The following is a 72,089-nucleotide window of genomic DNA, read 5'->3' as shown; positions in this document are numbered from 1 at the left end:
TTCGCATCTTCATTGTTAAGTACTGCTGTATAATGTATCCCATGCTGTTTTGTAGTAAGTGAGCTGGATTCACAACTACACTTCTCGGTACTGCTGTATAATGTCCTCCATGTTGTTTTCTAATAAGTGTTTTATCTCACCCCATATCTGTATTCATAGCTAAACTGCTCAGTACTGCTCTGTAAGGTCCTCCATGCTGCTGCTACTTCTAAACCTGTGTTACATAGAGACAGGAGAGCAGGAATTCCTCATGTCTGTGAATGTTGTGCATAGGTGACCGCATAGCAGCTCGTCTCTACCCACTAGCTCAGAGACGATAGAAAATCAAAAATAGAGAGCTTGCAGAGGGAAAACTGGTTAACGTGCTTAATACAAGCAATATAATTGGCAGAAATATGTATATTCTTCTTGTACTCAGACAGGATAACTTATTCTGAAAGTCACCTATAACATCAGGGATACACTTTAAGATCTGTCCATAATTTGTGTAATCTGTCAGGAACAGATACATTGTATTTGTCATCTTGTTACTTATCTGGATTGAAGAAATATTTTGCTACTCTAGATTTCAGAAATACAAATTAGGTGCAGTAAACGTTTTGTCGGTCTGCCGGCTCATCGATGACAATTGATGATATTCCGATGAAGTCATCGTCATAATCCCGAGGTCAGAAAACTTTACAAATAGGGACAAACTCCTATGTAAAAAAAAAAAGTCCAACTCCAAAGATAAGGGCACCATGATGGCATGTGAATACGATCATACAGGGGTAATTATTAGAGACCAGATCTGGATTATCCCGCACTGATCTCCTCCCCATAAGCAGGACGATACTATGATCAGCCATGGTGGCACAGACGGGAGCGGGGGCCAAGTGCGAGCCTCCCAGAACCCACCGCACGTGTAGATAAGCAAAGGTTTAGGGCAGAGATCTGAGACCTGCTGTGTGCAAAGTATTGGCGGCTCCCAAAAATCCCCCCATTTGGTCTTTCTGAACAGGTCACCAGCACATCATCATCATCATCATCATCATCACTATGTTACATCAGTATTTTCATTTGAAGGATATCTGAGGAAGAAGAAGAGGTCCGGCTGCTCGTTCAGAAAACTTCAACCTCAGAATATCTCTACAAAACGTCATCTTCCATCGTCTTTTTATGGAAAATATAAAATAACATTTTCCAACAATTTAGAACAAAATGCCATACAGTGCCTAAAATATTGTCACATGGTGATTTCATCTACAGTAATGTAATACTGTATCCAAACAGTGCCATACAGTGTCCAAAAATACTGCCATATAGTGCTCTATATAATAGCTCCATACTATGCACAAGCAGTGCAATACAGTGCCCAACGTGTTCTCATATAGTAATGTATTCAATAACACCACTAAACTGTCCACAAACTGAGCCATACAGTGTCCAAAAATACTGCCATATAGTGCTCTATATAATAGCACAGTACTGTGCACAAGCAGTGCTATACAGTGTCCAAGCAGTGACCAAAATCTTGCCATGGTGTGATATATTCATTAATATCACTAAACTGCAGAAACAAGGCCACAGTCTCCAAAAATACTGCCAAAGAATGCTGAACTCTATAATGCAATTCCGCTGGTGCCATACAATGTCAAGCATTTCTGCAATAGAGTAATGTGCTCTATATTCCTACCATACTATGCTCAAATAGTGCCATGATGTGCCCAAATAATACTGTCATGGAGTGATATACTCTATAATAGCACCAATCAATGGCATACAATATTCAAATAATACAGCTATACAGTAACATACTCCATAATACTTACATACTGTGGACAAACAGCGCCATACAGTGTTGAAGTAATATTGTTGCAGCAGAGTGATGTACTGTATAACAACACCATATTATGCACAAATCATACCGTGCGGTGTCCAAATAATACTGTGATAAAGTAATATACTATATAATACCACCATACTGTGCATAAATAATGACATAAAGTACCCAAATAATACTATGACAGAGTGATTTAACCTATTATACCACCATACTGTGTGCAAGCACTCTAATACAATGTCCAAATAATTCTGTCATAAAGTGATAAACTCTCTAATATCGCCATACTGTGCATAAACCGAGCCATAAAGTGGCTCCCTGCTTAAGCCATTACATGTCCAGGCCCGTCTGAAGTTTGATAGAGAGCATTTGGATGATCCAGAAGAGTATTGGGTGAATGTCATTTAGTCAGATGAAACCAAAGTAGAACTGTTTGGTAGAAACACAACTCGTCGTGTTTGGAGAAAAAAAAAATGCTGAGTTGCATCCAAAGAACACCATACCCACTGTGAAGCATGGGGGTGGCAACATCATGCTTTGGGGCCGTTTCTCTGCCAAGGGACCAGGACGACTGATCCGTGTACATGAAAGAATGAATGGGGTCATGTATCGTGAGATTTTGAGTGCAAACCTCCTTCCATCAGCAAGGGTATTGAAGATGAAACGTGGCTGGGTCTTTCAGCATGACAATGATCCCAAGCACACCGCCAGGGTAATGAAGGAGTGGCTTCGTAAGAAGCATTTCAAGGGCCTGGAGTGGCCCAGCCAGTCTCCAGATCTAAACCCTATAGAAAACCTTTGCAGGGAGTTGAAAGTCCGTGTTGCCCAGCGACAGCCCCAAAACATCACTGCTCTAGAGGAGATCAGCAAAGAGGAATGGGCCAACATGCCAGCAACAGTTTGTGCTAACCTTGTGAAGACTTACCGAAAACGTTTCACCTCTGTCATTGCCAACAAAGGATATATAACAAAGTATTGAGATTAACTTTTGTAATGGACCAAATACTTATTTTCCACCAAAATTTGAAAACATTTCTTTCCAAATCAGAGAATGTGATTTTCAGGATTTGTTTTCTCATTTTGTCTCTCATAGTTGAGGTCTAACTATGATGTCAATTACAGGCCGACCTCATCTTTTTAAGTGGGAGAACTTGCATAATTGGTGGCGGACTAAATACTTTTTTTCCCCACTGTATACAGTGTCCATAGACTCTGACATTAAGTGATATACCCTATAATACTGCTATATTGTGCACAATCAGTGCCATGTGGCATTTGCGGCAGTTTCTCCATCTCTACCTTTCCTGCCTCCTCCTCCTCGTCCTCCTCCTCCGATAATGGAGGGTATAGCAGAATGCTACTACAAGTCCCAGCAGTGGCTTGCAGCAAGTGTCCTACATCTGGAATCTCAGGCCTCTGTATTAATAGGTTTCAGTGGAAACATTAATTTACGTAACGACTCATAACGTTTACGAGAAGATTCTCCCGATCCCAAAATTACAGATTTCATCTGATAAAGGGACAAGAAAAATATCCATTACCGGAGTGAGAATCCCCCCTCCCCGACGCTGCATAGCTCCCATCACGAGCACATTAGAGCAAGATGGATGATATCACCAAGGTGTCAGCTTTAAATTAACCCTTAGCACTCTGCAGAGACTCCCTCCAAATTAGTCCCTTCACCTCCTTAGAGGTGCAGAGCTCGGCCTCCTTGGAAGTCAAGATTTACAAGATATGATTAATTCCCACCTCGCTGATGAAGAGAAAACGGGCTTTAATTTAAAGGAGGGGTGCAGTGTGGTGACCCTGAAAATCAGTCTTTGGAAAATTGAAATTTGACAGCTTATATGTTTGTCCCTAATGATTCAGGCTGAATTCGGAATATATAAAAGTGAGAGGGACCCCCTCTTCCTCGTTCATACATGCACCCCCCTATAGGGTACATGCAGAATTTCCCCTGCAAGAATGGACCTCCGGGCCACTCTTCATAGTGACTCTCCACCCCACCTTGGGGGTCTCGAGCACCAGCAGCACCCCTCTCCTACCCCCATATTTATATTGTAAAGGAATATTCCAGGACCAGGAATGATCCAATCCCCCCAAGTTCTATTTGGATTCATTCTGCCCAAATTGACCGAAAACTTTGATTTGCATCAAATAAATTCAATCCAAATTGAAAGTATCCTGAGGTTTATTGTGTCTCTAAACCCAAAAGTTTAAAAAAAAAAAAAAAAAAAAAGGGGAGAGAAGGGGTTAAAAAGTCCTCCAGGAGATATTGGATCCAGTTGGATAAACACGTAGGTGGGCTGCGCTGCTGGAGTAAATCAATTCTTGAGAAATGATGATGATGATGATGAAAAGGCTTTTTATTAACAACGCGTTTCAACGCCGTATCGGTGTCTTTTTCAAGTAAAAAAAAACAAATGTGTACAGCATGAGAATGGATGGGTTTTTAGAGGCCCGAAATGGATGCCAGTTACATAGGGAACACCCAGAGGAACACTTAAACCAATGGGTTGAAACGCCTTGTTAATAAAAAGCCTTTTCATCATCATCATCATCATCTCTGAAGAATTGATTCACTTCAGCAGCGCAGCCTACGTGTTTATCCAACTGGATCCACTGGTCTGAACTGAGCGCTCTCCCATGCTGCTTGCAGAGGTAGCATTGCCTCTGCAGCACCAGAGGAGCGCAGGGACATTAAAGCAAACTAGATCCAGTGATCTGGCCGGCTTCAGTGCAGCGTTCACAATCTCTAAAGCAAAAACTTACAAGTGCTGCGCTCCTTGCCTAGGAGACTGATCACCTCTGATAAACAATTGAATTAAAAATCCCTCTTGAGTGGTGGATTGCAAAGTTTTTAGGAGAACCTTGCAATTTTTCCCCTTTAAGTTGATGACTCAACCAGTCAGTTGTAGATCAATAAGCTAAATGTAATCAGGTGCATACATTTCAACATCTTCTACCTGTGCTCAAATATTGAAAAAGTATAGCATGAGTAATTCACTGATATACGTCCATTAGCCGGTCTGAGCGTGGAGCAGAAGAGCCGCAGTGAATACGACTACCCAGTAGTCATCTTCAAAAGGGTATGAAGACTTTTGCAGCGGCCTTTAGCAAGATTTTGACTGTCAGACTCGTTAGGACTCTTCAGGGAGCTGCCCTATGTAATATTAATCCTCCACTGAGGGATTAACAGAAAACTGCACAGAATTATATTATTTGTTTAACATAAAACCTCAGGAGTGGCTGCAGTTCTCTCCAGTATGTTACTTATCAAATGTCACACAGGAGTCCAAGAAGCTGAGATATAAGGAGCTGTTTGCAGAATTTCTATTTTATTTTCATTGTTATCATGGATAGATTGTAATGTTTTGTTTGGCCTGCGGGGGAGCTGTAAGTAAAGTCCATGGTTCTCCTGGTAATGTATATTTATGGTGATGTCATATATACTTTTCTCTCAGGATTCAGTGTCTCATTGTGATTTTCTTCTGATTTCTTTAAGGCTACGTTGCGATGGGAGCTGTCCAGCCTTCATTCTGGGGACAACAACCATTGATGCAACCTCAAATGGTTCTTGGTGGTCAGTCTCCAGTTGCTCAGGTCATGCAGGGAAGCCAAACGATAGCGTGGGCTCAACCGGGCCTCTACTCTCCTACTCAGCAACAGCCATGGCCAACCCTTCCCGGCCAGTTTCCACCTACTGCCTTCATGCCAACACAAACTGTATTGCCTTTCCAAGCAGCCATGTTTCAAGGTACTTCTACCCCGGTAGCCGCCGTTCCACCAACCAGTGACTCATTGCGATCAAGTCCTCTACAACCCGGCCAGAAAGTAACTATAGAGATGTTTAAGGATTTTCAGATGGTAAACCCCCCTCCGGTGCCATTGCGGCAGACAGATCCAACGTCCCTCTCTTGTACCTCAGAGGCCTTCTCAAGCTACTTCGACAAAGTTGGGTTGGCTCAGGATACAGACGATTGTGACGACTTTGATATCTCACAACTAAACTTGACGCCTATGACTTCCACTTCACCGTCTACTAATTCACGTAAGTACCAGACCCCAGGAGCCTGGAGGCCAAGCTGAAGTGTGGCTTATGTGCCACCTACTGACCATAGATTGTGTTGTCCTATCCACCATCTTCTTAAAGGGGTATTCCAGTTTCACCAAGTAAGGGGTATACATTGTATATTCAGACTGATACAATTTCCAATTATACTTTGTATATCAGCTTCTTAGAATTTTAAGATCTCAATACCCTCTCACCCAGCCAAATCAGATCTCATACTTTGTACTGACGAGGAGCAATACCCCGAAACATCGTGTCTGCAAATTGAGATTCTGATTTGGCTTTTATCCTAAGTCATATTTCAAGGCACACAGTATCCATAAATACTAACATTGGTGCTGTCAAATTAAACAGTAACTAAACTTTATTTATTTTTATAATTTTGTCTAGTGTAGAAAGTTCTGAAACTTTGCAAATCACTTTATTAGCGTATTTGTCTCCATTCCTATAAAAAAAAAATTTGCATGTCAGTGGCTTCCAAACCCCTGTTTTTCCCATTTTTTTCCCCATTGATTTCAGAACGTGCTCATTTAGAGTACAGATGATGGCAGTGATGGGTCAGCTCAGCATCGGTGTTTCACTAGCTCTGGGGGGCTGCTGCTGCAGGAGATTGTTCTGATCAGCAGAACACTCAGAGGAGGAGACTGGCTGATCCATCACTGCCATCATCTGTACTCCACATGACTATGTTCTGATATCAATGCAGCTGATGGCAGCAAATAGACTGGGGAAAAGTAGAAGTCACTTACATGTATTTTTTTTTTTACAGAAATGAAGACAAATCCACTAATAAAGTGATTTGCAAAGTTTCAGAACTTTTCCAAACTGGACAAAATAATTTAGAAAAATGAAAGTTTAGTTACTCTTTAAGGATATTTCAGTCTCGCCCTTTGTGCTGCCTCAATCCTTCTGACTCTGCATGGGTGAGATTTTTATAAAATGCACCTATTCTTTACCTTGGACACTGCAAGTTTTCTGACACTGCTTCTGAAAAATTGGGAAAGTCGCGGCAAAATTTGGGACAATAGTTTTGGCAATTTAATGATGGTTTATTCCCGCCACTGATATATATGACAGTGCCAGTTCACCCGAACAGATTACAGTCCTTTTTGCCGGAGCAGACTTCATACACAGAAGAGGATGATCCTACCAGTCTCGGTATCCCCTTCAGCCTGAGTTTCCAGCACCAAACAAAAGTGTTCAACTCTGGGCACAGTTCACACTGAACAGGCTGTAACTTCCACGTTTGTTTGCAGCTCCAACACATAGACTGCTCAGCTTTCCTAGCTGCCCGATGCAGTCTCCATTCAGAGCGAGAATCTGGATTGTCTCTTTCCCAGCTTCAGCTCACATTTTGGCTGGTCACTCACCAGCAGCACACTCGCCTCTGCTCATACCAGCAGACACACACCTAGTGAACAGAGGCCCTGGTTCTTAGTCAAAGCTAGTCAGGTGCATCTAATCAAGACCTACAGTGCTAGGATTTAACCCAGTCTTACCTGGCTTTGCTACAGGACTTTATATTTGTGTAAACAATGCCTATTTTCAGATTGGGATTCCACACATTTTTCGGGATTGTTTGTAAAAAATTACCACAGACGGACAAACTTGGGACAGTTGTCAGTATGGTTATTAGAGATGTGTAGTATTAGAACAAAGAAGAAAGCAATGTAGATTAACTTACAATTACAGCAAGCAGAGATATTGAAAAACTTACTGAGTTTATACAGATAGTAAGAATATTGTAAAATTGTATCACTTTTCTTTATATAACGTATTATCTACTCCCAGTGAATGACCTGCAGAGAGCTGGGACCAACGTTACACAGGCTACCATCAGTAACACACTACGCCGCCAGGGACTCAGTTCCTGCAGTGCCAGACGTGTCCCCCTGCTTAAGACATTACATGTCCGGACCCGTCTGAAGTTTGCTAGAGAGCATTTGGATGATCCAGAAGAGTATTGCGAGAATGTCATATGGTTAGATGAAACCAAAGTAGAACTGTTTGGTAGAAACAGAACTCGTCGTGTTTGGAGGAGAAAGAATGCTGAGTTGCATCCACAGAACACCATACCTACTGTGAAGCATGGGGGTGGCAACATCATGCTTTGGGGCTGTTTCTCTGCCAAGGGACCAGGACGACTGATCCGTGTACATGAAAGAATGAATGGGGCCATGTATCGTGAGATTTTGAGTGCAAACCTCCTTCCATCAGCAAGGGCATTGAAGATGAAATGTGGCTGGGTCTTTCAGCATGACAATGATCCCAAGCACACCACTAGAGTAATGAAGTAGTGGCTTTGTAAGAAGCATTTCAAGGTCCTGGAGTGGCCCAGCCAGTCTCCAGATCTAAACCCTATAGAAAACCTTTGGAGGGAGTTGAAAGTCCGTGTTGCCCAGCGACAGCCCCAAAACATCACTGCTCTAGAGGAGATCTGCATGGAGGAATGGGCCAACATGCCAGCAACAGTGTGCGCTAACCCTGTGAAGACTTACAGGAAACGTTTGACCTCTGTCATTACCAACAAAGGATATATAACAAAGTATTGAGATTAACTTTTGTAATTGACCAAATACTTATTTTCCACCAAAATGTGAAAAAAATTTCTTTCCAAATCAGACAAAGTGATTTTCAGGGTTTGTTTTCTCATTTTGTCTCTCATAGTTGAGGTCGACCTATGATGTCAAATACAGGCCTCTCTCATCTTTTTAAGTGGGAGAACTTGCACAATTGGTGGCTGACTAAATGCTTTTTCCCCCACTGTATATTACAGCTCTGTGTTTCCAGCACATGACCCAAACTAATTTTATCCCTCAGAAGTAAACTATGTAGGAGACGGCACAATGGCAGACAGCAGAGTACTTGACTCGAACCCACAGGACCCGAACATCCACGGGTTCGCCCATCACTATTCATAAGGGATGAAAACAGAAACTATATTGGAAATATGAGCTCAGACGTTCAGAAAATTAGAATAATATTGGCAACGTCGACTCCCCCACCCCCCAAGAAAAAGTCAGAAGTCCTGTTGACAACCACTGAGTAAACTGTATTTGACGTCGTATTGGTTGTCAGACTGGTTTCTGAGGTATAGATATAAGACGGCTCCTCAAGGGCTTGCATCGTATGGATTGTTTTTCTATTGGTTGAAATATTCTATTATAAAAACGCTTAAAGGGATATTCCATTTTTAAGTAATTAAAGTGAACAACAAAAAGTTCTGCAACTCTAATTAGATTTGCTTAATTTTTCATTATTCACTTTAGTTACGTAAAAATGGAAAATCCATTTAAGCGTTTTTATTGAATGTATCAGTTCCTCATATCATCACCATCTTTAATGGCTGTCAGTAAATCGAAATATATTCATTTCATATCAAAATAAGAATGATTGCATTAACTGAATGTAAGCAGAGATCTTGAAAACGCTGTGGAGTGGAAACAAAAAGTACAGTTAGGACCAGAAATATTTGGTCAGTGACACAAGTTTTGGCATTTTAGCTGTTTACCAAAACATATTGAAGATGTAGTTATATAATCAATCTGGGCTTAAAGTGCCTACTCAGTTTAAATTTGAGGGTCTTCACATACTAATTGGAGTAACAGTTTAGGAATTACCTTTAATATGTAGCTGCTTCTTTTCAAAGGGACCCAAAGTAATTGGACAGATATCTCAAAAGCACTTTAATGGGCTATTCCCTCATTAATCCATCATCAATTCAGCAGGTAAAAGGTCTGGAGCTGATTCCAGGTGTGGTATTTGCATTTGGAAGCGTTATTGTGAACCCACAACATGCGGTAAATGGAGTTCTCAGTGGAACAGAAACAGACGATCATTAGACTGAAAAAAATCAAGAAATCCATCAGAGAGATGGCAGAAATGTTATCAACAATTTTGTACATACTGAAAAAAAAAAGAGCACACTGGTGAGCTCGGGAACTCAAAAAGGCCTGGACGTCCACAGGAGACACCAATGATGGATGATTGCCGAATCCTTTCCTTGGTGAAGAAAAACTCCTTCACAACATCCACCCAAGTGAAGACTGTCCAGGAAGTCGTTGTCTCAGTATCTAAGTCTAACATAAATAGAAGACTTCATGAGAGCAAATACAGAAGGGTCACCACAAGGTGCAACCTTTAATCAGTCTGAAAATAGAAAGACCAGATTAGACTTTTCCAAAAAACATCTATAGAAGCCGCCCAGTTCTGGAAAAGCAAAATGAAGATCAACCTGTACCAGAATGATGGGAAGAAGAAAGTATAGAGAAGGCTTGGAACAGCTCCTGATCCAAAACACACCACACCCTCTGTGAGACATGGTGGAGGCAGTATGATGGTGCAGGCATGCATGGCTTCCAGTGGCACTGAGTCACTAGTGGTTATTGATGATGTAACTGAAGACAGAAGCAGCCGGATGAATCCAATGTGTACAGGGCAATACTTTCTACTCAGATTCAACCATATGCAGCAAGGTTGGTTGGACGATGCTTCACAGGACAGATGGACATTGACCCAAAACATCCTGAAAGCAAAGAAGTGGAATATTCTAAAATGGCCGAGTCATCACCACATCTCAGTCCATCGAGCCGCATTTCACAGGATGAAGACAAAAGGTAAGGCGGAAAGACCCACAATTAAGCGAGAACGTAAGTCACTGCAGTAAGATGGCAAAGCGTCATAAAGGAGGAGACCAGCGATGGTGACCTCTATGGCCTCCAGGATTCAGGCCATCATTGCTGCAAAGGATTCTCCACAAAGTATTAAAAATGAGCAATTTATTTAAGATAAAGTTAATTTGTCCAATTACTTTTGAGCCCCTGAAATGAGGAGGCTTTGTAGAAAATTCCCTACAATTTCTAAATATTTCCAAGGAGATTTTTGTTCAACCCTTTTAAGGGACGTCTGTCAGCACAGAATGACTGTCCAAACCACGTACAGGCTCTCGGTGCTTCACAGCGGGAACAGTCATTTGTATGCACCTTCCCACCTGCTTGGTTCCCATCTATTTTGGTTCCCATCTTTAAATAAACCTGAAAGTCTCCACTTCAATTGCATCTCAGTTGTTTCATCCCAAATCAAAAACAGTGGCCTTCAGAGCTGAAATCACAAAGATTCGGTCACTGACCAAATATTTCTGGATCTAACTGTATATTAAAAAGTTACAAAACTTTTCAAACTTAATTTAAAAAAAATGATAAAATGAGCAATTTTTTAGTGTAACTTTTTGTGATACTTTTTGCCAGATCTTGTTGCGGGTTCCATCACGTTTTCTTGTTATTTTTTTACTGTCAGCATTTTATTCCCACTTGAACGAAATGTCAGTAAATGACAAATCTCTTCATTTACCATCTTACGAATCCATCCGCGGCAGCGCCGTTCCTTTCCGTGCCTGTGGCTCGACTGGAAGTGTCCTTTTTCATTAGTCAGGACATTAATGACGACGGTATTTGCCTTGATATCAAAATTCATCAATGACTCCCAGCTAGGATCTCGCTGCATTTCCCTAAGAAGATGGCGCCAAATAAAAAAAAAAAAATAAAAAACGATTCTCCGGCGCCTTTACCCTGATGAATGCATTTGTTTCTGTATGAAAAATGCATCTCAACAGGTTTAGACGGCGAACAGGCTGCAGAGGAAAATTATTAGTTTCGAACCACTGACTCCAAAAAGAATTTGATGGAGTCTGTTTAACGTCTGGCAGGCAAATCTGTAATATAAAATGAAATATGGCTTTCATAACAGACCATGTTCTTTATCTATCCTCTAACAAATGATTTTTTTTATCTCCACCTAAGCATGTCCTCCAGAGCTGCGCTCCTTCTCAATGTCATTTTAATACTCTCCATAATTTTTAGAGGAATGGGCGCTTTCTTAAAAAAAAAATATATATATATATCATGTATTCTACAATGTATCCTAATTGTTTCCAATGTCATGTCTACTCCAGCCCCTACTCCAGCCCCAAGGCAGAGCTCCCCATCAAAGTCCTCGGCGTCTCACACAAGTGATCCCATCGCAGACGACATCTTTGAAGAAGGCTTTGAAAGTCCCAGTAAAACTGTAGAAGATGCTGTAAGTGGTTCTTACATATTCACATTACAATCCCTTTCTCCCCCCAGACAATAAAAACCGGTAGACGAAAAGTCTTTCCCGGGTAGATAAAGGCAGATTGGTCTTTTTTTTGTAAGTTCTTTTTTAGATGCCTGAAATGCGTTAGTAATTATTTTATGTTTCGGAGGGACTTGTCATATTAAGCTACACAATGTTAAATGGGGGAAAAGGCAACTAAGGTCACCAAAAAAAAATGTATCAATTTCCTAAACATCCGAGGGGTGAAAGGCATCGGATGTGATCATTTTTTTATTGTAAGCTATGGAGATCTTTACAATGGCAGACATACCATTGGTGCAACCGTGGGCCCATAAGGTACAGAGGCCACTTCTACCTCCAAAGCAGGTTGAATTGTGCGTTATGATAAGATATTGGCTCATATATTGTTCTTGCACGGGGGCTTCTTCTGTCTGTGTCCACCACTGGATCCTGACCATGACCATGCCAAAGTTAGGAAAAAGTTACAAAAAGTTGTGAAATTTGAAACAACTTTTTACACTATGGCTACAAGACCATATCTAATGTCTACTGGGATGGCTACATTGTTTCCCACTTCAACTTGATGACCCTCTGACTTTAGGTTGGGACTTCATGGTCATGGTGGTCACTATTGAGGTTGTCTCCACTAAATGAACTCTCGCTACTTTTTACTGAACTTTTTCTAACTTCTTCACAAGATGGAAAAAGTTAAAAAAAAAATGTCCTAAAATTGGGTGGCCCATTATGACCTTCCGTCCTGGTACAGTGATCACAAATAATGACCCAACTGGATGTGACAAGCACAGTGAAGGTGATGCCAACCACAAAGGGCCCATGATGCTTCTTCTAACACTTTCTATGCTTTCTGTACTAACCTGATCTTTGCCTCCTTTCTCCAACCTGTCCTTGTCTTCTTGTCTTGTAGCCTGATGCTTCTCAGGCGGTAGCCTCTGCTGATGTAGACGAGCCCAGTGGTGACTCTATAAGCCCACAGGTCGGGAGCTAGAGAGCACAGACTGGGGTAGGTATCTGTCCTTCCGACTAATCCTTCTGTGGCGTCATCCATCTCACCACTTTCTTGCTTGGTCTTCTTTACCGTTGTGTCTGTGCCCATTAATACAAGTCACATCAAAATGTAATGATTTTTATTTTTTGATTGATGGTGTCTGGTGGGATAAGAATAATGCCCCTGGTGGTACAGAGGTTAATAAAAAAAATCCATGTCCTCCTATAAGCTTAACAATAATCTTTATTATTGTAGCTTTATATCCCTGGTTATAAGGTTAATAATGGGATCAGTAGTGCATTTGGAGTATTATCCCAGCTGTCTGGTGCACTTATAATATTACCAAGCTCTTTATTATAGTAATCCTGGAGTCCCTTCCATATAATGATGATAATAATAATAATAATAGTCTGGAGCTGAGCGAAACTAATAGATTGTGTTACGAATTTCCGAAAAAATCAGAATTTTTGGATATTTGATTTGTGCAAATCCAGTAAAATAGCGGCTTAGGGGGGTTACAATAATGAAACATAATATACTCATCTCTCCCAGGCCCCCACCTGACTCCTTACACCACCTCCGCCACCTCCGCAGCGCCCTGGTCCTCCACACAGGTCTTCGGTTCCTCCGGTGCTGAGACCACTGCTTGGCCTCATGAAGTTGGAGGGAGAGGGAGTATATGATATTTACATCAATAATGTATGTCGCCCCCAATAAGACCATGTCAGGTCGTTCATCGGAAAAATCGAGCACTGGAGAGAAGGAGCTGAGCAGGTGGCGGTGACGTCAGGCGACGGCCTAGGAGAGGTCGGCATCATGAGCTTTAGTATTTTAACTTTCCAAATGTGCATCAAATCCTGAAAATATCAGATTCGCCCAAATTTGAAATTTTTGGGAAATTCATAACGAATTTTATTCCTTATAGATAGATTCACTCATCTTTAATCATTATAAACCTGGTGTCTAGTAGTCAAATATATGTCCCTGGTGTCTAGTGGGTTAATAAATGTTTGTCTATTGTCTAATGGGTTAATATATAGACCCCTGATGTCTAGAGGATCACTAATAATATTATGGTCAAAGAGTGGGTTATCATAAGTCCCTGGTGTCTGGTGGGTTCATAAATGTATCTTTGTTGTCTAATGGGTTAATAAATAGACACCTGTGGATTAATATACCCCTGCTGTTTATAGGATCACTAATTATATAATGGTTATAGAGGGGATTACCATATGATCCTGGTGTCTAGGGGGTAAATAAATTGATCACTGTCATCTAATGGGTTAATAAATAGACCTATTATGTCTAAATGATCACTAACAATATCATGGTCATAGAGTGGGTTTTCATTATGCCCCTGGTGTCCTGTAGGTTAATAAATATATTTCTGTTGTCTAATGGATCCTACAAATCTCTCCCATATCTAGTGGGTTGATAATTTTAACCATAGTGTCCTTTATCTACATATATATGACCTGTGGTTTATTAAATAGACCTCTGATGTCTAGAGGATCTCTAATTATATCATGGTTGTGGAGGGGATTATCATATGACCCTGGTGTCTAGGGGTAAATAAATGTATCCCTGTTGTCTAATGGGTTAATAAATAGACACCTGAGAGTTAATAAACCTCTGATGTCTATAGGATCACTAATAATATCATGTTTATAGAGTGGGTTATCATAAGCCCCTGTTTTCTAGGGGGTTAATAAATGTATATCTGTTGTCTAATGGGTTAATTAGTCACCTGTGGGTTAATAGACCCCTGATGTCTATAGGATTAATAATAACATCATGGATATAGAGGGGGTTATGAAATGTCCTTGGTGTCTAGGGGGTTAACATATTTATCTCTGTTGTCTAATGGGTTAATAATTAGACACTTGTGGGTTAATAGACCCCTGATGTCTATAGGATTAATGATAACATCATGGTTATAGATGGGATTATCATATGACCCTGGTGTGTAGGGGGTTAATAGACCTCTGATGTCTATAGGATCACTCATTACCATATATCATGGTTATAGATGGGATTATCATATGACCCTGGTGTCTAGGGGGTTAATAGACCTCTGATGTCTATAGGATCACTCATTACCATATATCATGGTTATAGATGGGATTATCATATGACCCTGGTGTGTAGGGGGTTAATAGACCTCTGATGTCTATAGGATCACTCATTACCATATATCATGGTTGTAGATGGGATTATCATACGACCCTGGTGTGTAGGGGGTTAGTAAACACTTAGTGATCCAGGTGAAGGTGACACTTAGGCTCCAGATACTGATATTTTTTCCCACCTTTAGGTCAGATCAGAAGATCCTATCTACGCTCAGATCAGCAGACCTAAGAAACAGCGATAACGAGCTTGTTGCGCTCCAAGACTTGACTGAAGCTACGGCTGGATACAGTGACTCAATGGCGGCATTCTTTCCATTGAACCATAACAATGGGTTTTACCTGCGTCCTGAAAGAAGAAGGGAAAAAAAAAAACCCTGGTGAGAACGGAGCACAGGGGGAAAAAAAACGGAAGCCGCACCGGCTCTAACATCATTAACCTGAAAGCTTTGCAAGGAAAGTTGATTCTAGACTTGATCATTAAATTAATTTTTTTTTTTAAGGACGTGTTTAATACTTTACTACTCTTTCCACGATTTTTTTTTTCTTTTTACTTTTTTTTTTTTTTTAAATACAAAGTAACAAATGTAATGTAGCAAAAAGTTACGAAGTTTACACCTTTTTTTTTTTCCTTCCTCAATGTTTTATTAGAGACTTTTTGAAAATGTTATCATTGGAAGAAAGTTTTCTTAATTTCACAAGAAGTTGCTAGAAAAGTCACTTTTTTTTTTTTTTTCCTTGGAGGGGCGAGGGTTGGAGGGGGGAGGAGGTCACACTTTCTGAACACTGGGTACTTACTATAAGAAAATTAATATTGTTTTTTTTTTTTATGTTTTTTTTTTTGTACTATGGCCTCTTGGACTTGCGAGAGGACATTGGAGGCCTGCACCGTTCTAGACACTGTATGGAGTAACGGACACTATAATGACCAGATTGTTATTATTAACAATGGAACTTTCTAATTAAGAAGTTGGGAGGTATTTTTCCTCCGCACTTAACCTTGCTGCTGTTCGGCTATGCAGACAAGATTCTTCTACTCGTGCCATTTTTGAAAAAAAAAACAAAAAAAACTTAATCATTTGCCCAAAAAAACTCTAGAATAATGCCAAATCTGAATTTGGGATAAAAATCAGACTTTGTTCTGGAACTTTGGAGGCATGAAATTTGTTATAAAAAAAAAAAGAAAGAAAAAAAAAAGTTCTGTGATTAAACAAATCATCTCTGTCTCTTTTGTACATTAATGAAAAAAAAAATTGATTTTTATTTTATAATCGTGACATGAAATTCTTGAAAATGGGGAAAGGCTTTAAATAATTCACTGAAAAATGACAGGTTTTGTAAAGTTAAGAATTTTTGTTTGTTTATATATTTTTTTTTTATTTGAATCTAACACATTGGCTGTTACATTGTAGCAGGAAAAAATAATACAAAGTGACATAAACAGGGTTCATATCACATATTTCTTTTTCCACCTGCTGAGTAATTATCCTGTCAAAATCTAATAAACTGAATGGGGATTCTTCTATGACCATTTCTGTTTTATTAGGAGGAACAGAATTACTTGTGAGACTTATGAAAGTGTTCTCCAAAGAGTCGAATATCATTCCTGTTCTGATAAAAAAAAAAAAAATCTTCCGCTATCCTTCATTATTGAACTATAGTCTGTCCGGGTTGTGTACTTAGAAACTAAAGAGGAACAAAAAAAAATCTATGAAAAACTTGAGTATCAAGACTTTTTTTTACAGGCTTTGGAAACAATTTATTCTTTTTTTTTTTTATATATATTTCAATGTTTTTTATTCATTTGTAATTTCTTTTTTAGATTTTTTTTTTAATTAATACTGCAATTAATAATTATTAATACAATTTTCCAGTAAGGTAGTGTGAACTTGTTATTAGTGCTTTATTACCAAGACAGACCCTTTTTGGATGTTAAAAGATACACTCTGAGCAAAAAATATGCCAAAAAATTTGGTATAAATGTGAAAATGAAAAAAAAACAACAATTTTTTGCAATTTGTACGTGTTTTAAATCACCTTTACATATAAGGGGTTTGTGCTCCGATGTATTTCCTGATTCTACAGGTTTTTATTTATTTTAAGACTAAATCGATCTTATTATCCTAATGTGCACATGTTAAGTATTTGGTGCAGAACTTTCTGCACCATTTCTGTATATCTTGGCAGAAAAAAGCTGAGTTTTTTTCCACGTTTTTAATGTGTTTTTTATGTGTTTTTGTTGCAGATTTTTCCCCACTCATTTGGGTGAAGTCTGCAGCAAAAACAATAAAATAATTGACATGCTGCAGATGTAAAGCTATGTTCACATGTTGTTTTTGCTGCATTTTTTATGCAAATTTTAAGCTGCTTTTCACAGTACCAGCAAAAGCTATGAGATTTCAGAAATCTCACTGCACACACATTTTTTTTTTCCTGACTGATTTGGAAAACTGCTGCGTTTTTGAAAACTGCAAAATGTCACTTCATTCAGCGTTTTTGCAGCGTTTTTTCACCCATAGAAATCAATGAATAAGTGCAAAACGCAGCAGAGACGCAGCAAAAACCGCAGGTATCTGGTGGTTTTGCTGCGTTTTTTGGTGCCAAAATCTTAAGGAAGTTGCATCATCTTTTTTTGGGTGGGCACTAAACTTTATTAGCATGCACAAGAGCCAATAAAAATGCAGAAAAAGATGCAGCAAAAACTCTTTTTGAAGCTGCTTCTTTACTGCCAAGAGAGTAGATTTTGCCTGCTGAAAAGAGCTCAGCAAAAACGCAACGTGTGAACATAGTCTTAGCCAGCACCAAATCTGCAAGTCACAAATAAGCAACGTGTGCATGAGACGTCAGGGTTCTCATTCAGTTTGTTGGCATCAGGACACCTTTCAGGTTTTGTGACAACTTTGGGCAGAAAAACAAACTAGACAAATAATGTTTTCAGGCTAGAAAATGTGACAACTTGTCAAAAGCAAATCTCAATCATTTCTGAAACTCATTCATCCACTAAATCTTAATGGCAGGAAAACAACCAACCGGGAGGCTGAATTGTTTTTGTATCTCTGTTGATATCTTGTCCCTTAAGGCCACGTTCACACGTTCAGTATTTGGTCAGTATTTTACATCAGTATTTATAAGCCAAAATGAGGAAAGGAACAATCAGAGGAAAAGTATAATAGAAACAAGTCACCGATTCTGCATTTTTCACCCACTCCTGGTTTTGGCTTACAAATACTGATGTAAAATACTGAACGTATGAACGTGGCCTTAGAGGTGAAAGTTGGTCGGTCCCATAGTCGTGTGACAACTAAGTTCCACTCCTGGTTGGAAAAATTAAAAACTGGCAAAAATTATTACTCTGATTCACCAAAGCAATATCAGCAGAATTCTGGCACAAAATTGCTTTGAAAAGTTACAATTTGCAATTCGCATTTTCACATTAGTTTCCCCCAGATGGGCAAAGTTGGGGTGAAGGCATGATGCCGTAGCTTATCTGATCCATGAGTCGCATGCCACTCGTTAGAAGCTGCTCCTCTTAATTAATCAACTCCAATACAGTCCTCTTAAACATCGGGGAGAAAATAGCTTATGTCGATGAATCGGGGCCAATGTGCCTAATCTAAAGTAACAAAAAACTAAATAAAACAAAGGGTTTTTACACCTAAACTTTATTTTTAAGCCAAATGTTCATTGCTATCCTAATAGTATCCTAACCGGGAGATATTAAAGGTACATTTTGTGACTGATTTTTACCCTTAAAAAGATATGCCACAAGAAAAATATTTTACCAATCGTGATGATTAATTTATGCTCTATAAGGAAAAAAATGCAGGTAAACTTCAATTCTAGATGTGATAGATGACCTCTATGAGGAGTCCTCCTTATTTTTTGATCCCTTTTGAAAAATATATTTCTTATGGTTATGTTTACTTTTATCTTATTGAACCTTTCAGTTGTGTCTTCTCATCACCTTCTTGTCTTTGCTGTGAGATGATACAGATCAATCAAAGTCAAAGGGAGACAATGTTCAATATTTACTGACAAGCACTGACCATAAAGAAAGATCACGACTGAATATCCAGCAGCGTTCAGACGTCCGTGCAAAAGACACGATCCAACAGAATTCTGCCAAACAATAAAAACTGCGGGGCTGATTCATCAAAGCTTTTACGCCATAAAAGTCACTACATTTTTTGCAGAATGCGGAGTTATGCAGTTTTTTAGCATCTTTGGTGTTTTCGCCAGTTTGAATCCGCTCCAGTAAAATGGGAAGAGCTGGGGAGAAGCCTGAGCGGGATGGGTGCTGCCACATCCACCAGTCCAAATCACCAAAAGTCTTGGCATTTTGTAGGGCAGAAATGCTATTCCAGTCCTTGACTGGATTAACATGCCACTCAATAGATGCACCGAATTCTTCAAGTGGCGTGCGCCTCTATTATCTACTATAATACTGCTCCTATGTACAAGAATATAACTACTATAATACTGCTCCTATGTACAAGAATATAACTACTATAATACTGCTCCTATGTACAAGAATATAACTACTATAATACTGCCCCTATGTACAAGAATATAACTACTATAATACTGCTCCTATGTACCAGAATATAACTACTATAATACTGCCACTATGTACAATAATACAACTACTATAATACTGCTCCTATGTACAAGAATATAACTACTATAATACTGCTCCCATGTACAAGAATATAACTACTATAATACTGCCCCCTATGTACAAGAATATAACTACTATAATACTGCCTCTATGTACAAGAATATAACTACTATAATACTGCTCCTATGTACAAGAATATAACTACTATAATACTGCTCCTATGTACAAGAATATAACTACTATAATACTGCTCCTATGTACAAGAATATAACTACTATAATACTGCTCCTATGTACAAGAATATAACTATTATAATACTGTCCCCTATGTACAAGAATATATCTACTATAATACTGCCCCCTATGTACAAGAATATAACTACTATAATACTGCCCCCTATGTACAAGAATATAACTACTATAATACTGCTCCTCTGTACAAGAATACAACTACTATAATACTGCCCCTATGTACAATAATACAACTACTATAATACTGCCCCTATGTACAAGAATATAACTACTATAATACTGCCCCTATGTACAAGAATATAACTACTATAATACTGCCCCCTATGTACAAGAATATAACTACTATCATACAACTACTATCATACTGCTCCTATGTACAAGAATATATCTACTATAATACTACCCAGTATATACAAGAATATAACTACTATAATACTGCCCCTATGTACAATAATACAACTACTATAATACTGCTCCTATGTACAAGAATATAACTACTATAATACTGCTCCTATGTACAAGAATATAACTACTATAATACTGCCCCCTATGTACAAGAATATAACTACTATCATACAACTACTATCATACTGCTCCTATGTACAAGAATATATCTACTATAATACTACCCATTATATACAAGAATATAACTACTATAATACTGCCCCTATGTACAATAATACAACTACTATAATACTGCTCCTATGTACAAGAATATAACTACTATAATACTGCTCCTATGTACAAGAATATATCTACTATAATACTGCCCCTATGTACAATAATACAACTACTATAATACTGCTCCTATGTACAAGGATATAACTACTATAATACTGCCCCCTATGTACAAGAATATAACTACTATCATACAACTACTATAATACTGCTCCTATGTACAAGAATATAACTACTATAATACTGCTCCTATGTACAAGAAAATAACTACTATAATACTGCTCCTATGTACAAGAATATAACTACTATAATACTGCCTCTATGTACAAGAATATAACTACTATAATACTGCTCCTATGTACAAGAATATAACTACTATAATACTGCTCCTATGTACAAGAATATAACTACTATAATACTGCCCCCTATGTACAAGGATATAACTACTATAATACTGTCCCCTATGTACAAGAATATAACTACTATAATACTGCTCCTATGTACAATAATACAACTACTATAATACTGCTCCTATGTACAAGAATATAACTACTATAATACTGCTCCTATGTACAAGAATATAACTACTATAATACTGCTCCTATGTACTAGAATATAACTATTATAATACTGTCCCCTATGTACAAGAATATAACTACTATAATGCTGCTCCTATGTACTATAATACAACTACTATAATACTGCTCCTATGTACAAGAATATAACTACTATAATACTGCTCCTATGTACAAGAATATAACTACTATAATACTGCTCCTATGTACAAGAATATAACTATTATAATACTGTCCCCTATGTACAAGAATATATCTACTATAATACTGCTCCTATGTACAAGAATATAACTATTATAATACTGTCCCCTATGTACAAGAATATATCTACTATAATACTGCCCCCTATGTACAAGAATATAATTACTATAATACTGCCCCCTATGTACAAGAATATAACTACTATAATGCTCCTCTGTACAAGAATACAACTACTATAATACTGCTCCTATGTACAAGAATATAACTACTATAATACTGCCCCTATGTACAATAATACAACTACTATAATACTGCTCCTATGTACAAGAATATAACTACTATAATACTGCTCCCATGTACAAGAATATAACTACTATAATACTGCCTCTATGTACAAGAATATAACTACTATAATACTGCTCCTATGTACAAGAATATAACTACTATAATACTGCTCCTATGTACAAGAATATAACTACTATAATACTGCTCCTATGTACAAGAATATAACTACTATAATACTGCTCCTATGTACAAGAATATAACTACTATAATACTGCTCCTATGTACAGGAATATAACTACTATAATACTGCTCCTATGTACAAGAATATAACTACTATAATACTGCTCCTATGTACAAGAATATAACTACTATAATACTGCTCCTATGTACAAGAATATAACTATTATAATACTGTCCCCTATGTACAAGAATATATCTACTATAATACTGCCCCCTATGTACAAGAATATAACTACTATAATACTGCCCCCTATGTACAAGAATACAACTACTATAATACTGCTCCTCTGTACAAGAATACAACTACTATAATACTGCCCCTATGTACAATAATACAACTACTATAATACTGCCCCTATGTACAAGAATATAACTACTATAATACTGCCCCTATGTACAAGAATATAACTACTATAATACTGCCCCCTATGTACAAGAATATAACTACTATCATACAACTACTATCATACTGCTCCTATGTACAAGAATATATCTACTATAATACTACCCAGTATATACAAGAATATAACTACTATAATACTGCCCCTATGTACAATAATACAACTACTATAATACTGCTCCTATGTACAAGAATATAACTACTATAATACTGCTCCTATGTACAAGAATATAACTACTATAGTACTGCCCCCTATGTACAAGAATATAACTACTATCATACAACTACTATCATACTGCTCCTATGTACAAGAATATATCTACTATAATACTGCCCCTATGTACAATAATACAACTACTATAATACTGCTCCTATGTACAAGGATATAACTACTATAATACTGCTCCTATGTACAAGAATATAACTACTATAATACTGCTCCTATGTACAAGAATATAACTACTATAATACTGCCTCTATGTACAAGAATATAACTACTATAATACTGCTCCTATGTACAAGAATATAACTACTATAATACTGCTCCTATGTACAAGAATATAACTACTATAATACTGCTCCTATGTACAAGAATATAACTACTATAATACTGCCTCTATGTACAAGAATATAACTACTATAATACTGCTCCTATGTACAAGAATATAACTACTATAACACTGCTCCTATGTACAAGAATATAACTACTATAATACTGCCCCCTATGTACAAGGATATAACTACTATAATACTGTCCCCTATGTACAAGAATATAACTACTATAATACTGCTCCTATGTACAATAATACAACTACTATAATACTGCTCCTATGTACAAGAATATGACTACTATAATACTGCTCCTATGTACAAGAATATAACTACTATAATACTGCTCCTATGTACTAGAATATAACTATTATAATACTGTCCCCTATGTACAAGAATATTACTATAATACTGCTCCTATGTACTATAATACAACTACTATAATACTGCTCCTATGTACAAGAATATAACTACTATAATACTGCTCCTATGTACAAGAATATAACTACTATAATACTGCTCCTATGTACAAGAATATAACTACTATAATACTGCTCCTATGTACAAGAATATAACTATTATAATACTGTCCCCTATGTACAAGAATATATCTACTATAATACTGCTCCTATGTACAAGAATATAACTATTATAATGCTGCCCCCTATGTACAAGAATATAACTACTATAATACTGCTCCTATGTACAAGAATATAACTACTATAATACTGCCACTTTGTACAATAATACAACTACTATAATACTGCTCCTATGTACAAGAATATAACTACTATAATACTGCTCCTATGTACAAGAATATAACTACTATAATACTGCTCCTATGTACAAGAATATAACTATTATAATACTGTCCCCTATGTACAAGAATATATCTACTATAATACTGCTCCTATGTACAAGAATATAACTATTATAATGCTGCCCCCTATGTACAAGAATATAACTACTATAATACTGCTCCTATGTACAAGAATATAACTACTATAATACTGCCACTTTGTACAATAATACAACTACTATAATACTGCTCCTATGTACAAGAATATAACTACTATAATACTGCTCCTATGTACAAGAATATAACTATTATAATACTGTCCCCTATGTACAAGAATATATCTACTATAATACTGCTCCTATGTACAAGAATATAACTACTATAATACTGCCCCTATGTACAAGAATATATCTGCTATAGTACTGCTCCTATGTACAAGAATACAACTACTATCATACTGCCCCTATGTACAATAATACAACTACTATAATACTGCCCCTATGTACAAGAATATAGCTACTATAATACTGCCCCTATGTACAAGAATATAACTACTATCATACAACTACTATCATACTGCTCCTATGTACAAGAATATATCTACTATAATACTGCCCCTATGTACAAGAATATAACTACTATAATACTGCCCCTATGTACAATAATATAACTACTATAATACTGCTCCTATGTGCAAGAATATATCTACTATAATACTGCTCCTATGTACAAGAATATATCTACTATAATACTGCCCCTATGTACAAGAATATAACTACTATAATACTGCTCCTATGTACAAGAATATAACTACTATAATACTGCCCCTATGTACAATAATACAACTACTATAATACTGCCCCTATGTACAAGAATATAACAACTATAATACTGCCCCCTATGTACAAGAATATAACTACTATCATACAACTACTATCATACTGCCGCTATGTACAAGAATATATCTACTATAATACTGCCCCTATGTACAAGAATATAACTACTATAATACTGCCCCTATGTACAAGAATACAACTACTATCATACTGCTCCTATGTACAAGAATATATCTACTATAATACTGCTCCCTATGTACAAGAATATAACTACTATAATGCTACTCCTATGTACAAGAATATAACTACTATAATACTGTCCCCTATGTACAAGAATATAACTACTATAATACTGCTCCTATGTACAAGAATATAACTACTATAATACTGCCCCTATGTACAATAATACAACTACTATAATACTGCCCCTATGTACAAGATTATAACTACTATAATACTGCCCCTATGTACAAGAATATAACTACTATAATACTGGCCCCTATGTACAAGAATATAACTACTATCATACAACTACTATCATACTGCTCCTATGTACAAGAATATATCTACTATAATACTGCCCCTATGTACAAGAATATAACTACTATAATACTGTCCCTATGTACAAGAATAAAACTACTATCATACTGCTCCTATGTACAAGAATATATCTACTATAATACTGCTCCCTATGTACAAGAATATAACTACTATAATGCTACTCCTATGTACAAGAATATAACTACTATAATACTGTCCCCTATGTACAAGAATATAACTACTATAATACTGCTCCTATGTACAAGAATATAACTACTATAATACTGCCCCTATGTACAATAATACAACTACTATAATACTGCCCCTATGTACAAGATTATAACTACTATAATACTGCCCCTATGTACAAGAATATAACTACTATAATACTGGCCCCTATGTACAAGAATATAACTACTATCATACAACTACTATCATACTGCTCCTATGTACAAGAATATATCTACTATAATACTGCCCCTATGTACAAGAATATAACTACTATAATACTGTCCCTATGTACAAGAATACAACTACTATCATACTGCTCCTATGTACAAGAATATAACTACTATAATACTGCCCCCTATGTACAAGAATATAACTACTATTCTACAACTACTATCATACTGCTCCTATGTACAAGAATATAACTACTATAATACTGCCCCTATGTACAAGAATACAACTACTATAATACTGCCCCCTATGTACAATAATACAACTACTATAATCCTGCCTCAATGTACAAGAATATAACTACTATAATACTGCCCCTATGTACAAGAATGTCAGGGATCACCACACAGGGATGACACCAGGGAGATCACGCGATATCTCAACGTGTTGTCACTCTGTCGGTATTTCGTACGGATTCGCGAGCACACGATCCAGACTACTCACTCCTTGGGCATCAGCAAGAAAGTGTATGGCGTCACACCTCTGGGGTCCAAAGCTTGGAATCTGTGTTTACGCCCTCCGTACGGTCACTGTCAGCTTCACGATAGCCCAATTATTATTATTCTCTGCCACCACCGGCCGAGTTTGAAATATAATTCAGGCCTGGCCGAATGCCTGTGTTCTGGTAGCGTATATGGCTTCAGGGGAGGGAACGAATACAGACAGAACAAAATAAACAGAAGTATTAAATTTTATATTTAATCCAAAAGGGAGGCACTGTTTAAGAAAAATATATACAAGGATGTTGCAAAGGAGACCTTAAAAATACATAAGCAGTTACATAAAATAAACAGGATAAAAGAAGACAACTTACACTATACAGTTTGCAGGGATGAATCAGCATAGGTGGAGGAGGGGCTCCCCAGTTGATTTGAGCGTTATCGAACGTGACCCATTGCTTATAATCCTTATAACCCCCTGGCAATGAGTGCTCCTCTAATGTCCACGGGTTCTCTTATACCTAAGGGGAGATTTGCCCACACGCTCCTTGTGCTAACATCATGTGGGCTGGTGTCCAGCCTGTATATTTTTATTAAAAACGCTAACTTCTGCGATATCTCATCGCTCGTTGATCGCAGGAGCTTGAAAACGATGCCATTTTTTCCCTTATGATTTTACATTCATTTAGAGACCACACATCGCATAGCTGCAGTCTGCTATTCTTGTGTTTTTGCACTACAGCTACCTTATTTGGCTTGCAACAATGAAAAACTATGTATGCACTCCTCGGCTGTTTCTGTCACTGGAAATATGGGTCCCATTATTGTCAGACGCATAGAACTTACAATATTTCATATTTAGTTTCGTAGTCGGATTGCAGATTTCTTTGTTAAGTTCGGGAAAGCAACTTTCCCAGTTACAAGCAAATTAGTGCAATCCTGCCTGTAATTACCCCCCTGTGTGTGCCAGGGACAAGAGCTTGCTTCCTAACGAAGTTATAACACTCCTTGGCTGGCATTTGTTTGTTTGAGCTATTTCTCTGGTGTGTGTTAATTGGGGCTTTTGTGCTGAGCAAAAGGGGAATAAGAGAGGGGGGTGAACATCTATGTCAGGCAAATATGGAAGAACATTTTCGTGACATTAATATTTCCCTGACAAAGAATATAACTACTATATTACTACTCCTATGTACAAGAATACAACTACTATAATACTGCTCCTATGTACAAGAATATAACTACTATAATACTGCTCCTATATACAAGAATATAACTACTATAATACTGCGCCCTATGTACAAGACTATAACTTCTATAATACTGCCACTATGTACAAGAATATAACTACTATAATACTGCTCCTATGTACAAGAATATAACTACTATAATACTGCTCCTATGTACAAGAATATAACTACTATAATACTGCGCCCTATGTACAAGAATATAACTTCTATAATACTGCCCCCTGTGTACAAGAATATAACTACTATAATACTGCCCCCTGTGTACAAGAATATAACTACTATAATACTGCCCCTATGTACAAGAATATAACTACTATAATACTGTTCTTATGTACAAGAATATAACTACTATAATACTGCCCCCTATGTACAAGAATATACCTACTATAATACTGCCCCTATGTACAAGAATATAACTACTATAATACTGCCACTATGTACAAGAATATAACTACTATAATACTGCTCCTATATACAAAAATATAACTACTACAATACTGCCACTATGTACAAGAATATAACTACTATAATACTGCCCCCTATGTACAAGAATATAACTACTATAATACTGCTCCTACAGTGGGTACGGAAAGTATTCAGACCCCTTTAAATTTTTCACTCTTTGTTTCATTGCAGCCATTTGGTAAATTCTAAAAAGTTCATTTTTTTCTCATTAAAGTACACTCTGCACCCCATCTTGACTGAAAAACAAACAGAAATGTAGAACTTTTTGCCAATTTATTAAAAAAGAAAAACTGAAATATCACATGGTCATAAGTATTCAGACCCTTTGGTCAGACACTCATATTTAAGTCACATGCTGTCCATTTCCTTGTGATCCTCCTTGAGATGGTTCTACTCCTTCATTGGAGTCCAGCTGTGTTTAATTAAACTGATAGGACTTGATTTGGAAAGGCACACACCTGTCTATATAAGACCTCACAGCTCACAGTGCATGTCAGACCAAATGAGAATCATTAGCTCAAAGGAACTGCCCAAGGAGCTCAGAGACAGAATTGTGGCAAGGCACAGATCTGGCCAAGGTAAAAAAAAAATTCTGCATTACTCAAGGTTCCTAAGAGCACAGTGGCCTCCATAATTCTTAACTGGAAGAAGTTTGGGACCACCAGAAGTCTTCCTAGACCTGGCCGTCCAGCCAAACTGAGCAATCGTGGGAGAAGAGCCTTGGTGAGGGAGGCAAAGAAGAACCCCAAGATCACTGTGGCTGAGCTCAAGAGATGCAGTAGGGAGATGGGAGAAAGTTCCACCAAGTCAATTATCACTGCAGCCCTCCACCAGTCATGCCTTTATGGCAGAGTGGCCCGACGGAAGCCTCTCCTCAGTGCAAGACATATGAAAGCCCACATAGAGTTTGCTCAAAAACACATGAAGGACTCCCAGACTATGAGAAATAGGATTCTCTGGTCTGATGAGATGAAGATAAAACTTTTTGGTGATAATTCTAAGCGGTATGTATGGAAAAAACAAGGCACTGCTCATCACCTGCCCAATACAATCCCAACAGTGAAACATGGTGGTGGCAGCATCATGCTATAGGGGTGTTTTTCAGCTGCAGGGACAGGATGACTGGTTGCAATTGAAGAAAACATGAATGCGGCCAAGTACAGAGATATCCTGGATGAAAACCTCTTCCAGAGTGCTCTGGACCTCAGACTTGGCCGAACGTTCACCTTCCAACAAGACAATGACCCTAAGCACACAGCTAAAATAACAAAGGAGTGGCTTCAGAACAACTCTGTGACTATTCCTGACTGGCCCAGCCAGAGCCCTGACCTAAACCCAATTGATCATCTCTGGAGAGACCTGAAAATGGCTGTCCACCAACGTTCACCATCCAACCTTATACAACACTGAGCAAAGGGTCTGAATACTTATGACCATGTGATATTTCAGTTTTTCTTTTTTAATAAATTTGCAAAAATTTCTACATTTCTGGTGTTTTTTCAGTCAAGATGGGGTGCAGAGTGTACTTTAATGAGAAAAAAAATGACCTTTTTAGAATTTACCAAATGGCTGCAATGAAACAAAGAGTAAAAAATGTAAAGGGGTACAACTACTATAATACTGCTCCCTATGTACAAGAATGTATCTACTATAATACTGCCCCCTATGCACAAGAATACAACTACTATAATACTGCCCCTAGGTACAATAATACAACTACTATAATACTGCCCCTATGTACAAGAATACAACTACTATAATACTGTCTCCTATATACAAGAATATAACTACTATAATACTGCCCCTATGTACAAGAATATACTATAATACTGCCCCTATGTACAAGAATATAACTACCATAATACTGTCCCCATCTACAATAGTATAATTACTATAATACTGCCCCCTATATACAAGAATATAACTACTATAATACTGCTCCTATGTACAAGAATATAACTACTATAATACTGCCCCTATGTACAAGAATATATCTACTATAATACTGCCCCTATGCACAAGAATATAACTACTATAATACTGCCCCCTATGTGCAAGAATATAACTACTATAATACTGCCCCCTATGTATAAGAATATAACTACTATAATACTGCTCCCTATGTACAAGAATATAACTACTATAATACTGCTCCCTATGTACAAGAATATAACTACTATAATACTGCCCCCTATGTACAAGAATATAACTACTATAATACTGCTCCTATGTATAAGAATATAACTTCTATAATAATACTCCTATGTACAAGAATATAACTACTATAACACTGCCCACTATGTACAAGGATATAACTACTATAATACTGCTCCTATGTATAAGAATATAACTTCTATAATACTGCTCCTATGTATAAGAATATAACTACTATAATACTGCTCCTATGTACAAGAATATAACTACTATAATACTGCCCCCTATGTACAAGAATATAACTACTATAATACTCCCCCTATGTATAAGAATATAACTACTATAATACTGCTCCTATGTACAAGAATATAACTTCTATAATACTGCTCCTATGTATAAGAATATAACTACTATAATACTGCTCCTATGTACAAGAATATAACTTCTATAATACTGCTCCTATGTACAAGAATATAACTACTATAATACTGCTCCTATGTACAAGAATATAACTTCTATAATACTGCTCCTATGTACAAGAATATAACTTCTATAATACTGCTCCTATGTACAAGAATATAACTTCTATAATACTGCCCCTATGTACAAGAATATAACTACTATAATACTGCTCCTATGTACAAGAATATAACTACTATAATACTGCTCCTATGTACAAGAATATAACTTCTATAATACTGCTCCTATGTACAAGAATATAACTTCTATAATACTGCCCCTATGTACAGGAATATAACTACTATAATACTGCTCCTATGTACAAGAATATAACTTCTATAATACTGCTCCTATGTATAAGAATGTGCATTTAGGTGGTAAGTATAACTTCTTTTTTGTCTTTTACATTTTTCCCTATATTAATTGTAATAATAGATCAGAAAATCTAGTAAGTAGTTCCTGAAATCTGGCAATTATTAACAGATGGCTTAAAGTTTAGTATAAAGTTGCAAAAATACACAGTTACTTGTTAGTTTGCACATGTCTGAGGTTGAGTATAAATTACATATGTTGAAACTGTTGATTTAAAGAAGGAAACACAGGAGATAACCCCGAGGGCTGGACTCCGGACAATAAGGGGAGCAGGGGGAGCTTTCTTTTACAATTGAAGTACATGGAGACTGGTTTAGGAGTCAAGTTATGGACTAGATGATTTGTATCAGAAAATGTGTCCATGAATCAGTGAATAATGATGTTTTGTGTTCTGGTTTATAGCAAATCTGGACATTATTGAGGTTGGAGTACTTTGACAGTAATGACCAATGCAGACTGCTTTATTTATTGGAGTCCCCCCATAGACACCTAGTACCCTAGAAACATTCTCCGCTGCCTCCCCACCAAAAAACCACCCACCCGTGACCCACTACATCCTGAAGATGTATGAAGAAGAGAAACCCCCTCCCTGCCCCAGAAAAAAAATCCTAACAATGCTGTACATCTATAGACCTAACACCAGAAGGCGCTATTGTTCAGTTACATGAGAATTGTATATTTCAGGGGGGTATTTTTCATTTGTCTCTGTGTGTATTTCTCTATTAATCCAGATGTTATTTTGTTTATTCCATAAAACACACGTTCCAGAATTGCCGCTGCACCATTTACAATAATAAAATTGATCTAGAATTTTTTATGATTTTCAACAACATATTAAGTTTCTGGACTCATAGGTAATAATGAGAGATATATTTAAATACTATAAATGCATATATTGTATTATGTTTGAGTAAAGAATAGAATAAGTATGAAAGTTATAGCAAAAATATATTAATCAGTATACGAATGATGGAATGATTGATGGCCACAAGGTGGCGCACTTAGACTCTTTTTTTTTCTTTTTGGGGTTTTTCTTTTTCCAGACTGGGCAAATACTTTGTGTGTAATGTTTCTTAATCCAGTGTAGTCAATGCAGAGGAATCAACAACAACTAAGGGAAATAATCCTATGAATATATCATGTTATTATATGGGATTCTGCTGTGCCTCGGTCTGTATTACACCAGGTAAGTGCTCATCCTCTGTATACCTGGGTAATCTGCATTGTATATATTATAATAGAAGACAAATATCACCATGGGCTGCGATTCACACATTTACTGCAGCTGAGATTCATGAATTATAGACTTTATAGCTTTTGAAAAATGATTAATGAAGTGATGATCTTGAATAATAGGAAATATTTTACTAAAACTCTAAATTCCATACAAACATCAATAGAAGTGAAATCTACAAAATATTTGGTGGTAGAATATTACGAAGTGTAATAAAGGGGATGCGTGTATTTATAATGCTCTAATAGAAAAACAGTTTCAAAATTGCTAATGCAAGGTTTAGGATTTCTGACCAAATATGTTTAATTTTTGTACCTAAAATTTTAATATCCTAACTTAACAATTACATGTCAGTGGTTTCATAATATTCTGCATCTTCATAGATAACAGCTTGATTTTTTCTACTGGAAAACCGTTGACAAGGAAATTGCTATGACACTCACTGCATGTCAAGAATATAACTACTATAATACTGCTCCCTATGTACAAGAATATAACTACTATAATACTGCCCCCTATGTACAAGAATATAACTACTATAATACTGCTCCTATGTACAAGAATATAACTACTATAATACTGCCCCTATGTACAAGAATATAACTACTATAATACTGCCCCTATGTACAAGAATATAACTACTATAATACTGCCCCCTATGTACAAGAATATAGCTACTATAATACTGCTCCTATGTACAAGAATATAACTACTATAATACTGCCCCTATGTACAAGAATATAACTACTATAATACTGCCCCTATGTACAAGAATATAACTACTATAATACTGCCCCTATGTGCAAGAATATAACTACTATAATACTGCCCCTATGTACAAGAATATAACTACTATAATACTGCCCCCTATGTACAAGAATATAGCTACTATAATACTGCTCCTATGTACAAGAATATAACTACTATAATACTGCCCCTATGTACAAGAATATAACTACTATAATACTGCCCCTATGTACATGAATATAACTACTATTATACTGCCCCTATGTACAAGAATATAACTACTATAATACTGCCCCTATGTACATGAATATAACTACTATTATACTGCCCCTATGTACAAGAATATAACTACTATAATACTGCCCCTATGTACAAGAATATAACTACTATTATACTGCCCCTATATACAAGAATATAACTACTATAATACTGCCTGATGGATAAGAATATTACTACTATAATACTGACCCTATGTACAAGAATATAACTACTATAATACTGACCCTATGTACAAGAATAAAATGACTATAATACTGCCTCTGTGTACAAGAATATAACTACTATAATACTGCCCCCTATGTACAAGAATATAACAACTATAATACTGCCCCAATGTACAAGAATATAACTACTACTAGATGGTGGCCCGATTCTAACGCATTGGGTATTCTAGAATAGGTATGCGGCCGACCGGGCGCAATCAGCAGAGCGGTATTTAAATTTGGCGCCAAAATCGCTGATTGGTCGAGGCCGGCAACCGCGACCAATTAGCAAAGCGGTGTTAAAATTTGGCGCCTATATCGCAGATTGGTCACGGCCGGCGGTGGCGACTAATCAGCGTCGCATTAGTGTGGGCCCGGGAGCGGCGCTCCTTGTGCGACTCCGTATTAGCGAGGACCGGGGAGCGGCGCTGCCTGTGCGGCTCCCTCTGCTGCGAGAAGCCGGGAGATGAGCGGCTGCTGGCAGCAGAAGCATCCCGACCAGCGGCGCCGCTCCCCGGTCCTCGGTTTACACTTGCTGTCGGGAGATCAGCGGGCCAAGCCCCTGATCTTCCGACGTTAGCCGCATGGAGGTCAGCGGCGCCGGTCGGGGTAGTTGTGCTGCTAGCGCCGCTCATCTCCCCGGTGCATCGCCGCTGACCTCCGTCCGCCAAATGAGCTGCTAACGGCCGCCATCTTTTTTCAGAAATCCCGCGGCGCTGATTGGCCACTGCCGGACAAATGTGCGACGCGGGATTTCCAGGACAGAAAGACAGACAGACAGACGGGATGAGACAATTATATAGTAGATAATACTGCTCCTATGTACAAGAATATAACTACTATAATACTACTCCCTATGTACAAGAATATAACTACTATAATACTGCCCCCTATGTACAAGAATATAACTACAATAATACTGCTCCCTATGTACAAGAATATAAGTACTATAATACTGCCCCCTGTGTACAAGAATATAACTACTATAATACTGCTCCTATGTACAAGAATATAACTGCTATAATACTGCCCCTATGTACAGGAATATAACTACTATAATACTGTCCCCTATGTACAAGAATATAACTACTATAATACTGCCCCAATGTACAAGAATATAACTACTATAATACTGCTCCTATGTACAAGAATATAACTACTATAATACTGCTCCTATGTACAAGAATATAACTACTATAATACTGATCCTATGTACAAGAATATAACTACTATAATACTGCTCCTATGTACAAGAATATAACTACTATAATACTACTCCTATGTACAAGAATATAACTACTATAATACTGCTCCTATGTACAGGAATATAACTACTATAATACTGCCCCCTATGTACAAGAATATAACTACTATAATACTACTCCTATGAACAAGAATATAACTACTATAATACTGCTCCTATGTACAGGAATATAAATACTATAATACTGCCCCCTATGTACAAGAATATAACTACTATAATACTGCCCCCTATGTACAAGAATATAACTGCTATAATACTGCTCCTATGTACAAGAATATAACTATTATAATACTGCCCCCTATGTACAAGAATATAACTACTATAATACTGCTCCTATGTACAGGAATATAGCTACTATAATACTGCTCCTATGTGCAAGAATATAACTACTATAATACTGCCCCTATGTACAAGAATATAACTACTATAATACTGCTCCTATGTACAGTAATATAACTACTATAATACTGCTCCTATGTACAAGAATATAACTATTATAATACTGCCCCCTATGTACAAGAATATAACTACTATAATACTGCTCCTATGTACAGGAATATAACTACTATAATACTGACCCTATGTACAAGAATATAACTACTATAATACTGCTCCTATGTGCAAGAATATAACTACTATAATACTGCCCCTATGTACAAGAATATAGCTACTATAATACTGCTCCTATGTACAATATTATACCTACTATAATACTGCTCCTATGTACAAGAATATAACTATTATAATACTGCCCCCTATGTACAAGAATATAACTACTATAATACTGCTCCTATGTACAGGAATATGACTACTATAATACTGCCCCTATGTACAAGAATATAACTACTATAATACTGCGCCTATGTACAAGAATATAACTACTATAATACTGCCCCCTATGTATAAGAATATAACTACTATAATACTGCTCCTATGTACAAGAATATAACTACTATAATACTGCTCCTATGTACAAGAATATAACTACTATAATACTGCCCCTATGTACAAGAATATAACTACTATAATACTGCTCCTATGTACAATAATATAACTACTATAATACTGCTCCTATGTACAATAATCTAACTACTATAATACTGCCCCTATGTACAAGAATATAACTACTATAATACTACTCCTATGTACAAGAATATAACTACTATAATACTACGCCTATGTGCAAGAATATAACTACTATAATACTGCCCCCTATGTAGGAATATAACTACTATAATACTGCCCCTATGTACAGGAATATAACTACTATAATACTGCTCCTATGTACAAGAATATAACTACTATAATACTGCTCCTATGTACAAGAATATAACTACTATAATACTGCCCCTATGTACAAGAATATAACTACTATAATACTACTCCTATGTACAAGAATATAACTACTATAATACTACGCCTATGTGCAAGAATATAACTACTATAATACTGCCCCCTATGTAGGAATATAACTACTATAATACTGCTCCACTGTACAAGAATATAACTACTATAATACTGCTCCTATGTACAAGAATATAACTACTATAATACTGCCCCCTATGTACAAGAATTTAACTACTATAATACTGCTCCTATGTACAAGAATATAACTACTATAATACTGCCCATATGTACAAGAATATAACTACTATAATACTGCTCCTATGTACAAGAATATAACTACTATAATACTGCTCCTATGTACAAGAATATAAATACAATAATACTGCTCCCTATGTACAAGAATATAACTACTATAATACTGCTCCCTATGTACAGGAATATAACTACTATAATACTTCTCCTATGTATAAGAATATAACTAATATACTGCTCCCTATGTACAAGAATATAACTACTATAATACTGCTCCCTATGTACAAGAATATACCTACTATAATACTGCCCCTATGTACAAGAATATAACTACTATAATACTGCCCCTATGTATAAGAATATAACTACTATAATACTGCCCCCTATGTACAAGAATATACCTACTATAATACTGCTCCTATGTACAAGAATATATCTACTATAATACTGCCCCTATGTACAAGAATATAACTACTATAATAGTGCCCCCTATGTTCTAGAATATAACTACTATAATACTGCCCCCTATGTACAAGAATATAAATACTATAATACAACCCCCTAAGTAAAAGAATATAACTACTATAATACTGCTCCTATGTCCAAGAATATAACTACTATAATACTGCTCCTATGTACAAGAATATAACTACTATAATACTGCTCCCTATGTACAAGAATATAACTACTATAATACTGCTCCTATGTACAAGAATATAACTGCTATAATACTGCCCCAATGTACAAGAATATAACTACTATAATACGGCTCCACTGTACAAGAATACAACTACTATAATACTGCTCCTATGTACAAGAATATAGCTACTATAATACTGCCCCCTATGTACAAGAATTTAACTACTATAATACTGCTCCTATGTACAAGAATATAACTACTATAATACTGCTCCTATGTACAAGAATATAACTACTATAATGCTGTCCCTATGTACAAGAATATAACTACTATAATACTGCCCCCTATGTACAAGAATATAACTACTATAATACTGCCCCTATGTACAAGAATATAGCTACTATAATACTACTCCTATGTACAAGAATATAACTACTATAATACTACGCCTATGTGCAAGAATATAACTACTATAATACTGCTCCTATGTACAAGAATATAACTACTATAATACTGCTCCTCTGTACAAGAATATAACTACTATAATACTGCCCCCATGTACAAGAATATAATTACTATAATACTGCTCCCTATGTACAAGAATATAACTACTATAATACTGCTCCCTATGTACAAGAATATAAATACTATAATACTGCTCCTATGTACAAGAATATAACTACTATAATACTGCTCCTATGTACAAGAATATAAATACAATAATACTGCCCCCTATGTACAAGAATATAACTACTATAATACTGCTCCCTATGTACAGGAATATAACTACTATAATACTTCTCCTATGTATAAGAATATAACTAATATAATACTGCTCCCTATGTACAAGAATATAACTACTATAATACTGCTCCTATGTACAGGAATATAACTACTATAATACTGCTCCTATGTACAAGAATATAACTACTATAATACAGCCCCCTATGTACAAGAATATAACTACTATAATACTGCCCCTATGTACAAGAATATAACTACTATAATACTGCCCCTATGTATAAGAATATAACTACTATAATACTGCCCCTATGTATAAGAATATAACTACTATAATACTGCTCCTATGTACAGGAATATAACTACTATAATACTGCTCCTATGTACAAGAATATAACTACTATAATACAGCCCCCTATGTACAAGAATATAACTACTATAATACAGCCCCCTATGTACAAGAATATAACTACTATAATACTGCCCCTATGTACAAGAATATAACTACTATAATACTGCTCCTATGTACAAGAATATAACTACTATAATACTGCTCCCTATGTACAAAAATATAACTACTATAATACTGCTTCTATGTACAAGAATATAACTACTATAATGCTGTCCCTATGTACCAGAATATAACTACTATAATACTGCCCCCTATGTAGAAGAATATAACTACTATAATACTGCTCCTATGTACAAGAATATATCTACTATAATACTGCCCCTATGTACAAAAATATAACTACTATAATACTACCCCCTATGTTCTAGAATATAACTACTATAATACTGCCTCCTATGTACAAGAATATAACTACTATAATACTGCCCCCTATGTACAAGAATATAACTGCTATAATACTGCCACCTATGTACAAGAATATAACTATTATAATACTGCTCCCTATGTACAAGAATATAACTACTATAATTCTGCTCCTATGTACAAGAATATAACTACTATAATACTGCTCCTATGTACAAGAATATAACTACTATAATACTGCTCCCTATGTACAAGAATATAACTACTATAATACTGCTCCTATGTACAAGAATATAACTGCTATAATACTGCCCCAATGTACAAGAATATAACTACTATAATACTGCTCCACTGTACAAGAATATAACTACTATAATACTGCTCCTATGTACAAGAATATAACTACTATAATACTGCCCCCTATGTACAAGAATTTAACTACTATAATACTGCTCCTATGTACAAGAATATAACTACTATAATACTGCTCCTATGTACAGGAACATAACTACTATAATGCTGTCCCTATGTACAAGAATATAACTACTATGATACTGCCCCCTATGTACAAGAATATAACTACTATAATACTGCTCCTATGTACAAGAATATATCTACTATAATACTGCCCCTATGTACAAGAATATAACTACTATAATACTGCCCCCTATATACAAGAATATAACTACTATAATACTGCTCCTCTGTACAAGAATATAACTACTATAATACTGCCCCTATGTACAAGAATATAACTACTATAATACTGCTCCCTATGTACAAGAATATAACTACTATAATACTGCTCCTATGTACAAGAATATAACTACTATAATACTGCTCCTATGTACAAGAATATAACTACTATAATACTGCTCCTATGTACAAGAATATAAATACAATAATACTGCCCCCTATGTACAAGAATATAACTACTATAATACTGCTCCTATGTACAAGAATATAACTACTATAATACTGCTCCCTATGTACAAGAATATAACTACTATAATACTGCTCCTATGTACAAGAATATAACTACTATAATACTGCTCTTATGTACAAGAATATAACTACTATAATACTGCTCCTATGTATAAGAATATAAATACAATAATACTGCCCCCTATGTACAAGAATATAACTACTATAATACTGCTCCTATGTACAAGAATATAACTACTATAATACTGCTCCTATGTACAAGAATATAACTACTATAATACTACGCCTATGTGCAAGAATATAACTACTATAATACTGCCCCCTATGTACAGGAATATAACTACTATAATACTGCCCCTATGTACAGGAATATAACTACTATAATACTGCCCCTATGTACAAGAATATAACTACTATAATACTGCTCCTATGTACAAGAATATAACTGCTATAATACTGCCCCAATGTACAAGAATATAACTACTATAATACTGCTCCACTGTACAAGAATATAACTACTATAATACTGCTCCTATGTACAAGAATATAACTACTATAATGCTGTCCCTATGTACAAGAATATAACTACTATAATACAGCCCCCTATGTAAAAGAATATGACTACTATAATACTGCTCCTATGTACAAGGATATATCTACTATAATACTGCTCCTATGTACAAGAATATAACTACTATAATACTGCTCCTATGTACAAGAATATAACTACTATAATACTGACCCCTATGTACAAGAATATAACTGCTATAATACTGCCCCCTATGTACAAGAATATAACTACTATAATACTGCTCCTATGTACAAGAATATAACTACTATAATACTGCTCCTATGTACAAGAATATAACTACTATAATACTGCCCCCTATGTACAAGAATATAACTGCTATAATACTGCCCCAATGTACAAGAATATAACTACTATAATACTGCTCCACTGTACAAGAATATAACTACTATAATACTGCTCCTATGTACAAGAATATAACTACTATAATGCTGTCCCTATGTACAAGAATATAACTACTATAATACTGCCCCCTATGTACAAGAATATAACTACTATAATACTGCTCCTATGTACAAGAATATATCTACTATAATACTGCCCCTATGTATAAGAATCTAACTACTATAATACTGCCCCTATGTACTAGAATATAACTACTATAATACTGCCCCCTATGTACAAGAATATAACTACTATAATACAGCCCCCTATGTAAAGGAATATGACTACTATAATACTGCTCCTATGTACAAGAATATATCTACTATAATACTGCTCCTATGTACAAGAATATAACTACTATAATACTGCTCCTATGTACAAGAATATAACTACTATAATACTGACCCCTATGTACAAGAATATAACTGCTATAATACTGCCCCCTATGTACAAGAATATAACTACTATAATACTGCTCCTATGTACAAGAATATAACTACTATAATACTGCTCCTATGTACAAGAATATAACTACTATAATACTGCCCCCTATGTACAAGAATATAACTGCTATAATACTGCCACCTATGTACAAGAATATAACTACTATAATACTGCTCCCTATGTACAAGAATATAACTACTATAATACTGCTCCTATGTAGAAGAATATAACTACTATAATGCTGTCCCTATGTACAAGAATATAACTACTATAATACTGCCCCCTATGTACAAGAATATAACTACTATAATACTGCTCCTATGTACAAGAATATATCTACTATAATACTGCCCCTATGTACAAGAATATAACTACTATAATACTGCCCCCTATGTACTAGAATATAACTACTATAATACTGCCCCCTATATACAAGAATATAACTACTATAATACAGCCCCTATGTAAAAGAATATAACTACTATAATACTGCTCCTATGTGCAAGAATATAACTACTATAATACTGCTCCTATGTACAAGAATATAACAACTATAATACTGCCCCCTATGTACAAGAATATAACTACTATAATACTGCTCCTATGTACAAGAATATAACTACTATAATACTGCTCCTATGTACAAGAATATAACTACTATAATACTGCCCCCTATGTACAAGAATATAACTACTATAATACTGCTCCTATGTACAAGAATATAACTACTATAATACTGTTCCTATGTACAGAAATATAACTATTATAATACTGCTCCTATGTACAAGAATATAACTACTATAATACTGCTCCTATGTACAAGAATATAACTACTATAATACTGCTCCTATGTACAGAAATATAACTGCTATAATACTGCTCCTATGTACAAGAATATAACTACTATAATACTGCTCCTATGTACAAGAATATAACTTCTTTAATACTGCCCCCTATGTACAAGAATATAACTACTATAATACTGCTCCCTATGTACAAGAATATAACTACTATAATACTGCTCCTATGTAAAAGAATATAACTACTATAATACTGCTCCCTATGTACAAGAATATAACTACTATAATACTGCTCCTATGTACAAGAATATAACTACTATAATACTGCCCCCTATGTACAAGAATATAACTGCTATAATACTGCCCCAATGTACAAGAATATAACTACTATAATACTGCTCCACTGTACAAGAATATAACTACTATAATACTGCTCCTATGTACAAGAATATAACTACTATAATGCTGTCCCTATGTACAAGAATATAACTACTATAATACTGCCCCCTATGTACAAGAATATAACTACTATAATACTGCTCCTATGTACAAGAATATATCTACTATAATACTGCCCCTATGTATAAGAATCTAACTACTATAATACTGCCCCTATGTACTAGAATATAACTACTATAATACTGCCCCCTATGTACAAGAATATAACTACTATAATACAGCCCCCTATGTAAAGGAATATGACTACTATAATACTGCTCCTATGTACAAGAATATATCTACTATAATACTGCTCCTATGTACAAGAATATAACTACTATAATACTGCTCCTATGTACAAGAATATAACTACTATAATACTGACCCCTATGTACAAGAATATAACTGCTATAATACTGCCCCCTATGTACAAGAATATAACTACTATAATACTGCTCCTATGTACAAGAATATAACTACTATAATACTGCTCCTATGTACAAGAATATAACTACTATAATACTGCCCCCTATGTACAAGAATATAACTGCTATAATACTGCCACCTATGTACAAGAATATAACTACTATAATACTGCTCCCTATGTACAAGAATATAACTACTATAATACTGCTCCTATGTAGAAGAATATAACTACTATAATGCTGTCCCTATGTACAAGAATATAACTACTATAATACTGCCCCCTATGTACAAGAATATAACTACTATAATACTGCTCCTATGTACAAGAATATATCTACTATAATACTGCCCCTATGTACAAGAATATAACTACTATAATACTGCCCCCTATGTACTAGAATATAACTACTATAATACTGCCCCCTATATACAAGAATATAACTACTATAATACAGCCCCTATGTAAAAGAATATAACTACTATAATACTGCTCCTATGTGCAAGAATATAACTACTATAATACTGCTCCTATGTACAAGAATATAACAACTATAATACTGCCCCCTATGTACAAGAATATAACTACTATAATACTGCTCCTATGTACAAGAATATAACTACTATAATACTGCTCCTATGTACAAGAATATAACTACTATAATACTGCCCCCTATGTACAAGAATATAACTACTATAATACTGCTCCTATGTACAAGAATATAACTACTATAATACTGTTCCTATGTACAGAAATATAACTATTATAATACTGCTCCTATGTACAAGAATATAACTACTATAATACTGCTCCTATGTACAAGAATATAACTACTATAATACTGCTCCTATGTACAGAAATATAACTGCTATAATACTGCTCCTATGTACAAGAATATAACTACTATAATACTGCTCCTATGTACAAGAATATAACTTCTTTAATACTGCCCCCTATGTACAAGAATATAACTACTATAATACTGCTCCCTATGTATAAGAATATAACTACTATAATACTGCTCCTATGTAAAAGAATATAACTACTATAATACTGCTCCCTATGTACAAGAATATAACTACTATAATACTGCTCCTATGTACAAGAATATAACTACTATAATACTGCCCCCTATGTACAAGAATTGAACTACTATAATACTGCTCCTATGTACAAGAATATAGCTACTATAATACTGCTCCTATGTAGAAGAATATAACTACTATAATGCTGTCCCTATGTACAAGAATATAACTACTATAATACTGCCTCCTAGCTGTGAGGACGTGTGTCAGTGGTTCTCCTGATGTCTGGAGCAAGCCCGGGGAGGGGCCTCCCTGGGCGGGTAAGCTCTCCAAGCAAGGCCCAGGCTTCCAGGCCTACACTGGGAGGAAACTCCCAAGCTCTTTCTAATGTGGATGCAAATCCCAAAGCGATCTCTGAGGAGAAGAAAGCTCCGAATGGAAGTAACAGCAGCAACAAGAAAGATGGAGTTTTGAAAGTGAGTAAAGTAAAGGAAGAAGGAAAAGCCGTGGTCGTATGTAAGAAGGTGACAGTAAAGCAGTCGGCCAGCCAAGGCAAGCAGAGTGAAGTGCAATTAGGAAAGATCCAGAAGGAATCTACTGCTGGGAAGCTGAATGGAGGAAAGCAGCTTGTTGGCCAGGAGGTGAGGCAGATCCCATCACCAGCCTCAGGTGTGCAGCTCACTCCAAGCCGGCAGAGGAAGACATCTCTGGAGAGACAGACCCTCCAGGAGAACCTGCAGCAGAAGCACGTGGTGACCAGCATGGCGGGCTCTGGACGCACGAGGTCGCAGTCAGGTGGCAGCAGTAAAAGTGCTGTGGAGCCTGGAGCCACGAAACCAGCGGTGGTAAAAACCAAGGAGGCATCTAGGTCCAAGCAGCCAGAGACCTCGCTGAAGGCAGGATCCCAGGAGACTCCATGTGCAGCAGGGCTGCAGATTGCAGAGGACATCCCAGGACTGGTGGAGAGGTTGCGTGAGTTACAGCAGCAGAAACAGCTAATACAGGTATCAATAGACTGTGCATATAAAATAAAGGCTGAGGATCCCGGGGATCACACCGTGTATGACCGGAAGCTGAACTCAATGGGGGTAGAGCTGGCAAATGTGGTGAAGGACATAGACTGTGTGTTTGAGAGGATGGGGCCCCTGGCAGAGACTTACAGGAACCAGAATCCGTTTATGTTCAATATGCCGTACTCTGCTGATTCGCAGTCAGACATTGTCCCAGGTGGGCCCCAGAAGCTGGTGCGGCCAGTGCTGCAACCCGCAAGCTTCTTGTTCCAAAAGGGACTGCACCAGGAGCCGCAACAGCCTGCGGCAGATCCCAAGCAGGAGCATGGAGTGCAGGGTACAACGGTGGTACCACAAGTCCCAGGATGCCCAGCACAGCAGCCGGACAGTGGACATGTGTCATTAGTTTCTGGTGGTGCCCAGCAGGACTCTCATGCTGGGGATAATCATACTGTATCTGTGGGGTCGGGGGCTGGAGGGAGCACAGAATCTGTGGTGGACATGGCGCAGTATGATAATGACATTGATGTTGATGATAACAATGTGCATGATAATGTCTGTGATTTTCCTCCTTTGATTCCAAGCACACAAGGTCCCCCTGCAGCAGACCCTCACCCTGTCAGTCAGCCCAGTGTGACCCCGCAAGTTCCCCCCAGTAATGCCTGGAGCCGTGGTGCTCCGTCCTTTACCTCTGGCGCTAATTATACCGGCCAGGCGTTTAAACGGAGGAACGTCGTGCGTTTCAGGCACAGAGGTGCCAAGGAAGATCTGCCCGACAGGAGGTTTGTGGTCAGGGAGCTCCTGTGCCAGCAGATGGGGTTTGCGCCAGTTAACATCTGGGCGGTAATTAATCTACCAGACAGGCAGGGCTATGATGTCAGCTTTAAGCTCATGTCTGATCTGGACAGATTCTGGGCCAATTTCCCCAAGTTCAGAGACGCTGAGGGCTGGAGTAAGTTCAGCTTTATTCCCATCTCTAAGCCAGATACGGTTACGGTTAATGTCATCTTCTGGAATGAGTCTGTTCCCCCGCAGGACATTGTGGTGTGGCTCCGGAGGCATTGCGACCTCGTCTCTGACCTCACCAGAAGCAGAGATAACGATGGTATCTGGACGGGTGGGTGGAAGGTCCTGGTGAAGCTGCGCCAGTGTAATAACATCACTGCCCACCTACCCAACTCCTTCTTTATTGGGAGGGAGAAGGGTGTATGTTTCTACCCCGGCCAGCCCAGAAAGTGCTTCAAATGTGGCAAGGCGGGTCACCTGGCGAATACCTGTACAGTGGTGAAGTGCAGCCTGTGCGGGGAAGTCGGCCATGTAGCTGCAGACTGTCAGAACATCAGGTGCAACCTCTGTGGTAAGATCGGCCACCCTCACCGGGACTGTCCAGACGCCTGGCACAACATCTGTAAGGACTTTCCTGATGAGGATTTGGTGGCGGGGGCAGAGGTTCTGGAAGAGGAGGCTTTATTGTCAGAGGTCCACCAGGGGTCCACTCAGGTACCACCAGAGCAGCAGCGCACAGAGGGGGCACAGGGGAGCATGGAGGTCGTCCCTCAGGAGCAGCAGTCACAGGAAGGCGCTACTTCAGTATTACCATCTGTATCTGAAGGAAATAGCCAGAATCAGAGTAAAAGGAAGAAAAAGGACAAGACCTCCCGTAAACCTGAGGAGGAGTATGACACTGGCCAGAGCGCCAGGAGGAAGGTCCAGAGTTCTGCAGGAGTAATGGTCGTGTCTAATAGGTTTGATGTTCTGTCTAACGGGGATTTTGAGGATGAACTTAAAAAAATAGACACAGAGTGTGATAGGGATGTTGAGGACTGTCCCCCGCCAAAGCGGAAGCCCTTACCTGTGGGCACTCAGGTAGAAACTGGTATGGAGACCGGTGGTGGACAGGATGACTCCGACTCAGATCTATGAACCGTCAACCAGATATTGTCCGAGCCCAGATAAAATCATGAGAAATCAGGAGTCAGAAAAGTGTAAAGTTATGGAAGGATGTGTAACTGTGCTGAAATATGATGGTTTCTTTTACAAAGTGTTTATTTTTCATTTTTCCAACCACAGGTGTGGACTCTTTATATTGACTTTATATGTATAATCTAGAGATGTAACGAATGTATGTACAATTCAAGTGAATCTAGTTTTGTATTATTGCAGGAATTTTGTTAATTTTTAATTGTATTTGTTTGGTTTTTATAATAAAAATTGCCCCTATGTACAAGAATATAACTACTATAATACTGCTCCTACGTGCAAGAATATAACTACTATAATACTGCCCCTATGTACAAGAATATAACTACTATAATACTGCCCCCTATGTACTAGAATATAACTACTATAATACTGCCCCCTATGTACAAGAATTTAACTACTATAATACAGCCCCTATGTAAAAGAATATAACTACTATAATACAGCCCCTATGTAAAAGAATATAACTACTATAATACTGCTCCTATGTACAAGAATATAACTACTATAATACTGCTCCTATGTACAAGAATATAACAACTATAATACCACCCCCTATGTACAAGAATATAACTACTATAATACTGCTCCTATGTACAAGAATATAACTACTATAATACTGCTCCTATGTACAGAAATATAACTACTATAATTCTGCTCCTATGTACAAGAATATAACTACTATAATACTGCTCCTATGTACAGAAATATAACTACTATAATACTGCTCCTATATACAAGAATATAACTACTATAATACTGGTCCTATGTACAAGAATATAACTACTATAATACTGCTCCCTATGTACAAGAATATATCTACTATAATACTGCCCCTATGTACAAGAATATAACTACTATAATACTGCCCCTATGTACAAGAATATAACTACTATAATACTGCCCCCAATGTACAAGAATATAACTACTATAATACTGTCCCCTATGTACAAGAATATAACTACTATAATACTGTCCCCTATGTACAAGAATATAACTACTATAATACTGCTCCCTATATACAAGAATATAACTACTATAATACTGCTCCTATGTACAAGAATATAACTACTATAATACTGCTCCCTATGTACAAGAATATAACTACTATAATACTGCTCCCTATGTACAAGAATATATCTACTATAATACTGCCCCCTATGTACAAGAATATAACTACTATAATACTGCTCCTATGTACAAGAATATAACTACTATAATACTGCCCCCTATGTACAAGAATATAACTACTATAATACTGCTCCTATGTACAAGAATATAACTACTATAATACTGCCCCTATGTACAAGAATATAACTACTATAATACAGCTCCTATGTACAAGAATATAACTACTATAATACTGCTCGCATGTATAAGAATATAACTACTATAATACTGCCCCCTATGTACAAGAATATAACTACTATAATACTGCTCCTATGTACAAGAATATAACTACTATAATACTGCCCCTATGTACAAGAATATAACTACTATAATACTGCCCCCTATGTACAAGAATATAACTACTATAATACTGCCCCCTACGTACAAGAATATAACTACTATAATACTGCTCGCATGTACAAGAATATAACTACTATAATACTGCCCCTATGTACAAGAATATAACTACTATAATACAGCTCCTATGTACAAGAATATAACTACTATAATACTGCTCGCATGTACAAGAATATAACTACTATAATACTGCCCCCTATGTACAAGAATATAACTACTATAATACTGCTCCTATGTACAAGAATATAACTACTATAATACTGCCCCTATGTACAAGAATATAACTACTATAATACTGCCCCCTATGTACAAGAATATAACTACTATAATACTGCCCCCTATGTACAAGAATATAACTACTATAATACTGCCCCTATGTACAAGAATATAACTACTATAATACTGCTCGCATGTACAAGAATATAACTACTATAATACTGCCCCCTATGTACAAGAATATAACTACTATAATACTGCTCCTATGTACAAGAATATAACTACTATAATACTGTCCCCTATGTACAAGAATATAACTACTATAATACTGCCTCCTATGTACAAGAATATAACTACTATAATACTGCTCCTATGTACAGAAATATAACTACTATAATACTGCTCTTATGTACAAGAATATAACTACTATAATACTGTCCCCTATGTACAAGAATATAACTACTATAATACTGCTCCCTATATACAAGAATATAACTACTATAATACTGCTCCTATGTACAAGAATATAACTACTATAATACTGCTCCCTATGTACAAGAATATAACTACTATAATACTGCTCCCTATGTACAAGAATATATCTACTATAATACTGCCCCCTATGTACAAGAATATAACTACTATAATACTGCTCCTATGTACAAGAATATATCTACTATAATACTGCCCCTATGTACAAGAATATAACTACTATAATACTGCCCCTATGTACTAGAATATAACTACTATAATACTGCCCCTATGTACAAGAATATAACTACTATAATACAGCCCCTATGTAAAAGAATATAACTACTATAATACTGCTCCTATGTACAAGAATATAACTACTATAATACTGCTCCTATGTACAAGAATATAACAACTATAATACCACCCCCTATGTACAAGAATATAACTACTATAATACTGCTCCTATGTACAAGAATATAACTACTATAATACTGCTCCTATGTACAGAAATATAACTACTATAATACTGCTCCTATGTACAAGAATATAACTACTATAATACTGCTCCCTATGTACAAGAATATATCTACTATAATACTGCCCCTATGTACAAGAATATAACTACTATAATACTGCCCCTATGTACAAGAATATAACTACTATAATACTGCCCCCAATGTACAAGAATATAACTACTATAATACTGCTCCTATGTACAAGAATATAACTACTATAATACTGCTCCTATGTACAGAAATATAACTACTATAATACTGCTCCTATGTACAAGAATATAACTACTATAATACTGCCCCCTATGTACAAGAATATAACTACTATAATACTGCTCCCTATGTACAAGTATATAACTACTATAATACTGCTCCTATGTACAAGAATATAACTGCTATAATACTGCCCCCTCTGTACAAGAATATAACTACTATAATACTGCCCCTATGTACAAGAATATAACTACTATAATACTGCTCCTATGTACAGGAATATAACTACTATAATACTGCTCCTATGTACAGAAATATAACTACTATAATACTGCTCCTATGTACAAGAATATAACTACTATAATACAGTCCCCTATGTACAAGAATATAACTACTATAATACTGCTCCCTATGTACAAGAATATAACTACTATAATACTGCTCCCTATGTACAAGAATATATCTACTATAATACTGCCCCCTATGTACAAGAATATAACTACTATAATACTGCTCCTATGTACAAGAATATAACTACTATAATACTGCCCCCTATGTACAAGAATATAACTACTATAATACTGCTCCTATGTACAAGAATATAACTACTATAATACTGCCCCTATGTACAAGAATATAACTACTATAATACAGCTCCTATGTACAAGAATATAACTACTATAATACTGCTCGCATGTACAAGAATATAACTACTATAATACTGCCCCCTATGTACAAGAATATAACTACTATAATACTGCTCCTATGTACAAGAATATAACTACTATAATACTGCCCCTATGTACAAGAATATAACTACTATAATACTGCCCCCTATGTACAAGAATATAACTACTATAATACTGCCCCCTATGTACAAGAATATAACTACTATAATACTGCTCGCATGTACAAGAATATAACTACTATAATACTGCCCCTATGTACAAGAATATAACTACTATAATACTGCTCGCATGTACAAGAATATAACTACTATAATACTGCCCCTATGTACAAGAATATAACTACTATAATACTGCTCCTATGTACAAGAATATAACTACTATAATACTGCTCGCATGTACAAGAATATAACTACTATAATACTGCCCCCTATGTACAAGAATATAACTACTATAATACTGCTCCTATGTACAAGAATATAACTACTATAATACTGCCCCTATGTACAAGAATATAACTACTATAATACTGCCCCCTATGTACAAGAATATAACTACTATAATACTGCCCCCTATGTACAAGAATATAACTACTATAATACTGCCCCTATGTACAAGAATATAACTACTATAATACTGCTCGCATGTACAAGAATATAACTACTATAATACTGCCCCTATGTACTAAGAATATAACTACTATAATAATAACAGATTTGTCTTACCTCACTAGAATCCCTCTATGAAGTGAGTATACAGCCTTAATTATTACGTTGAATATCAACATTGTGTAAACACCAACTTACAAGGCGATATGTCTTCTACCTGCAGACACTGCTACGGGGAGTGTATTAACTCAATGTAAGCTCTTATTTCTGAGTGCAGCGTATAATCAGTATATATGTAGACTTTACTCTGGGGGACTTGGACATTATTAATCAGTGCAGAATTTCAGACTTACAGTAGAAACGAGCTGATGATAAATGATGGAGATTTGCTTTGCAGCCACGTTACATGTGATGCTCGTACTGTAAAGCTTACAGTGACAGTCCATTCATAATGACAATTAGCCGGTAATGATCTGTGAAATAATCAGCTACTTATGTTAATTAGAAATTGAACCGTTTTTTTCCACATTGCTATAAACACATGAAATATTAATGAGATATCTATATATAAAAATAATAACTTTTCCCCCGAGTGCAGCTGTCAATCACAGGAAAATGTAGTCATCAATCAGAGTCTCCCAAAGTCCAGAGTGGAGAGATCTGCGGAGTATGTACCTGAACCTATAGATTGTGTGCTCTCCGATTGGTCTTCCTGGAGTTCTTGTGACCCGTGTCAAAAAAAGAAAGTAAGTGCAACAAAGTTTCCTAAATAGTCCCTTACACTGGAATCATGTGTACTGGAAAAAAAAAATGTGGTAACGTTTTTCCGGGAGGTTTGTGCTTCTCAAAGGAGACTTGCCAACCGTTTAGTAAGGCCAGGGATTTTTTTCCTTTTTTTCCAAGACCAGAGATGGAAATTCAGTAGTTTTGGCAAGTGTAGTTAAGTATGTGACCCTTCAGCAAAATAAGTACTGAAGGGAATATTCATCTCATCCATGGAAAAGCCGAACCAGAGGAAGAAATCCAAGAGTCTTTAATGAGCATAATTGCCAACTTTAGCTGGTTGACCTCTGGAAGATGGAAACATGGAAGGCATGGTGTTGGAGATTGTGGGCCATAGTCATGTGGCTTTGGCACACTTTCTCAACCCCATCTATTAGGAGGTGCTGAGGCACAAGACACTTTCCATTTTTTTTCCTGGAGGTTTTGGCAGATGCTTGGAGAGTTGCTGCCCCTACTGGGAGTTCGGGAGGTCTCCATCTTTTCCAGGAGTGTGCTCTAATTTGTTTTATTTCTGGGCTTGTATTTTTGTGGCGTGTCAGCTATGACGGTAGTGGGAGCGCTGACTCCCCGTGCGCTTCACATTACACCCAAGTCCAACTCCTGCGCTAAAAGAAAAGATCTTGGTCAGTGGCAGAGAAAGCTGAAGAAGTCACGAGGACTTGCTACTAAAGTATAACGCACTGCATGCCATCATGTTTGGTTTATTGTGTAAGGCTACGTTCCCACAATGAGGTTTTGATGAGTTTTTTACGCTGCGTATTTTCGAAAAAATGCAAGTAACCAATTGTACTTAATGAGTGGTCATCAAAACCTCATCGTGGGAACGTAGCCTTAGTGGAGAAAACTGTTTGCGTTCACACAGTGAGCGGATGGCCCAGGTTTTCATTTTGTTTTTCCACTGTGATTTATTTTGCCATCTGTGTGGATAATAATGCTGGTTGCGGAGAGTTTTTGACTTAACCCCCCGTAACGTGCAATTCTTTTTTCTCCAGCCATTTTTTCCATTGATGAAGATCCCAATGAGCTAATTTGCCCCGGTCTATCACAGTTTTATAGTCTTTACTGCACAGGCTGCCAACTAGAGCAACTCAATGTTGGAGCAAAGGCACAAAGGGATCGGGGGAACATCTCCCTAGTTAATCTTGTGTTGTAGGAGTCTCATATTGCAACCAGGAACAAATACACTGAAAATGGCCAAAGCCTCTCAGCACTTGACATAGTTCCTCTAAGGCTCGTCAACTCCTCACAGGCAGGTCCAGGGGTGGACATACCATTGGTGCAACCTGCAGGGGCCCAAGATGTAAGGGGGCCACTACCTCCTCCAAACAGGTGGAATTTTGCATTCTTATGAATTATTTGGCTGCAAAGAGCCCAGATATTGTTCTTGCACAGAGGTCTCTTCCGTCTGTGTCCACCAGTGGGCTGGTCAGCTCTCCTGCACGGCTGCACCGATCACTGCTTTGCATGTTGAGCCGCACACGTCACTCCCAGATGCCCCAAAACATAACACTTTATATACTCCACGCTCCTCCATACAATGCTGCCATGCGATGCCACCGAAGGCCCCACAGTCAAGATTATCAATGAGCTTTGATTTGGTAATAAATCAACTTAGGAGAAAGCTTAAAGGAAACGATATAAGAGTTACAAACAGTGGCTCCATAATGGAGTCTCAGTTAACTCATTCTGCAGTCTAGTTTGTAAAGTGACACATGGAGGCTGTAGAAGCCGAACCGTTGACATTTTTTTAATGAAGTCTAGTGATGAGCGAGCATGCCTGGCACTGCTCGACACTCAACTGAGCATTAGGGTGCATGAGCACAATGCTCGAGTCCCTGTCCTGCATGTTTCGCAGCTGTTAGACAGGCAATAAACTTGCTGGGATGGCCCGCCATACAAAGTAATGCTGTTGGTTACTGGCATTATTGTGATTGGGCAACTGCTTATAGAAGACCCGGTGACGCGATGCTTGGCCCACTCTCCTCTCGCCCACTTCTCGGCACCTGAGAAGATTTTTACTATCACTGGTGGTGGGCGTGGGGAGCAATGAATATTAATTTTGAATTTACATCTGCTTAGCTGGGCAGCGCGGCTGTGCGCTGTTTACATCCATTTCAGCGATTTTCCGCCACCCCTCCAGCTTTCCTGTTAGGGTCTGCCAGAAAAATGCTGAGTTTCCCAAGGACTTCCATTATACTCAGTCCTCGAGTTGAGCCCATCCGAGCATCTGACCTCAATTCGAGTACCGAGGACTCCAACATTTTAGTGCTTGATCATCACTAATAAAATCCTATTGAAAAAATTATCTTTTGCTAAAAATACCTGCAGTAATGAATAGGACTGGTGCAGAATACCGGTCGATCACACAGGGATCCATTACAAAAAGTGTCCTGCTCACCTCCTAAGCACAACAGATCTAATCCTTTAGAGAAAAGAAAAGGTTTTCCCTAAGGTTTCCATCTCCTTAAAGTCTGAGCCTGTCCTCGTCTTATGATTTCTACTTTCCTTGTGCAGTACCGATACACGCAGATGACTCAGGTCCCTCAGTTCCATGGTGAACCGTGCAATGTTATAGACCGGCAGGAGGAGAGCTGCAGCACCAGCGCGTTTTGCAGGAACATAAAGAGGTGTGAAGGCTTCCAATGTGCCGAGTCCGGTGAGTATCACCGGAGTATCACAGTCCATCACTTTCCACTCCAACATGGGCTGGATAAGAAGTTACAGTTTTGGTCGTACAGCAAAGCCGCTGCCCAACTAGATACAATGTATCCCTAAATAAAAACAGAACGATAGAAAACGTCTACAAATTTTCTAGATCGATTGCAAAGTTAAACAATTGTTGCACCTTCTATTTTGGACTGTTACTAAGCAGTTAGGCCATGTTCACACGTTGCGTTTTTGCTGCTTTTTTTATGCAAATTTTAAGTTGCGTTTTACAGTACCAGCAAAGGCTATGAGATTTCAGAAATCCCATGCACACCCATTGGGTTTTTTTCTGACTGATTTGGAAAAGTGCTGTGTTTTTGCAAACTGCAGCATGTCGCATCTTTCAGTGTTTCTTCAGCGTATTGGCAGCGTTGTTTCACCCATAGAGCAAGAGCAAAAATGCAACAAAAAACCCAGGTATCAGGTTTTGCTGCGTTTTTGGTGCCAAAACCTTCAGGAAATTGTTTTTTTTTTTAGGGCACTAAACTTTATCAGCATGCACAAGAGACAATAAAAATGCAGCAAGTATGCAGCAAAGAAGCGCAGCAAAACCTGCATTTTGTAAGCAGCTTCTTTACTGCCAAGAGAGCAGGTTTTGCCTACAGAAAAAAAAAAAACTGAGCAAAAATGCAATGTGTGAACATAGCCTTAGTGAAGTCTCTGGATACAGAAGTCAATTTTTTGTTAATTCTTTTCTTATGTGTTTGGAATCAGGAAAATGCATTACAAATCGGCTGCGGTGTAATGGAGACGATGATTGTGGAGACATGTCAGACGAGAAGAATTGTAAGGTGGTTCGTAGCTCGTGTACTGATGAGATGGAACAATACTGGACAATTGAAAATCTGGCAGCAGGGTACGTGCCGTCTATAAGACTTGACCCACCAAGGCCATCCATAAACATAATAATCTTACATTGATCTTACTGAGTAATCAGAACTTAAAGCAACTTTCCATCCAACACAAATAGGTCTAACATTTATATATTTTATACAAGTAGACAAAGTAAAATTCAGGCCACTAGGGGGAGCTCCTGGACTTATTACATACAAAGTTTACATTGAACGCAATACCAAATCAGTATGCAATAACTCCTAAGCTCCCCCTAGTGGTAACTGTAGACATTTATACCATGTGTGGCCAATCTGCAGCATAACCCATATAACTATAATGCTGATCTCCAATAATGCATCTCATACCTGTAGAATAAATGTTTATGATTTTTAGGAGTTGTAGATGTGATGTTTCAGTTTTGCAATAAACGGGATATTATCGGTGGTTCACATGCCCGGACGCAGAGTATTCTCCGATACTGGCCCGTCAGGGGTGAGCAGTGAGATCTGAGAGTAAAAATGAAACTTACAGATGTTTTATGTTCCTTAGATTGAATGTATTTACCAATAACCGGGAAGGCGTTGTGTTAGATCACCGATATTACGCCGGCGCCTGCTCACCTCATTATATCCTGGGGACGAGATTTAGAAAGCCGTACAATGTGGAAAGTTATATTCCTGAGGTGAGAATGAGTGACAGCACAAACCATTATATGAGGTGTAAAATATATGAAATGCGCCAAAGAGCCATGAGTCTGTGACAGTCGTACTAAAGACTGGAGAGAACGGATCCACTCTCTTCTCTCTCCATATCTTCTCCCTCCTCTTTTCCATGCCGTCCTTCTGTAACTCCTCTCTTCTCTTTTTCTGTCTTCTTTTTGCACCTTCATTTTATCCATCAAGTCCTCTCCCTGCATATTCTCTCTTCTACATGATCTTTCTGCTTTTTCTCTCTCATCTTTTTCATCTCCTCTCTGCATCTTCTTTTTTCTGTCTTCTCTGCATCATTTCTGGGCTCCATGTCCTCTCTCTGAATCTTTTCTGTGTTCTCTTTCTGTATCTTGTCTTCTCTCCTTCATGCCCTTTAACCCTGCAATATCTCTCTTCTTTCTGTGATGACTTTTCTCTGCATCTTCTCTCTTCAGTGTCCTCATTCTAGATCTTCTCTTCTCCAGGTTCTCTTCTTACATCTTCTCTCATTTCACTTATATTTTTCTCTCTTTGCATCTTCTCTCATCCAGGTTCTCTCTTCATTTTCTTTTTTCCTTCTACCATGTCTTCCCGCAGCATCTTTTCTCTTCCATGTCCTATTTTTGCATCTTCTCTCCTTCATGTACTCTCTCTGCATCGTTTTTATTCTCTTTTATGTCCTCTCTGAATCTTCTCTCTTCTGTGCCTGTCTCTGCATCCTTTGTTCCATCTTCTGTTTCTGATTTTTCTCACTTCTTTCTTTCATCTATTCTCTCATTAACTTCTCTCTTTTTTGTCCTCTCCCTGCATCTTCTCTGTTCTCTCTTTCATGTCCTCTCCTCCTGCATCCTCTGTCATGTCTTTCTCATGTCCTTACTCTGTGTCTTCTCTCTTCCAGGTCATCTCTTGCCATTTTCTTTCTTCCCTCTTCTATGTCTTCCCTCTTCTATGTCTTCCCTCTGCATCTTTTTGTTTTCCAAGTCGTTGCTTCTGCATCCTCTTTCTTTTCTCTTCTATGTCCTCCTATGCATCCTCTCTTTTCTTTCAGATGTCCTTTCTCTGGATTTTCTCTTCTCCAGGTTCTCTCCTTCCATCTTCTCTCTTCTTTCTTATATGTCCTTTCTCTGTGTCTTTTCTCTTCCATGCCCTCTTTCTGCTTCTTCTCACTTCCATGTTCTCTTTCTGCATTTTCTCTCTTCTCTCATTCATTTCTTCTTTTTGAACCTTCTTTCTTTCAGACTCTCTTCCTGCATCTTCTTTCTTTTCTTTCTTTTCTCTGCCATGTCTCCTCCTTGCTTGTTTTCCTTCCTATGTCCTTTCTCTACAACTGCTTTCCTCCATTCCTCTCCTTGTGTCCTCTCTCCTTCCTATCTTCTGACATGTCCTTTCTTTCCATCTTCTTTCTATGTCTGTTATCTTCCTTCCTTGGTCTATTATTACTTCATCTTCTCTCATCTCTCTTCCATGTCCTTTCCTTTAGTCTTCTCACTTCCATCTTTACATCCGCTATCTTCTGCCTACGATGATTTTTCCATGTGTCCTTTCTTTCATGTCCACTCTCTTCTCTCTTCCCTTTCTTCTCTCTTCATCTTTTCTCTTTCAAGTCCCTTTTCTCTCATCTGTTTGTTGTATCTTTTCTCCATTTTTGTTCTCTTCTCTCTTCCAATGCATCATTGAAAGCTCCTTCCTTTGATTTCATCTCTCTACATTTGCTTTCTTCTTCCTCGTTCTATTGTACGTTTCTTCCTCCATGTCCTCTCTGTTTCTTCTCTTCTCCATGCGTTCTCTCGACATCCATCTCTTTTCTCTCCTTATTGCAGACCCTTTTGACCATACCCCTTCTCGGTTTCTTCTCTTCCATTGATTTCCTCCATGTTTGTGCTCTAATCCCTATTTTCCCATCATCTTTTCCTTTTTATCATTCTTCTACCATAGTCACAGCCTTCTATGCCTGCTTGGATTTGTACAATGAGATAGAAGCTCCAGTATAATAACCATTCCTACAACCTGGGAGCTAACACAGAAAATCCCTTCTCTTTAAATCTAAAGGACACACGTAAATTTTAGTAGTGCACTTTAAGACATAAGAAATCCTAATTTTGCTCCACTCATGACATAAAACCCAGATCCCAATCCAATAGTTAGTTTGCTGAAGTTTATCACAGTTTATGAAAGTTTGTGTGATCTGAATACCGAGAGCCGTTTCTGCACATTGTACATTTTTCTCTTTTAGGGTAAAGGAAAATATGAGTTTACCCTTTCTCATCATGAGTCGTACTCCGATTATTCAAAAGAAGTATCCAAATATCATTTTAAGCAGACCAGCTTCAGCATCGGCATCAAAATACCGTCTGTGTTCGAAATTGGGTACAGCTCCAATGATCTGAAGATCAAAAATTTTAGGTCAAGGATCATGAAATATTCTCACACGGTTGGTATATACCAGTAGTCTTGTGCTTTGTAGAACAGTCGGGCGACTCCTTTCCACTGGAAAATGTCTCTCATGTATCCAGTGCCGGTGATGATAAGACGAGGCCAACATGGAAGGTCTCCACATATATCATTTAGGTTCTACATTCTCATACGATGTTGCCCTTACATATCTCTTTATATAGTCTATTACAAAACTTATATTATGGGCCATGCCTCTCATAACTACAATATATATACTCAACAGCAAAATTCTATGTACTCTAGAAGCAGTTCTTGTATCTTCTAGGATGTTCATGATGAGTAGATCCCAAGCTTCAGTTGGGTTCCCCACTCTTCTTCATGGCTCAATGAACCTTCATATCACACAGTTCTTGCCTTATCCAGAAGAGATTAGAATAAGCACAGAAACTTCTTTCTTAAACTCATGATCCAACACTGCTGCCTGCAGTTCACACAATGATCAACATGTTTTCTAGGTGAGAACAAATCCATCTTTGCTCTTGTTTGCTCCAGGTCGGACGGTAATGAAATGTATTAAACAAAATGTGCTGTACTTTCCTGGAAGTTGGTTAGATCCACCTCAAGGTCATTATTAGATCCACTTCTAGTCCATTCTTATGTTTGCCTATTCTGCATTCCTAGATCCAACTTTAGTCTACATGTAGATCCACATCTAGTCAATTATTAGATCTACAGCACATCAAATCAATTCTTAGATCCACTTCTAGTTAATTCTTGGATCCACCCACTTCTATTCCATTCTTATATCCATCTTTAGTCTATGGTTAGACCCAACTCTATGCCAATTTTTATTGTAGATCCACCCTGATCCATTCATAGATTCACTTTCAGATCCATTCTTACATCCACATCTCCACTCTTAGATCCACCTGTAGTCAATTTGTTGCTCAACATCAAATTCATACTTAAGCTCACCTCTATAGTCCATTCTTACTTTGACTTTCACTTGGTTCTTAAATCCACCTCTTCTCCATTTTAGATCAACCTTGAGTTTATTTGTAGGTCAACTTCTAGTCAATTTTTAGATCCATCTACCACTACTCCTTTTTCAGATCCATTTTAGACCATTCTTAGACCCAACTATATTATCTTACTGTATACTCACCCCTACTCCATTCATAGATCCACCTCTAGTCCATCTTTTAATCCACCTTTACCATCTGTAGTCAATTCTTATATGCACCCACTTGTAATCCATTCTTAGATCGACATCTATTCCATCCATAAAGCCACTTCTACACCATTCTTAGACACTGAGCTAATCTACTCTTAGTGTAAATCCACCCATATTGCATTTATAGATCCATATCTAGTCTATCCATATCTAGTCTATCTAACCTCTAGGCAATTCTTCGATCCTCTCACCTTTATTCCATTCTTAGATCCACATTTAGTCCATTGTTTGATCCAGCTATTAGGTCCATATCTAGTCCATTGCCAGATCTTCCTTTAGTCCATTCCCAGATCCATCTCTAGTCAATTCTAAGATCTACATCTTGTCCATAGTTAGATCCACCTCTGCTCCATTGATGGATCCACTTCTAGTCCATCCTTACACCTATCTTTAGGCAATTCTTCAATCCTCTCACCTTTAGTCCATTTGTAGATCCACATCTACTCCATTGTTTGATCCAGCTTTTAGGTCCATATCTAGTCCATTGATAAATCTACATCAAGTCCATTTTAGATCTACCTTTAGTTTATTCTCAGATCCATCACTAGTCCAGTATAAGATCTGTAGCTCATCCATAGTTAGATCCACCTCTACTCCATTCATGGATCCACTTCTAGTCCATCCTTACACCTACCTTTAAGCAATTCTTCAATACTGTCACCTTTAGTCCATTCTTAGACATTTGGTCCATTTGTAGATCCACATCTGTTCCAATATTTGATCCTTCTCTTGGGTCCAAATCTACTCCATTGCTAGATTCCCCCCATTCATACTGTATATACACATCTAATCCTTTTGTAGATCCACATTTACTCCATTGTTTGATCCATCTGTTAGGTCCATATCTGGTCCATTGCTAGATCCACCTTGAGTCTATTCTTGGTTCCATTACTAGTTCATTCTAAGATCTACATCTTACCTATAGTTAGATCCACCTCTACTCCATTCATAGGTCAACTTCTGTTTTATCCTTAGATCTACCTCTAATCCATTCTCAAATTATTTTTCCAGTAATCTTTTGTTCCCGATATTTCAGAACAGTTTGTTCATCTATGCACGATCCGACCTAGAAGTGGCCAGATACAAACTCAAATCGCGGAGCCTGATGCTTCACTCTGAGTTTTTCCAGCGAGTAAAGCAATTGCCTATGGAATATGTGTACAGTGAATACAGAGACCTATTCCGGGATTACGGGACACATATTGTTACAGAAGCCACTTTGGGGGGAGTCTATGAATATACTCTGATTCTTAATGAAGAATCGGTAAAAAATGAAGGTAATTTATAATATTTACCATGTTTCACCATTATGTATCACTGTGGTCAAGATAACTGCCATTACTAAACATATGTGACTAGTGACATGCAGAAGGAGACATGGACCAGGCCACCAGGGGTCACAGGTCTCTTTGTAGCCATAGGGGTCACCACAATCTGTTCTGTACGGCTAAATAAGTGCACCCAAGTGCATTGTAACCTGGAGTTGCCCAAAAAAGTAACAACCTTCGGAGTAGTTTGTACAAGAAATAAAACATTATAAGACATTTTGATTGTTGAAGAATTCAAGAAATGAAAAGTGTATTAAAAAGTTGTAAAACTTTTCTTGTACAAAAAAAAAAGTTGAATTTTTCAGCTCATGTTTAGGATTCACATACATTACTGTACAATCAATTACATTTATTTAATTATTTTCATTGTGAGGAAAATGTAGTAAAAAATGAATTTTGAGATAGTTTTTTTTATTTGTTCATTTTTTTATACTGTCCAAATTTCACGCTTAATAATCTGATAAATTAATATTATGGTCGTGTATTGTGATGTTTATGCAATAAAATGTGCTTGATAATAAAAAAAAAAAATGCATTTTACAAATTCTGTTTTGGGTGGGTTTTTTTTATATGACATTGTTATTTAATTTTTTTTTACATTTTATTTTTTTTACTATACAGTAGATGAGCGGATCTGCAGAGATCCAAATACAGCAAATTTTGCAAATTTATCTGGGAAATTCAGTGCACATTGAAATAGTTTGATGTGAATTGAACGTTCCTTGTTATGCTTTGGGGGTCTCTCCGGAGTACAGAGTATAATAAACATAGGATGAAAAAAAAATAATAATACTCACCTGGCCCGCCATTTCCACACCTCTTCTTATTGCTTTCCACCATTGCACACACCCTAGTCGACCTGCTTCACTTCGTGCCAGGACGCCACGACTAGTCAGCATAGGAAGTCCTGGCAGAGAGCGAAGCTGGCCAAAGAAGATGCGTGCGACTGGCAAAGACAAGAGGAGAGGCACGGAGTATTAATTTTTGGCCCTTTACGTGTCAGCAAAATGGCGGTCGGTCAACTGGCCGACATCATCTGGATTCGCCCAGAGCGAATTGCTACAAAAATAATATTCTGGAGAATACAATTTTTTTGTAGCATTCAAGGAGAATTCAATTCCACTTGAATAAATTTGCTCATTTCTAATATTTACATTCAATTGTTACATTATACTTCCCCCGAGAGGTGCAAAAACATCTTGGGAGCTCCCAGTAGCCTCCGATGCTAAACACATATTAGAAATCCTTTTTATTGACTTTTCCCAACAGGTTACACATTAAGTGATGTGAAGTCTTGTATGGATGCCGGGTTTAATCTTGGCGGGAATATCTGTGGAGTTTGGGTAGGGGTCGGCATCACTGCTTCCCAATGTGACAATCTCCTTAAGGAAATTAAAGGTAAGAAACTGCAAGTTATCAGATACGTCATTATGGTAGAACATAAGGCGGCGCGATCCTTCTGGTCCTATAGCTGTTGTAAAACTACAACTCCTAACAATAAACCCTGATAACAGGGGAGTAACTAGAGTCTGATGGGCCCCGGTAAAAAATTTGGACCTGTTCCCCTCCTCCTCCGCATGTTGGTCAGAAATATGGGCCCTCGTAGCCTTCTTAATCCTAAAAGGACATGCGTGTTACCCCCTTTCCCCATTATCCATTATGTGATAATGTCCCTAATATTGGGCTCATTCTGGTATATATCCCACATCCTGGGCCCCTTTACAGTGAAATGTCCCCATCCTGGGCCCTTTCCTGGTATATACAGTTGAAACCAGAAGTTTCCATACACTATATAAAGACACCTCTGCATGTTTTTCACAATATCTGACATGAAATCAGAATAAATCTTTCCTATTTTAGGACAATTAGGATTATAACATCATTTTTAATATTTGCCAAATGCCAGAATAATGAGAGCGAGAGAATGTTTTAAGGCATTTTTATTACTTACTGCAAAGTCAGAAGTTTCCATACATTTCATTAGTATTTGGTACCATTGTCCTTAAACTGAATGACTTGGGTCACACGTTTGGGATATCCTTCCACAAGCTTCTCACAATAGTTGGTCGGACTTTGGGCCGATTCCTCTTGACAAAACTGGTGTAACTGATCCAGGTCTGTAGGCCGTCTTGCTCGCAGCCTTTTCAGCTTTGCCTATAAATTTTCAATAGGATTGAGATCAGATCGTTGTGATGGCCACTCCAAAACACTGACTTTGTTATCCTTAAGCCACTTTGTTACCATTTTGGCAGTATGCTTCGGGTCATTGTCCATTTGGAAGACCCATTTCCGCCCAAGCTTTAACTTCCTGGCTGATGTCTTGAGATGTTGCTTCAGTATTGTCACATAATCTTCTTTTCCCATGATACCATCTATTTTGTGAAATGCACCAGTCCCTCCTGCAGTAAAACAACCCCACAACATGATGCTGCCACCCCCATGTTTCACACTCGGGATGGTGTTCTTAGGCTTCCAAGCTTTTCCTTTTTTCCTCCAAATGTAACGATGGTCATTATGCCCAAAAAGTTCAATTTTAGTTTCATCAGACCACGGGACATGTCTCCAAAAATTAAGGTCTTTGTTCCTGTGTGCATTTGCAGTCATTAATCTGGCTTTTTTATGTTTCTTTTGGAGTAATGGCTTCTTCCTGGCAGAGTGGCCTTTCAGCCCATGTTGATACAGTACTCGTTTCACTGTGGATATTGACACAATCTTACCAGTTTCCACCATCATCTTCACAAGGTCTTTTGCTTTTGTCCTTGGGTTGATATGCCCATATCGGACCAAAGCACGTTCATCTCTGGGACACAGAACCCGTCTCCTTCCTGAGCGGTATGATGGCTGGACATTCCCATCTTGTTTGTACTTGCGTATAATTGTTTGTACAGATGAACGAGGCACCTTCAGGTATCTTGAAATTGTACCCAAGGATGAGCCTGACTTGTGCAAGTCCACAATTCTCTTCCTGATATTTTGGCTGATTTCTTTAGACTTTCCCATGATGCTACACAAAGAAGCAGTGTGTTTCAGGTGTGCATTAAAATACATCCACAGGTGTGTCTCTAATTAACTCAGATGTTGCCAAAAGACCTATTAGAAGCTTCCAAACATATGACATCATCATATGGGCCGTCCAGAATTGTTTAAAGGCATAGTAATCTTAGTGTATGTAAACTTTTGACTTTGCAGTAATAATAAAAATGCCTTAAAACATTCTCTCTCTCTCATTATTCTGGCATTTGGCAAATATTAAAAATTATGGTAATCCTAATTGACCTAAAACGGGAAAGGTTTATTCTGATTTCATGTCAGATAATGAGAAAAACATGAATTTGTGTCTTTTTATATAGTGTATGGAAACTTCTGGTTTCAACTGTATATCCCCTTTCCTGGGTCCCTTCCTATTTTATATGTCCCCCCCTCCCCTGATCTCCCACTGTTCTTTAACACATAAAAAAATAAACTATTCCACTAACCTTCCTCCGCTCCCACGACGCGCGGCGCCCTCTTCTGTAGCCTGCAGCTGACTTCAGCGTGCAAGCGATGGGCAGTGCATAATGTCACTGCAATGTGCCGCCTGACTACGTCAGCTGACGGCCTCTGATTGGCCAGCAGCATGTATTGCAGTGCAGGGACTCGGCAGGTCTCTGCACCGCAATGCATTTCAGCTGAATGTGCACTTGTGTCGGCCGCCCCCCTCCTGATGGGCTCAGTCGTAGTTGCACCCTCTGTGATTGAGATCGATACGCTCCTGCCTGATAGCACCAGACTGGAGAGCTGCAGATAGATGGGAGGATGGAGGAAGGAGGCATCGTCTCATGATTATCACCGTGTGTTGCAGATGCAAGATCAAACCGTAAAGTAGTGGAAGACTTTGTCGCTCTCGTAAGGGGAGGGGCGAGCGAACATGTGACCGCGCTCGCATACAAAGACCTCCCGACTCCGGAGCTAATGCAAGAATGGGGGGACGCTGTCCAATATAATCCAGAGATTGTAAAAATTAAGGTAGAGTAATTCTAAAACGCTGGTATTTTATAATTAACACTGTCATACAATATGTCAAGAATAGGGATGAGCGGTCCCGTGGATGTTCATGGTTCACCAGGTTCCTCCGAACTTTTGTCTAAAGTCCGGTTCGGGTACCAAAACTGTACTCGAACTTGAACCTGAACCCGACCCCCATTGAAACAATGGTGACCCGAACTTGGTGCTGGAAAATCTCTCTCTCTTTCTCACTTTTTCAACTACTGTCTTAATTTAATGGTTTAGGGTCTGATAATTTAGAGATTAAGGGGTTGCCCATCTTTGGGGACAATTTTATTCTTTTTACTTACATTTTTCACAATTTGCCTTTTATAGCCTCTGTGTGTTGGACTGTTTATTGCTGGCTGCAGAATGAGTTAACTGAGGTACTGTCAGTGAGCTCAATCCCATGGGTGTCTGACAGAAGAGTTTGTATTGTAACTCTTTTATGTGTGGTTTTCTAAGCTCCTTTATAACCACAGGTGGCTTCAAAGTTGAATGTGCAGGGAAACACAGAGCCTGTAAAAGCCAAACGGTGGAATCTAATCTCAATATGATTTTTTTTTAACCCAAAAATTCATGCATTTTGGTAAAGAAACATGTGCCCCAAGGGCCTACCTATTAAGTTTACCTATTTAGTTGCCTTAAATTTTACAAAGAGAGAGAGAATAAAGTTGGATTAAAGTTTGGGTCGGGTACCAGAATCCGAACTTCCATTGGTCCGCTCATCCCCCACTCAGGATGGGATATCGTGGGGGATGGCTTTATAAATGTACTTTGTGGTCTGCCCCCCCCCCCCTCGCCCCTTCCCTTTTCTGACCTGGTCCTACATTCACTCAACTAATTGATTGTTACAATGTATCAGCACAACCCTCTATAGGTTCATGGCTTCTAGCTTCACTGATACATTGTAACAAACAGTTCTCCCACTGAAGATAAATACCGTATTTCCATTTACCAAATACAGACATCCTGAAAAATTGCAAGAAAACAAAATATAAACCATATTACAAAGTTGCAGAACATTTTCTTGCACAGGATTTAGGCTTTTCTTCACAAGCCTGGCCCTTTAACATCTTCGTAGCTAGCCTTCGTGCTTTTAAGATGTCTTCCCTTGTATCTTGCAGGCCAGCCCTTTGTACGAGCTCATCACAGTGACAGATTTCCCTGGAGCAAACACCTTACAAGGGAACATGATTCGCGCCTTGGAGGAATTTGAGAGGGAGACCAGTTCCTGCCGCTGCGCCCCTTGTCGTAACAATGGTGTTCCAGTGTTCATCGGTAAGAATATTAGGATGTTATGATCTTTAATTGGGAATATTACCTTTCATTATCTGGTCTTATGGTGTGTGCTCCTTTGTTATGAAAAAAACATATTAATAGATGTGTCTTTAAAGGGAATCTGTCAGTAGGATTTCACCCCCCAAACTATTTATATGTACATTTAGATCTTTCGAAGACAAGTCCAGCGATACATTTACATGGCCGCTCCGTTACTTAGAAATGAGAGTTTGAACTGATATGCCAATGTCACGCAAGATGTGGGAAAGACTAAGTGCTTCATGAAGTAAAGAGGGGAAAAAGCCCAAACATTAGGGAAAGGGGGAGTGGAGACCCCTAGGCACATCTAATATCACCCTGTCTACCCTACCATTCTTATATTGGTTCCTCACCAATCGCCGAGCAGGAAACCTAAACTCTGTATATTTCTAGAGCTTGGCCCTAGATAGGGAGGGGGAGGGGTGATCACTGGTCAGGCCCCACTACAAACTAAAGACAACAAGGTAGACAAACAAAGGGGATAAATTTAGCTTGAGCAGACACCAGAGGAGTAACGCCAACTGTCCTCCAAGGGCTCCAGAGAAGAAGCCAGCCAACAGCTAGTGCTCCAAACATGCACAAAAGAACATAGAAGTATCACCAGCGATTGCCTGGAGCAAACTGAGAGTTTTTATCTCACATGCAAGGGTGTGTCAATAGCAGCAGGAGGGAGGTTGCCACTGGGTCTTAAAGGAAGAAGGATTAAGAAGGTGTCTGCAATGCCAAGCGCAGTGACCTTCTACAGCCAGATCCAGAGCGACTGTCTGTTACCTCTGACACACCCGTGACAGCCAATGAGGCTGAAGGACTATAGTAGATCTGAAGCCTCTGTCACTTCAGCTTTATTCCCTGCCCAGCGCCTCCACCACCTGCTTGATTGGCAGCCTCTATTCTGTGTGACTTCCTGCAAAGGAGCTGTCCAGTCAAGCAGGAGAAAGTGGCACTGGGCGGGAAATAGAGCTGGAGTGACAGAAGCTTCAGATCTACCATAGTCCTTCAGCATAATTTGCATATAAATTCAAGCACTGATTGCTCAGGAACGGAGGATCGGACCGGTCACGTAAAGGTATTATTGGACTTTTCTGTGAAAGAGCTACATGTGCATATAAATTGTTTGAGGGGTGAAATTCTGCAGACAAGTTCCCTTTAAGTGCCTAGAGTAGATGAAGGTGTTTTTTACTGTTGTCTGATTCCAGTTTTGCAGTGTTGTTGCATATCTGCTTGTGGAGCTGCAGGCTCAGGGCTCAGTGGATGTTCCCTGTGAAACTGCTTTTGATCCCTCCCTTCTCTCAGTGCCCTTTGCCTCTTCCCCCCTTCCTCTCTAATTGCTGTGCAAGCAAAGATCTCTGCTAGAGAACACAGCTATAAAGGTTTATCAGCAATATTAACCCTCCTGTGTGAACAGGTCTCTTTTGTGCTCAGCAGGAGTTTAGCAATACCTGACTGCAAAGTCAACATACACCTGATATGGCAGATAATGGCGTCAAAAAGTCACAACAAGTGTTACTTTTTGCAAAACTTTGCTATACCGACCTAATACTTTATTGAAAGTTTGTGGGTTTGGAAACAGAATGTGGCGGTCGATCACCAGGCAGCAAATTTACTATAATTTACCCCAGAGAACTGGTGTCACTGCCGCAGTAATCTGCACCAGCTCATGGCGGCAGAGTTCAGTTATGGAAAGTCTAAAGATACATCGAATTTATTAAGAATAGATTTGGTGCAGTCAGTAGGTTTAATACTGGCATCTTGATGAATTCCCCCAATTGGGTTTATTTGTAGTCTGTGGAGAGCAGCATTAGCCTGCCGCACATCGGTCTGCACAGGAGCTGTATACACAAAACGATAAGAAGTTTATTTTAGAATCATTTCTAAAAATGAAGAATAAAGACATAAACCTGATTTTGGATTGATGATTTTCCCATTTTGATCTTTACAGAAAGTCGCTGTGAATGTGTTTGTCCATTAGGGTTCAAAGGCTCCGCTTGTGAAATCAGCTCGAGGCCAGGTAAATAGCTGCGTCAGTCCAGTCATTCTCTCTGTTTGCCTTTTATCATTCTTAACGGGAAAGGTCACCAAGGTCATCATTCGGTGATGAAATCCACGGCTTTGGAGCTTCTGCTGGAGGTGCACCGGCTCCGTGAGATTTCTGCCCCTAAATATATTTGATCCAGGGACGGACACAAACAGAAGAGACCCCGGTGCAAAAACCATATGGGTACTTTGCAGTTCAATAGATCCTCATAATGCACAATTCCTCCTGCTTTGGGTGATAGTGCCCCCCTGACCTCCTGGGTCCCTGTGCGGCTGCAGAGGTTGCACCAATGTTGTGTCCGCCCCTGTATTGATCCACAATATAGAAGTTGATCTCTTCTCTTCTAAATCTCTTGTACCCGGACCGACGAAACTTGTGCGGTGATGAGCGCCTCCTAGTGCATTGATCGGGGGATGTGCTGCCGACAATGACGACATTTTGGAGCTCATTCAGACGTCAGTGAATCACCTATGTTTTTAGCTTGTGGTTTTCATGGACCCATTAAAGTCTATTGGGCTGATTACATGATAATGGAGACGTCTGTATTTAATCGGAGTCACAGATCAAGCTTATCCTTACAAGTCTACGGGTTGGGCTGACATCCATGTGCTGTCTGTGATTAACAATCCGATGAAGAGGAGAAGCTTTGTCATTTATTTAGAGTTTTTTCCGTGCTGATCCACGGACCAAACACTGGTGACATTAGTGCTGTTTTTTTGCAAATATGAAAAAACATGGACGTCTGAATGAGGCCTGAAGCTGCCGACAAAAGTGAAATGAACTGACAGATGGGCATTTGCTCATGTATTGAACGATCCCTTCGGGTTTTACCCTTGAGCACGAGTTAGATCCTTGACCATGGTATAGTCAAAAAAAAGTATTGTAATGCATGTGTGCAGAGCCGGCTGTCAATCATAGTGCTGCGGCGCTTATGGTAAAGCGAGCGGTGATATGTGACTAATCGCTCCATGCAGCCTATAGGACTGATATCTGGAGGCTGCAGAGAGGAAAGAACTTCATTGTCTCCCAGTAGCCGCGCAGCATTGTAACGCTACTTTCCAGCAGATTTACCCTATATCTGCAGGTTAATAGCATGACAAGTCTATGAAGATTCCCTACTACGATGCATAGGCAGCAATTGCATCTGGTCCCTGGGCTGCACGGTATATAGGGATATGCGTTACGGATTTAGCATTGAGTTATGTCCCTATACACATTAGGGAGTTGTTGGCCGAAGCATCATTTGGCCGACATGAATGCTCGGCGCGGCCGAGTGCTCCTGTGTTCTGTATGAGCGTCCCGCTATTAGATTCCTCTAGTATAAGAAAGAATAAAGGGATCGGACGTTGAAACCGGATCCTTCATTCCGCCAGCATTATCCATCAATCAGTCAGGAGATCAATATACACATTAGGTAATTCTTCCAAAATCAATGAGCTTGGTTGACTTTTATATAATGTGTATTGGGGGGCTTTAGACCTTGACCCCCTTACGTTCTGATTTTGGAGCATTTTGTCTTTCTCTCACCCCATGTGGTCAGCACGATCTATACACTGTAACTTCTTATTATACTATATTTCTGCTTCTTTAGTTTGTACTTTATATTTTTCAGCTCCAAAAATCGATGGACAGTGGAGCTGCTGGTCCGGCTGGACGTCGTGTTCGGGGAGAGTCCAAACGAGGCAGCGACAGTGCAATAACCCCTCGCCACAAAACGGAGGCGGATCGTGCGACGGAGCCGCCACCGACACCAGGAGCTGCTAACTGGCTATTGTCCTCCCACCATTGTTACATCAGTAGTGATTACATCAAGCTCCGTGGCATCTTTCCAACCTTGCAGAAGCTCGTGGTCCCCATGTAATTTTGGAAAATAAATTCTCTTTACTTCCCCTAAAAATCAGACTATAGTATTACAGTTAATAGAAGGCGAGGAGGAGGGGGAGGCAGCTGGCTGTGCGCTGTGAGAGGGGAGAAGGAACTTTACACATTGCAATATTTGGTACTAATAGGAACACCAGACCTTTATATTGAACTGATTTCATGCATCTGATCTGATTTTGTTATATTATCTTGAATTTTGTGCAAAATGTAGGAGAAATTAAATATTTGGATGTGAAGGATGATTTATTTTATTGTTGCACTCTCTGAGTGGGACTACATTATGGAGGTCAGCCCGGTCTGAGTGCGATGATATGGTGGAGGTCAGCCCGGTCTGAGTGTGATAATATGGTGGGGGTCAGCCCGGTCCGAGTGTGATCACATGGGGGCGGTCATTCAGGACTGAGTGTGATGATATATTGAGGTCAGCCTGATCCGAGTGTGATGATATATTGGGGGTCAGCCCGGTCACAGTGTGATCACATGGTGGGAGTCATCCTGGTCCAAGTGTGCTTACTTGGTGGGGGTCAGCCCGGTTTGAGTGTGCTCACATGGCGGGGATCAGCCCGGTCCAGATGTGCTCATATTGTGGGGGTCAGCCCGGTCCGAGTGTGACCACATGGTGGGGATCAGCCCGATCTGAATGTGATCACATGGTGGCGGTCAGCTCAGTTCGAGTGTGATGATATATTGGGGTCAGCCTGGTCCGAGTGTGATGATATATTGGGGTCAGCCCAGTCCGAGTGTGATCACATAGTGGGGATCAGCCGGTCTGAGTGTGTTCACATGATGGGGGTCATCCCGGTCCGAATGTGATCACATGGTGGGGCTCAGCCCGTTCCGAGTGTGCTCACTTTGTGGGGGTCATCCCGGTCTGAGCGCGATGACATACTGGGGGTCAGCCCGGTCTGAGTTTGATCACATAGTGGGGATCAGCCAAGTCTGAGTTTGATCACATGGTGGGGGTCATCCCGGTCCGAGTGTGATCACATGGTGGGGGTCAGCCCGGTCCGAGTGTGATGATATAGTGGGGGTCAGCCCGGTCTGCATGTGCTCACATGGTGGGGGTCAGCTCAGTCTAAATGTGATGATATATTAGAGGTCAGCCCAGTCCGAGTGTGATCACATGGTGGGGGTCATCTTGGTCCGAGTGTGCTCACATGGTGGGGGTCATCTTGGTCCGAGTGTGCTCACATGGTGGGGGTCATCTTGGTCCGAGTGTGCTCACATGGTGGGGGTCAGCCTGGTCCGAGTGTGCTCACATGGTGGGGCTCAGCCTGGTCCGAGTGTGATCACATGGTGGGGGTCATCCCGGTCCGAGTGTGATCACATGGTGGGGGTCAGCCCGTCCGAGTGTGATCACATGGTGGGGGTCAGCCCGGTCCGAGTGTGATCACATGTTGGGGGTCAGCCCGTCCGAGTGTGATCACATGGTGGGGGTCAGCCCGGTCCGAGTGTGATCACATGGTGGGGGTCAGCCCGTCCGAGTGTGATCACATGGTGGGGGTCAGCCCGGTCCGAGTGTGATCACATGGTGGGGGTCAGCCCGATCTGAGTGTGATCACATGGTGGGGGGGTCAGCCCGGTCCGAGTGTGATCACATGGTGGGGGTCAGACCCGTCTGAGTGTGATCACATGGTGGGGGTCAGCCCGGTCTGAGTGTGATCACATGGTGGGGGTCAGCCCGGTCCGAGTGTGATCACATGGTGGGGGTCAGCCCGGTCCGAGTGTGATCACATGGTGGGGGTCAGCCCGGTCCGAGTGTGATCACATGGTGGGGGTCAGACCGGTCCAAGTGTGATCACATGGTGGGGGTCAAACCGGTCCGAGTGTGATCACATGGTGGGGGTCAGCCCGATCTGAGTGTGATCACATGGTGGGGGTCATCTTGGTCCGAGTGTGATCACATGGTGGGGGTCATCTTGGTCCGAGTGTGCTCACATGGTGGGGGTCATCTTGGTCCGAGTGTGCTCACATGGTGGGGGTCAGCCTGGTCCGATTGTGCTCACATGGTGGGGCTCAGCCTGGTCCGAGTGTGATCACATGGTGGGGGTCATCCCGGTCCGAGTGTGATCACATGGTGGGGGTCAGCCCGTCCGAGTGTGATCACATAGTGGGGGTCAGCCCGGTCCGAGTGTGATCACATGTTGGGGGTCAGCCCGGTCCGAGTGTGATCACATAGTGGGGGTCAGCCCGGTCCGAGTGTGATCACATGTTGGGGGTCAGCCCGGTCCGAGTGTGATCACATGGTGGGGGTCAGCCCGGTCCGAGTGTGATCACATGGTGGGGGTCAGCCCGATCTGAGTGTGATCACATGGTGGGGGGGTCAGCCCGGTCCGAGTGTGATCACATGGTGGGGGTCAGACCCGTCTGAGTGTGATCACATGGTGGGGGTCAGCCCGGTCTGAGTGTGATCACATG

General features: G+C 38.6%; 2 protein-coding genes across 13 annotated transcripts in view; both read left to right on the top strand.

Moving 5' to 3' along the window:
- Positions 1-16,784, top strand: part of DAB1 (DAB adaptor protein 1) — a 1,162,683-nt gene extending 1,145,899 nt beyond the window's left edge. For 2 of the 12 annotated variants that reach the window (XM_073643713.1, XM_073643715.1), the window contains 4 exons: positions 5,328-5,873; positions 11,845-11,969; positions 12,913-13,008; positions 15,308-16,717. In XM_073643713.1, coding sequence (XP_073499814.1) covers positions 5,328-5,873; positions 11,845-11,969; positions 12,913-12,993 — 752 coding nt within the window. In that variant the 3' untranslated portion in view covers positions 12,994-13,008; positions 15,308-16,717. Of the gene's footprint in view, positions 1-5,327; positions 5,874-11,844; positions 11,970-12,912; positions 13,009-15,307 lie in introns of all 12 variants that reach the window. The other 10 variants (XM_073643720.1, XM_073643714.1, XM_073643725.1 and 7 more) reach the window with 9 other exon arrangements.
- Positions 16,785-31,715: 14,931 nt separating this feature from the next.
- Positions 31,716-69,687, top strand: C8B (complement C8 beta chain). The gene is made up of 12 exons (XM_073643712.1): positions 31,716-31,873; positions 51,043-51,190; positions 53,742-53,883; positions 54,648-54,789; positions 55,317-55,449; positions 57,690-57,887; positions 60,121-60,361; positions 61,682-61,810; positions 64,254-64,417; positions 65,563-65,716; positions 67,695-67,763; positions 69,403-69,687. The coding sequence occupies exons 1-12, from the start codon at positions 31,827-31,829 to the stop codon at positions 69,552-69,554; spliced, it is 1,719 nt and encodes a 572-aa protein (XP_073499813.1). The 5' UTR covers positions 31,716-31,826; the 3' UTR covers positions 69,555-69,687.
- Positions 69,688-72,089: the final 2,402 nt, after the last annotated feature.

The sequence above is a fragment of the Phyllobates terribilis genome, unplaced genomic scaffold (assembly GCF_046119375.1).
Source record: "Phyllobates terribilis strain yellow unplaced genomic scaffold, ASM4611937v1 Scaffold_8__6_contigs__length_399053987, whole genome shotgun sequence".
Taxonomy (NCBI): Eukaryota; Metazoa; Chordata; class Amphibia; order Anura; family Dendrobatidae; genus Phyllobates; species Phyllobates terribilis.
Note: the sequence above shows the minus strand (reverse complement) of the source record. Positions and strands in the feature narration are given on the sequence as shown.

Excerpts from the sequence above, each read along its gene's own strand:
- C8B (XM_073643712.1), top strand. The coding sequence starts at position 31,827 with ATGTTATTATATGGGATTCTGCTGTGCCTCGGTCTGTATTACACCAG. Across the intron at positions 31,874-51,042 it reads CTCGGTCTGTATTACACCAG|CTGTCAATCACAGGAAAATG; the intron begins GTAAGTGCTCAT and ends CCCCGAGTGCAG. Across the intron at positions 54,790-55,316 it reads ATTGAAAATCTGGCAGCAGG|ATTGAATGTATTTACCAATA; the intron begins GTACGTGCCGTC and ends TATGTTCCTTAG.